The sequence below is a fragment of the Gastrolobium bilobum genome, unplaced genomic scaffold, assembly GCF_033153095.1.
Source record: "Gastrolobium bilobum isolate Gb01-03AN ecotype WA unplaced genomic scaffold, APGP_CSIRO_Gbil_v1 utg7295, whole genome shotgun sequence".
NCBI lineage: Eukaryota > Viridiplantae > Streptophyta > Magnoliopsida > Fabales > Fabaceae > Gastrolobium > Gastrolobium bilobum.
Genome location: NW_026898317.1, coordinates 226505 through 298046, shown reverse-complemented (window position 1 = coordinate 298046; position 71542 = coordinate 226505). Strand labels below are relative to the sequence as shown.

The 71542-nt window shown below is 36.0% G+C and overlaps 6 protein-coding genes and 1 pseudogene across 9 annotated transcripts in view; 5 read left to right on the top strand and 2 right to left on the bottom strand.

The window, feature by feature from the left end:
* LOC133314863 (OVARIAN TUMOR DOMAIN-containing deubiquitinating enzyme 12-like) overlaps positions 1-4308 on the top strand; it is a 7001-nt gene extending 2693 nt beyond the window's left edge. The window contains exons 6-11 of one of the 3 annotated variants that reach the window (XR_009752014.1): positions 412-485; positions 602-650; positions 1199-1283; positions 1780-1836; positions 1947-2044; positions 3680-4308. Coding sequence is in view for 2 of the 3 variants with exons in the window: in XM_061516401.1 (XP_061372385.1) it covers positions 412-485; positions 602-650; positions 1199-1283; positions 1780-1836; positions 1947-1993 (312 nt within the window). In the remaining variant the exon portion in view is untranslated. Of the gene's footprint in view, positions 1-411; positions 486-601; positions 651-1198; positions 1284-1779; positions 1837-1946 lie in introns of all 3 variants that reach the window. The other 2 variants (XM_061516401.1, XM_061516400.1) reach the window with 2 other exon arrangements.
* Positions 4309-11331: 7023 nt separating this feature from the next.
* Positions 11332-13299, top strand: LOC133314845 (ATP-dependent Clp protease proteolytic subunit-like; annotated as a pseudogene).
* Positions 13300-22022: 8723 nt separating this feature from the next.
* LOC133314861 (probable xyloglucan endotransglucosylase/hydrolase protein B) lies at positions 22023-23241 on the top strand. Its single transcript, XM_061516397.1, has 4 exons — positions 22023-22209; positions 22313-22413; positions 22531-22724; positions 22837-23241. The coding sequence occupies exons 1-4, from the start codon at positions 22023-22025 to the stop codon at positions 23234-23236; spliced, it is 882 nt and encodes a 293-aa protein (XP_061372381.1). The 3' UTR covers positions 23237-23241.
* Positions 23242-37568: 14327 nt separating this feature from the next.
* On the top strand, positions 37569-38974 carry LOC133314860 (xyloglucan endotransglucosylase/hydrolase 1). The gene is made up of 4 exons (XM_061516396.1): positions 37569-37752; positions 37856-37956; positions 38076-38269; positions 38457-38974. The coding sequence occupies exons 1-4, from the start codon at positions 37569-37571 to the stop codon at positions 38854-38856; spliced, it is 879 nt and encodes a 292-aa protein (XP_061372380.1). The 3' UTR covers positions 38857-38974.
* Positions 38975-47488: 8514 nt separating this feature from the next.
* On the bottom strand, positions 47489-50217 carry LOC133314849 (glyceraldehyde-3-phosphate dehydrogenase A, chloroplastic). 2 transcript variants are annotated; one of them, XM_061516376.1, is made up of 5 exons: positions 50061-50217; positions 49807-49923; positions 49068-49372; positions 48717-48961; positions 47489-48163 (listed from the first exon to the last, which is right to left on the bottom strand). In XM_061516376.1, exons 1-5 carry the CDS (start codon positions 50100-50102, stop codon positions 47661-47663), a joined length of 1212 nt encoding a protein of 403 aa, XP_061372360.1. In that variant the 5' UTR covers positions 50103-50217; the 3' UTR covers positions 47489-47660. The 2 variants fall into 2 exon arrangements, with proteins under 2 accessions (XP_061372360.1, XP_061372361.1); XM_061516377.1 differs by lacking the exons at positions 49807-49923; positions 50061-50217 and having other exon boundaries at positions 49064-49220.
* A 10332-nt stretch (positions 50218-60549) lies between these two features.
* LOC133314852 (WD repeat-containing protein LWD1) lies at positions 60550-62630 on the bottom strand. The gene has a single exon (XM_061516387.1). It carries the CDS (start codon positions 62553-62555, stop codon positions 61506-61508), a length of 1050 nt encoding a protein of 349 aa, XP_061372371.1. The 5' UTR covers positions 62556-62630; the 3' UTR covers positions 60550-61505.
* A 5638-nt stretch (positions 62631-68268) lies between these two features.
* Positions 68269-70028, top strand: LOC133314864 (pentatricopeptide repeat-containing protein At3g26630, chloroplastic-like). Its single transcript, XM_061516402.1, has one exon. It carries the CDS (start codon positions 68412-68414, stop codon positions 69846-69848), a length of 1437 nt encoding a protein of 478 aa, XP_061372386.1. The 5' UTR covers positions 68269-68411; the 3' UTR covers positions 69849-70028.
* The last annotated feature ends 1514 nt before the right edge of the window (positions 70029-71542 follow it).

The window sequence follows — 71542 nt, the reverse complement described above, 5'->3', positions numbered from 1 at the left end:
GATTGATTAACTAGGTTAGCAAAAGTAAATTTGCTGATGTGTAGATGAATTAATGAGCACATTCTCAAAAGGAGGCTAGGAAGAGGGATTTAGTAGCTTTTTAGTAACTAGTTTCTTGGATTGTTATTGATTAAGTTGAAAATTGTTTACCAAGGGTGCGTGCAGTTGCTAAACAACTATTTAAAGAGTTAAAAGTGTCTTTAAAAGAGAAGAAAAATGAAAAGAGGTATGAGATGTTGATAAACTATAGGTTATACTTCACAAAGCTGTTAGATGATTATATCATATATGATGGAAGTGGTACAAATCCTTGTGTACTAGAGGGTGGATCAATATGAAATATATTACTCCATTAAACAATGCAAATAGATAGCTTGAGATGCTAATTTCCATGTCGTTTCTCTTTTCCAGCTCAAAGATCACCGTTCCTTATATGAATGCTATGTACCAATGAAGTATAAACAGTATTACAAGAAAATGGCAAAGTAGGTGACTTTCAGATGAACTATTGCTTATATATGAAATGAGTAACATTTGCAGGTTCTTTTATTGGCATTTTCATCCAACTTACTGCATTTTCCTTTTATCTACCACATGACAGATCTGGAGAATGGGGGGACCATGTTACCTTGCAGGCAGCTGCTGATAAGGTTTGCTGTGTTCAAATAGCTTGTTGCGTTTGTTATATGCTGTGAAATCTAAGTAGCACTTTTGGTTAAGGAAAAGTGATGCTGCGTATGGGGTTGAAGATCAGACATGCTGTTGTTGTGTTTTTTGCCTATATGATTCTGGTTATTGAAGACCTTAAAATGGAAGGGTTGTTTTGACCTCATCAATCAAGTGTATGGAGATATCCTGGCCATATATCTTGATACCCATCTGAGTACTCGAAAATCCAAAATGTAGAGCTTGCTTGTGCTACAACTTTTATAAAAAATGGGCAAATCAAATATAAATACAATAATGACAATGACAATATTACAGTAATGCAATTTTATTAAGTTGCAATGCCATTAAGAGTTCATGCAATGGTTCTATCTCTCTCGTAGAGGTTGAAAGATGCATTCTCAATTTTCTTGGTGCATCGAATTCTCAGACTGACTTGTGCTTCTTATTTTTGCTAAATTAGTAAAATATGATTTCACTACTTGTGTATTATTGTCAACATGATGTATGATGTTTCTTGTTTTTAATGTAGTTTGCAGCAAAGATATGCCTTTTGACATCATTCAGAGACACTTGTTTCATCGAAATTATGCCACTATATGAAGCTCCGAAGCGTGGTAAGATTGTTATCATCATTATTATTTACCTCAATTACTTTAGTCTTACGAATTTTCAAGATTATGTACAGGAAGATCTTAATAAAGGTGACATGTTTTTTCAAGAGTTTTAATATGTAGATTCAATGAAGTTAATGTGCGTCAAGAGGTGTTATGGATGGTCCTCCTTGAAATATTCTGAAATCTAGTAACATGTAGTTCCAAAAACAGTTTATGCTTTTCCGTAATGTGGGATAAAAGTGCATGCTTCTTGTAATTAATTCAATAAGTTCATAGGACTTTTAGTCTCAGGCCCAAAAAATTCTTAACTAGATTGAAGAACTTAATGATGAGATTTGCTGACTTGCTTATGAACTTCATCTGGGAAAGAAAAAGGACTCGCACTTTTGAAATGTCTATTTGCACATGAACTTTAAAACTAATCTGATCTTTTGAAATTGTCAATTTTAGTATCCTCTTATTCCTATCATTCCCTTCATCTTTCTTAATGATGCAGAGTTGTGGTTAAGCTTCTGGTCAGAGGTTCACTACAATTCTTTATATGAAATTCGAGGTTTTTTACCATAGAACCTTATCCTTCCATAGATATGAACAAATATTTTTTGGATACTGAATATGAATATATTAGTTATTGATTTTTATTTTTTTTTATCTTTGTTGCAGATGCACCAATCCCACGTAATCCAAGGAGGAGACACTGGTTGTTCTAGGAGAGGTATATAATAAGCATTAAGATGTAATGTTGTTTGGTCGTATTAGAGGTAAGGAAAAAGTTCACAAATCTCCCTTCAACTTTTGAGCTTTGGCAAATAAACACCTCAACTTTTGATTTTGGAAATTAACGCCTTTTTTCTTTTGGGTATATTTGGAACTTGATTTTGAACTACAACTGGATATGAAGTCCTTTTAACTTTGAAAACCATCTTTATAGTGTCTTTTCTTTGACCTCCACGCTTGAAGGAGTCAATCACTCATCCTTCCATTAATCTCTGTGCGATCAGCTCCATTCTTAGAATGCAACATATCATAAGATTAGACATCCTTTAAGAGAAAAAAATTCTTCTAATGTGAGTTTGTCTGAAGAATTGCACAAGTAAAATGCGTCTGCGTTTAATTTAATTTAAAATACACCGTGATCATTACCCACCGAAATTTAAAGGTGAATGTACTCGTGTACTCTAGAGGAGCCTTATTCCACTGTACATTTTTTTAGTTTATGGAAGTAACTTTGCCAAAATTGAAAAAAATTTATTTAAGTTTCGAAGTTTAAGTAAAAGAGGAAAGGGAGGCAGAGAAATTACTTTTTCCCCCTCTACTTTTTGAGGTGGTTTGGGCACGTAATGAGAAGGTCCCTGAATGCTCCCGTGAGAATAAAAGTTTGTTACCAAGAGCTCAACACAAAAAGAGGTAGAGGTAGACCGAAACTTACTTGGGGGAAGGTAGTAAAACAAGATTTAATGGAGTGGGATATAGATTGGCAGACGATGGAATGGAGAAAAGCTATAAGCATGGTGGAGGGTTAGACCCGTTGTTATTCCTATGTTCCAGATGGTCCGTTTTTAGTCATTTTCCCCTTCGTTTCCTCTCTTCTTCTTTTCCCTTTCTTTTTTACTTTTATATATATATTCTATTTATTTATTTTTATATTTACTTTTATGTTTCTTTTTTCAACCTTTTTATATCTTTCATTTGGGTTCATCTACCACCGATCCCAATTAATTTGGGATAAAGGTGTTGTTGATGTTGATGTTGACCTATATCATGTCTTTGTCTTTTATCGTGTGGGGCAGCAAAGTATTATTATATATATATTTTTTTTTTCTTTTTTAATTAGTTTCATTTTAAAGTAACTGGTGTCTCCATTTATTATGCTAGATTTACGAAGATGTCTATACCACATAAGTGGCCTTCCTTTTTCCCTTGATTAGTCTATTAGTCAGTATAATTAAATGATATGAAAATCCTTGTTGGTTCAAAGAGGGGAGAGGGAAGAATCAATTTACACCTATGTAAGTCTAACAAGTCGCATATCCATTACGAGTCGGGCATCTCACTTGTATCTAATAGCTCACATGACTAATAAATTATAGCCAATAAATACAAGTTGATCCCTTTCCATGGATTAGGTTTGAAGACATCAGCTGATCCTATTGCTTGGGTTGGCTGTTGGTTATAAATTTGTGTGATTTCTAGAATGCAATGCTATTAACTCTATCCAAATAGAGTTATGTTAGCATTTCTGAATTTAAATGTTGATTGTTTTCAGAAAAAATTTGTCTGTTTAGTTGTTGTTTCAACTTTATAACTGCACCTAGTATTTGTATGTTATGTAAATGTCATATTTGATTTTAATGAAAATATGAACTGCTGATGTTATTCTTGAATGTATTTGCTAGCTGGATGCTGTTGTATCACAGGATGCCGGGAGGAGCATTTGAACAAGTAACATTGCTTGGAGAGAAAACTAAAAAAGACAAAAATTAGTGGAAAGCAATGAGGAAAGAGATGATGTAAAAGGAGAAGATTCCGGTAGCTTTTTGGTAGGAGAAAAAAAACAAAACTTGATGAGCTTTTGGGAAGAATCAATCACAGCCCTTGAAGAAAGAAGGAATGAGGACACACGTTTGGCTTGAGTCCTGCTTCTTGGACGAAATTAGGAGGGGAGCCAAGCTCCTGAGCTGCTGCTGAATTCTGCAGAAGAAAATGGACAAGGAAGTCCTAGGTTGCTGCCCAAGGGGGATTTATTTTTTTTGATAAAATGGTGGAAGTGAGGTTCGAATCTATAACCTTATACAAAAATTGAAACCCCTCACCATTATAGACCAATCCTAGAACATAGCTGCTGAGAGCATCCTTCTCTTTGTCTTTTCTGCTTATATTTTCTTATATTTTTGAAAAGAAAACATGTAAGAAAATAAGTTTTCAGTGTTTGTATTTATTTCTGGAATCATGAGCTAAATTTGTACTTGTTGGGGAATGGGAGCACCCTTTTGATATGACTGGACACATAGATGTTTAACTTTTTTGTTGCTAAATGTATTTCAGTTTGTTTTGTATCGTTTCAATGCTTTGCTAATTTACTGGTCATTTACTTGCAAGGTTATGTGATTTTGATTTTCTGGAAAGAAATCAAGATTTATACGTGTGATCTGACCAAATACGGTATGGACTGTCCGATACGTATTGAGCCCAATCACACACGGTTGAGACTCCTTCAGTGGTTATTGGCCTAGGCCAGGTACTCCTGTTAGAGCGAGCTTGAGCCCTTTGTCCTTCACGTTGCACCAAATGGGGGGTACCTGCGAAGACATTCTGATGCTTAAGTCAGTATCAGAGGCAGGTGTGTTATGTTGTTAAAGTAAAGGATGATCGTACCTTGGTGGTATATCGTGTGTTTATATAGTACCTGGGATGCCGCCTTAGTTAAGCATCGTCAGAAGAGCTACTACGATGTCAAGCATCGTCCACTGGAGTTCAGTGAGGGTGAGCACGTGTTTGTGAGACTTTCACCTGTCACCGGTGTTGGACGGGCACTCGTAGTGAGGAAGCTGAGCCCGCGGTTTATTGGGCCATACCAGATTCTTGGTAGAGTAGGAACTGTTGCCTATCGGCTTGCCTTGCCTTCGAACCTGGCTAACATCCACGACGTGATTCACGTGTCTCGGCTTCGGAGGTACATAGCAGATCCATCGCACGTGGTGCAACCGGATGATGTGGAGGTTCGGGAAAACCTAAAGACTCCCGTCGGACCACTAAAGATTCTCGATCGCGGCGAGAAGCAGCTGAGGAGCAAGATCATTCCGATGGTCAAAGTGCAGTGGGCCGGAAGAACTCCTGAGGAGTGTATTTGGGAGCGTGAGGACGAGCTTCTCCGGCAGTACTCCGAGTTTCGACCAGGTATGTTACTGATTTTGAGGTCAAAATCCTAAAAAGGTGGGGTGAATGTAAGAACCCGCACCGTTAATTAAGGAATTCAATTAATAAATTATGACAAAATAAAAAATGATTTCATAATTGACCCTAATAATTATTATGAGGCTTTAATAATTATAGTAAGTGAGTAATAATGCTGAAAGTCGTTTTTCGGAAGAAAAGTGTAGATACCGGTTCTGCTAGTCGGTATAAATGTGTACCGAAAAAGTATCCCGTAAAATTATAATAAGTTCATGATAATTACTAGAATAATATTTAGGACTTGTAAAACGAGTTTCAAGTCCAAATAATGAGAACTGGTGCTAGAAACTACTGGCTTTGAAAAGCGCGTACCGGAAAGGTGCTCAGAAAATTATAAGAAAAATATGATAACTCTTGTAAAAATGTGTAGTTTCAGATTCCAAAGTTTTGGATTAAAATGCTAAGCGTAGCATTTAAAGTCAATAGTGTGCGTTTAATTGTTAAACCACTATATATAGCCTTATGATTGACACATAACCCTAGGACCTCAGTTTTTGTGCGTGAGAGTGGCTGACCAGAACCTTGGAACACTGTTCCATAGGCTTCTCTTCTCTTTTCTTGAGGCTTGAAGCCATTTTCTTCACACTTTCTTCTTGTAGACACCTTGAGTGAGTGGGAAACACTATGGTGAGTGTGTTGGGAGCATCATTCTGGATTTTTACCTCTGTTTGGAGGGTCCTTGGTTGCTGACTTTGGGGGTTGAGAGTGTTGAGCCATTGTGGTGGCATTTTGGAGCTTAAAGAAGCTTCTTTGTGAAGAAAGGACCAACCTTTTGTGTTGCATTTTCGTACACCTTATTCCAGAACCTGTAGAGGCAGTGTGGTGAGCTCCAAGAGCCATTGATCCTCTGTTTTGAGCTTTGGTGAGTTGTACCTACCTTGAGCTTGTGTTTTAATGGGTTAAAGGTGTGATCTTTGCATGTTTAATGAGTTAATCAAGTAACCAACTGGGGTGTGAACCTTAATCAGTATAAAGATGCATGCTTTAACGTAATTAAGTGTTAAAAATGGAACCTTGGAAGGATATCTTCACGAAATGCATTTTCTGCATTCTGTCGTGAAATATCCGGATATGTGCCCGTGAAATATCTGGATATTGGATATCCGGATATGGTATCCGGATATGTGATATCCGGATATGGGTTTTGGGTATCCGGATATTAGATATCCGGATATGGGATTCTGGATATCCGGATATTGCATATCCGGATATGTCCAGTGAGATATCCGGATATTGCATATCCGGATATGGTCCCGAGGAATATCCGGATATTATGGATTTGCGATGAACAGTAGCGTACTGTTCATCCAGAACTGATGTTTGGGTTTGATCCGGATATGGTCCCGAGGAATATCCGGATATTATGGGTTTGCGATGAACAGTAGCGTACTGTTCATCCAGAACTGATGTTTGGGTTTGTGGACCCTAGTGTGATGAAGTTGAACTTCTGTAATTAATTATCTAAGTCAGAATCTAAGTGATTAAGGGCTTATGGCTTGGTGAGATGCCTTAAGACATAAAGCGTAATAAAAGGCGTTGTCTTTAAGTTATATACTTGTAGAGTATTATTATTGATATAGTATTGGTCCAGAACAGATTGTGAATCTGTTGTGTTTGGACTTTGAGTTGTGGACTCTTGGCTTTGGGTGTTAGCTTGCAAGGTAAGCTTTCGTGTCCTCGGTTTAGCCATATTGTGGTTCCACCATGTCCCATGGGGGTATGGTTATATGCATGTTGTGTTACATGCTTTGGATATTTGAAATGCTGTTGAGTTTTATGTGTAATGGCTTTTAATATGCATGTGTTGTTTCATCTTGACGGTAAGCCTGAGTATGTGGCGTCATACGATATGGTGATCCGGGGTGAATGCAAGTGGCGTCTTGCACTAGTGTGGGTATTTGGCGTATATAAATCCTGCATTTCTCTGGCCAGTAGAATAGAATTGACACACATGACATGATTATCTGCTGCATTACACTGTTTTAGAAATGATATTGATGAACTGCTTTTAAACTTATATTGCACATGTAAGTGAGCTTGGGGTGGAAGATCCTTGAGGATCCCTTGTCTTACTGAGATTTCTTGTTTAGAGATCTCACCCCACGTTTGGGGAATGCTTATTTCAGGATCAGGTAGTATGGTGACTGATGCCTCTGGCGGCAGGAGGCCAGAGCTTAGTTGATGATATTATGTTGTATTGCTGCCATGACTGGATTTGGATATTGTTTATGTTTTCCGCTATTTATGATTATGTTGTTGTTGAGATTGATGTTGGGCGTGTTGCCTTATTTGAGTGAGCATGGGGATTGTCTATGACACTTTATGTTAGTACTTTTAGATTGGAGTTGTATAACGTGGTAGTTGGTCCGGACTACTTGTGATAGTTCCGTGATTTCTAGAGACACACTTTTATTATCTATTTTATGAGGTATTTCAGTTAGCTGTTTTATTGCAATTACATACAGGCGATGCTTTTTTGATTGATTAATAAGCAAGTTGGTAATGATAATGACATCATAATTAAAAAGAAAAAGATATTCCGCATTTTTAATTAAACGCTGCTTAATACGATAGTATGATAACATTACCGGATATATACGGGGTGTTACACAATCCAAAAAGGGAAATTTTTGGAACTTAAATAGAAATACAAAAAAAAACCTGGATTCAAATGGAAGAAAACTTTCTTCATTTAAAAAAAAAGAATACCGACTTGGGTACTCCTGTTGCACTAAAAAAATTTTTGTTGAGTGCGTGAACTTTTTTGGTACTACGGATGTACCTACATCTCATCCAAAAAATCATTGGTGGGAGAACTTTTTTAGTAAAACGAATATACCTACATTCAATCCAAAAAGGAAATTTTTTTAGGACTTAAATGAAAATACAAATAAAAATATGGATTTAAATAGAAGAAAACTTTCTCCGTTTAAAACAAAGATTATCGACTTAGGTATTCCTGCTGCATTGAAGAAATTTCAGTTGGGTGGGGGAACTTTTTTTATACTACGGATGTACTTATATCCAATATAAAAGAAAATTTTTTTGGGACTTAAATGAAAATACTAATAAAAATCTAGATTCAAATGATTTCTCCATTTAAAAAAAAAAAGTGCGAAAGAATATCTGTGTGCCAAATGGCTCATAGTGATTCGTCTCCTATGTAGATGTATACCCTCTTATATCAACTTGGATAGTATGACCCTTGCATGTCCCATTTCATTATAGGGTATTTTAGTTCTCCTGTGATAGGAAAGTTCACATCTCCTGCTGTAGTTGAACTTTAGATTTGGGGCCCATTTTTAATAAAAAAATAAAATAAAAAATATAATATGTTATACTGTAGCGTGTGTGCTGGAAGGAGTTGCGTTTTCCTGCAACATTAGAAACTCAACCCCATTCATTATAATGATGAAACTGTTAAAATTTTCGATAAAGAATTTCAAATTTGGCGTTGAATGGGTCAAAAGTTTGTAATATAAATACAAACAAACTTAGTTAATATCTTTATCTGTATCTCTCTTATTTATTATGATATTGATGTATTATATAAAATTTCATTTAGGGAGTGTTTGGTACATGAAAAAATTTTAGATTCCCGAAAAACTGACATTGAGAATCTTATTTGCCCACATTTGATATAAGGATTGTGAAAATTTTCTCGGATAAATCACATTCCTGGGATTTCATTGTGAAGCCAAATTGTGAACGAAACTCCCAGGGAAGAGTACCACCGGGTGGGTGGTGTAACGCCTGACAACTTGCAAGGATCAACGACTGTCCCCACACACTAACATGAGACTTTTCAGCGTGCTTTGTCCTCACTCGCACACTTCCCGGGAAAACTTCCCAGGAGGTCACCCATCCCAGAATTGTTCCAAGTCAAGCACGCTTAACTGTGGAGTTCTTCCGATCCGGGCTACCGAAAAGCAGATGCATCTTGTTAGTATAGGTAGTACCAATTAATTCTTATAAGCCATTCCCAACTGTACCGTCCCATACCAGCACAGTCTCTGGAATCCCTCTCTTTCGGGTGTTGATTCGATTCATTCATGCACCCCCGTCCCTAGAAGCCTACCAGGAGCCGCTCCTTGTCCTTGCCCTTTCGCACCGGCGATCACTCCCCGCCCTCGTCAGCGCCCGGGATGTTACATGCCCACCAGCTTCCACCTGGTTCGTCCTCGAACCACACCGTACTGGAAGAGAGGCCCTGCTCTGATACCACTTGTAACGCCTGGCAACTTGCAAGGATCAATGACTGTCCCCACACACTAACACGAGACTTTTCAGCGTGCTTTGTCCTCACTCGCACACTTCCCGGGAAAACTTCCCAGGAGGTCACCCATCCTAGAATTGCTCCAAGTCAAGCACGCTTAACTGTGGAGTTCTTCCGATCCGGGCTACCGAAAAGCAGATGCAACTTGTTAGTATAGGTAGTACCAATTAATTCTTATAAGTAATTCCCAACTGTACCGACCCATACCAGCACAGTCTCTGAAATCCCTCTCTTTCGGGTGTTGATTCGATTCATTCATGCACCCCCGTCCCTATAAGCCTACCAGGAGCCGCTCCTTGTCCATGCCCTTTCGCACTGGTGATCACTCCCCGCCCTCGTCAGCGCCCGGGATGTTACATGCCCACCAGCTTCCACCTGGTTCGTCCTCGAACAGCACCGTACTGGAAGAGAGGCCCTGCTCTGATACCACTTGTAACGCCTGTCAACTTGCAAGGTTCAATGACTGTCCCCACACACTAACACGAGACTTTTCAGCGTGCTTTGTCCTCACTCGCACACTTCCCGAGAAAACTTCCCAGGAGGTCACCTATCCCAGAATTGCTCCAAGTCAAGCACGCTTAACTGTGGAGTTCTTCCGATCCGGGCTACCGAAAAGCAGATGCATCTTGTTAGTATAGGTAGTACCAATTAATTCTTATAAGCCATTCCCAACTGCACCGTCCCATACCAGCACAGTCTCTGGAATCTCTCTCTTTCGAGTGTTGATTCGATTCATTCATGCACCTCCGTCCCTAGAAGCCTGCCAGGAGTCTCTCCTTGTCCATGCCCTTTCGCACCGACGATCACTCCCCGCCCTTGTCAGCGCCTGGGATGTTACAGGTGGTATTGTTGGAATTCCACACAGTGGGAAATTTTTCGCAAATTTTTGGGACAAAATGCCTGTGTTTTTTGGACAATAAGGCGAATTTCGCACCTAGTTGAGACACCATGCAACCCATTCACCCCCAACAAGAGATGAAGCAACTCAAACTCATTTGATGGTTAAAGAAACTCTAAGTGCATTTGTGGTTTGCTGATATCAAGCCGAAAGTGGTTTTTTGTCAAGGCTTTTTGATCCGTGTATCATGAACCATGTGTATGCTCTTCAAGTTTCGAGCTTTTCTGGGTTTTGGTGGATTTTTCTGGGTAAGTGACGATGGAGAAAGAAGAGTGGTAGAGTGCAGATTACAGTGAGGGTGAAGGGTTTTGTCTCAGTAAAGATGATAAAATTGGATTTTTTGGCCCACTAAAAATTTGCAGAGTTCTACAAAAATTTCCCAAATATTTTAGATTTTGTTTTGCTGAGTGTTGATTTTGTTTTCTGGATGATTATGTAAAATTTTATAATTAATTTAAGGGTTCGCTTTTTCAACAGTTACTGCAGATAAGTTATCTGCAGTAAGCCCAATACGACGTCGTTTTGGGGCGGAAATCATGGTGTTTTTTTAATTTTTAATTTATTTTAGGGGTATAATAGTCTTTATATTTATAATTTTTTAAGATTTCAATACCAAAATGACGTCGTTTTGGGAATAAATGCAGACAACTTATCTGCATTAACTGCAAAAACATTTTTCCCTTAATTTAAATTGGAAAAGTTTTGAAAAAAAATGATGGGTAAGGTTAGTTTTGTAAAATTACCCCACATTCCCAGTAATATTTGACAATCAGCCAAACATAGAATCACAAAACTTAAGCCAATATTTCTGATAGTATTTTGACCTACCAAATAGCTTTTTGGTAACATTTATGAGAAAATCACTTTCCCAGCATATTCCTGGGAATCATGATTTATGGCTTCATTCTTTTAGCATGTTAATGCCCATTGGTGTTGCAAAAGTTCCCTTTTGAAGTCCTGGAAAGGAAGATGCATCTTGGGTTGACATATAGTTAGACTTGTCAGATATATTTGGTCATATGGGATTTCCCTATTCTCTCCCCCGATTGAGATATCCTCCCTTTCACCTCGGATTGATTGAATCATCAAAAAATTAGAGGGTGAAGTGTAATGAAGTGCAATTAGATCGATTTGTTGGTTTTTTTGTTGTTGGGGGGAGGTATCTAGATTATTATTATTATTATTATATATATTATTATATAAATTTAAATTTAAAATAATTTATGGTTTGCTTGATAGAACCAATCAAATGAAGCACTAGGCTCTGTTTAAAAAAACAATTGGTAATATATCTACGATTACTACTTCTATTATCTTTCATATATTTGGAAGAAAATATGAAATACAAAATTCAAAAAAAGAAAGAAGTAGGAACAAAAAATATGGTATTGTAGTATTTGTCCTATATGTGCAAATAAAAATCGGGCGGATCTTTACTCAGAGTAGAAAATAAACCTAAAAGAATTTAGCAAACCCATTCAAAAACAAGAAAATGACATTGTGATTTAGGTTTGATCTCGACGAAAACAATACATCAATGAGAAGTTCATTCAATAAGGTTAGAACATTTTTTTATTATATTTTATTATAATAGAGGATATGTAAATATAGATATAATATAACTAATAAAGGCATCAAAAGTTGATCTTTCTTGAAATAAAAATGTAAGAAAATAGACCTTTTGTTTGAAGTTCGAAAAAGTCCATTTATGATTATCAATATGAAAAAGGGTTGAGATTGACACATTGATTCCTTTTTGCAAATTTTGGTGAACCGTATGCATCAAAAGGTGCTTGTACGGCTCTTAATGGATCTAATTTGATATGAATCAATGGACTTTATCGAGAAAGACTACTTTTTTTAAGCCAAGAGGTTGATAGTGAGATATCGAATCAAATTATTGGCCTTATAGTATATCTTAGTATAGAGGACGATAACCAAGATTTGTGCCTATTTATAAATTCTCCGGACGGATGGGTAATACCTGGAATAGCTATTTTTTGATACTATGCAATTTGAACAACCATATTTACAAACAGTATGCATGGGATTAGCCGCTTCAATAGGATCTTTTATTTTAGCAAGAGGAGAAATTACCAAACGTTTAGCATTCCCTCACGCTTAGCGCCAATGAGTTTTTTATTGGAAGAAAAAAAGAAGATTGTCTTTGCCATAAGAAAATTAAGTAATAATAGCATTGCATTTTAAGTTCGATATGCAATTTTTTCAACATTCGATTATCTATTGAAAGAGTAGTATGAAAAATGGGGGTATTTACGATTTTTTCTGTTCTATCAAGAGCCTATTTCGCTGTCACAAAATTCTTTGTTTTTCAGTTTTCACACAGGAAAGCTTTAAACAAGATTTATGTTACGAAAAAATATGAAAAAATATGAAAAAATAACAATTATTTTTTTTATAACTATTGGGATAAAAAAAGAAACTTTTGGATTGTTGAATAAGAGACGAGAGAAAATAAGAAAGCAACGGAAGCATTATAATATTTTTAAAATACTCCCAAATAAAAAAGAAGATTGGTTATTGAATCATTTATGGATTTGGGATATCAGAGAGCCGGCATATTTTTTATTTTTTCTATAGAAGGTAAAAAGAAATTTCACACCCATAGCATAGTAGAGTCATATGCAATATGAAAAAGAGGCCAGTACTATTGTTCAATTCTATCTTTGTTTTCTTTATATTGTTCTTGTTGTTTACTCAACTTATGGTGCAGGAGAAAGGAAACTGTATGTTAGATCATCGGAGTAATGATACATCAACCCACTAGTTCTTTTTATGAGGTACAAACAGGAAATTTTTTACTAAAATCAGAAGAACTACTAAAATTATGCAAAATTATCACATGGATTTATGTACAAAATACATGATTCTCAAGGAAAAAAAATTTCCTGTATCAAACGCTGGTTAAGATTATTCATTTTCCCTTGAAAAAGGAAGTGAGTAATTAATAACAGAACTTTCAAATCAAATCAAAGAAGTTTCAAACTTTAAAAAGATTTACTTTTTTTTATTATTATTTTCTTAATATAATAAATAATTTACTTTTCAATATTTTTATTTATTAATTAGTGAGGGAGGGAGAAATAATTGTGTAAACCTTATACCTATGCAAGCGAAGCAGATTAAATCAATCAACAATAAACGTATTATCACTATGTATTACATAATAACATAAATCTTTGTGCAACCTCATAAGTATTATAAATTTATTTATTCTTACTCCGACGGTTCTTTTTAATCCATCTTTTAAGGTTATTACACTATACCTATTCGACCGAGTTTAACCTCAAACTTTAAAATTTTAATATTTTCTCTCATATATTATTCAATATAAACATGGCGTATGAGGTAATACCAATCGTTTATGAATAAATCAATAATTATATTTTTAAGGGTACTCGTGATACTCGCCCTCCGGCCAGGTATACAGTCAATATTAGTTATTATCGTCTTTCTCCATCATATTTTGCTTGTCTTTCCTCTTAGTCCTCTGTCTCTGTTCCTAAGACTATAGGTGATGCACTTTCACATTCGGGATGGAGACAAGCTATGATTGATGAGATGAGTGCTCTTCATCATAATGGCACATGAGATCTGGTGCCTCTTCCTTCTGGAAAATCTGTTGTTGGTTGCAGATGGATTTATGCTGTTAAGGTTGGACCTGATGGTCAAGTGGATCGTCTTAAAGCTCGCTTGGTGGCAAAGGGTTTTACTCAGGTCTTTGGCTTGGATTTTATTGATACTTTTTCTCATGTGGCGAAAATGTCTACTGTCCGCCTTTTTATTGTTATGGCTGCTATTCGCCATTGCCTCTCTACCAACTGGATATCAAGAATGCTTTTCTTCATGGTGATCTTGAGGAAGAAATTTATATGGAGCAACCTCCTGGATTTGTTGCTTAGGGGGAGTCAGGTCTTGTTTGTCGTCTTTGGAAGTCTCTCTATGGCCTCAAACAATCTCCAAGAGCATGGTTTGGAAAATTTAGCAGTGTTATTCAACAATTTGGCATGTCTCAGAGTGCAGCTGATCATTCTCTCTTTTATCGACATTCTGTTTCTGGATCTATTTATCTGGTAGTATATGTGGATGATATTGTCATCACAGGCAGTGATCGGCATGAGATCACTCGATTGAAACAACACTTATGTCATCACTTTCAGACTAAGGATCTTGGGAACTTCGATACTTCTTAGGAATCGAGGTGGCCCAATCTAAAACTGGTGTTGTAATATCTCAGAGGAAATATGCTCTGGATATTCTTGAAGAAACTGCTCTGTTAAATTCAAAATCTGTTGATACTCCTATGGATCCAAGTATCAAGCTTCTACCAAATCAGGGGGAGCCCTTTTCAGATCCTGAGCAGTATAGAAGATTGGTTGGAAAATTGAACTACCTCACAGTCACTCGGCCTGATATTTCCTTTGCAGTTAGTGTTGTCAGTTAATTTCTCAATTCTCCATGTCAAGAACATTGGAATGCAGTCATTCGTATTCTTAAGTATATTAAGGCATCTCTAGGAAAAGGCCTTGAATATGAAGATAAAGGTCATGATAAAGTGGTTGGGTACTATGATGCTGATTGGGCTGGTTGTCCAGCTGATAGGAGATCTACTTCCGGGTACTGTGTCTCTGTTGGAGGCAACTTGATTTCCTGGAAGAGTAAGAAACAAAGCGTAGTTGCCAGGTCAAGTGCTGAAGCAGAATACCGCTCAATGGCGACTACTACTTGTGAGCTCATCTGGCTTAAACAGCTTCTCAAAGAGCTTAAGTTTGGAGACATTGGACAGGAAACTCTCATTTGTGATAATCGAGCTAGCTTTTGGGGTGGTGTATCTCAAGGTTCTTTACATGGTATCAGAGCCTCGCCGCCCCCCACTTTTTCTTGTGACGTTTCTTAGCACAGGTAGGCTGGGTCTGTTGCATTGTCCACTCTTTAAGCCCAATGGGCTCGTGTGAGGGGGCGTGTTGAGATATATAGTCCCACATTGGTTGTATGTGCAACTAATGTGGAGTTTATATCTCAACAGCGTATGAGGTAATACCAATCGTTTATGAATAAATCAATAATTATATTTTTAATATTTTTTCTTTCATTTTTTATCACTATTAATTTGTTTACAAATAATTAAAATTTTCTCACATCATTTAATTATTATGTTAAATAAAATATGAAAAGGCTCATTAATTTTTTTGTTAAATTATTCAAAGAGTTATTGGAGGCTGAAAATGTTCCAAATAATACAGTTAGGCAACAAAGACTTAAGCACACGTGCAACCTAATGAATTATTATTATTCAGAGTTTGTGAGTGGGTAAGGATGGGATTCTGTGTTGGGAGTTGCAAACGACAGGTGGTGCTACAGTTGTTAAGCCAACCTGAGACTCAATTAATTAAGGGGAAAGTACTTCTTATGTGAGTGTAGAAGGAAAAAAGTGCAGCAACACTTACTTTTATTAGGATACACGTCCGAATTCTGGTTTTTTTTTTTTTTTTTATAGAATCTGCACGTGTATCCTAGAATCCGCACGTGTATCCTAATGTTAAAAATTTACTACAACTTTTCTCATCAGCGGTCACGTAAGAAGCCACGGACCCATTAATTAAATGCTGTAATGCAAACTGTAGAATGAGTAATTGAACCACAAAGCTCAATTATTGGCGGTGACACACAGATTAACAAATGCTAGCTTTGACAGTACAGCTGATTTTGAACTGCATTTGTTGGTCCCAGTTGTTACCTCCTGCAAAAAAAAATGTAGGACATAGCAATTTTTTTATGGGAAAATATACTCTTATGTTACATAAGATATATCTCTCATGTCACACTCATATAAAAAGATGTGTCCCTCTCTTTTTTTCTTTTTCTTTTTAAAAAAAGTGGTGGATCCCACTTAATTTATCTCACAACATAAGATAACATCTCTTCTATAACATGAGAAAAATAAAGCTCTTTTTTTATATTAGCGCAAGTTTGGAAAAATATTTTCTCCTTTTAAAGGAGAAATTTTTTCTCCTACCAAAGACTCATTCATAGCATAAATGGGTCTCACTTTGAATTTTTTTCTCTCTCCACTATTTTGTAGGCCCCACTTATACTATGTGTCTTTAGTAGGAGAAAAATTTTCTCCTTTTAAAAGGAGAAAGTATTTTCCCTTAAAGTTTAGGAGAAGACATATTAGTAATGTTATTCAACCCGAATTGGTTATCAACTAGGTCAGATATTAGATTAGTAGGTCATTTATTTTGAATATCCAAAGATAAAAATGTCATCAGCCAGGTTAATTCAATTAATACCAAAACCATAAAGATTAACTTTCAATATTAAATTTTGGCATTAAAGTAATAAATTTTTTAAAATTAATTTGATGTCAAAATATGATATTAAAGGGATAGTTTATTATTAAGAATTTACATTAAAGGTATATTTTAGTATATTATTATTAGAGGATTAAATTATAGACCCTTAATTATATTTTGGAAGGATTAAATTTTGTGTTTGCTCTTGTTATGGAAAAAAAAATTGTGTTTGTCTGTACAAAAAAAAAAATTGTGTTTGTTCTAAAATTAATGGAAAGATGGACTCTTTTATTCTTACATCCAAGTGATTATAACTTAAAGTAAAATGTATTCAGGATGATACTAAAGAGAGAAACTAAAAAAAAAAAAAAAAATTGTATAAAAGTATCAATTTAAATTCTATGCAAATTTATAGACAAATATAATTATAAAAAATGTTTGTTTTTATCCTTCCATTTTTCAAGAATTGATTATTGACGGGTTCAACTTCAATTCAATTCGACTTTTCTTTCATTTTCTTGCAACCTGATATATCAATTATTCAACAACATATAGGTGTCTTTCAAAAAAAAAAAAAACAACATATAGGTCTTTCTGGTGCTACGTTTTGTCAGAGAAGAAGAAAGCACACGTATGTGTTGGTGATCGTCAGGCTCAAGACAATGCACGTTCCCTTTTTCGTATGTCTCTAATCCCCATTTAAGGGATGATAGGAATTCAACCCTTTCGTTTTTTTCTAATCAGGCAATTGCGAAAGATATATCTTCAATTTTTACAGAACGAAAATGAATTATATATTGTCCGTGTTTGGAAATTAAATTATAAAGGAAAGAAGTTACTATAAATAAATTTTGTGTGTGGATATATTGGTGGGAATTGAATAAATAACAGAATACAAACTACACAAACCCCTCTCTAGTACACCAAACCAAGTGGCTTATAATTAATATTTTTAATATATTTAAAAGAATTAAGACAATTACGATTTTTTTAATAGGATATCCAAATCTTATAGTGTTCAAAAACTTGAAAATTTCAATGTATTTTTTATTAGTGTGAATTTTATGTGACTTTTTAAATATTATATCCTACTCACAATCTCATCCTACAAAATTCACACTAATAAAAAAATCTATTGAAATCATCAAATTTTTGAATATTAAAAAAATTTATTCCTTGTTAAAAGTTTGATTGAATACGACTGGATTTAAATATCCTATAAAAAGAATTTTAATTGTACCCTGATTGAATATTATATAACTTTTTTAGATTATTTAAATATTCTAATTGTATACCAATAATTTTTTTTCAAAAAAAATCCGTTAAAATCTTAATTCAATACACCCATTTTATAAATAAATAAGATGTAAAATACTTATTTAAACTTATAAAAAAAATTGGTTCCGGTTTTTTCATCTTAATTCTGACCTGAAAAATTGAGTTGTTGAGTAGAACAGGTAAAAATACAATAACTCCATGTTATCTACTTAGATGGTAGTTAATTAATTTCGTTTTATATCAGGCATGCAACTTTTCTCAACCAATATTCACTTATTCAGGTCTTATTTTTACTTGTATCTGAAGATTGACAATACAGAAAGAACCCCCAATAAAGACAGACAAAAAGAGAGTAAAATACAGTTTTGCATTTTCAATTATATGTATGCCAAATGTCAACTTTAATTCAAGTCAAGGGCCTTCCTCTTTTTATTACAAAAAAAAAGGGCCTTCCTCTTTCACACTTGTTAATTTTTCTTTTCTTGAAAATTTAGATTCCTATTTCAAACTTGGCATTTATGAGTGTCATTGAGTTTGAGTTGTATTATCATTATTTTTTAAATGCAATAATAAGAGTCTCCCTAAAGCGTTGACAATAACGTATCAGGACTTTATTTGTTCTTGATTTGATTCCTGGCTTAATTTGTACCACAAGAGGGTATTGGAACAAAGTCACCTCAATGCCATGAAAATACAACAAATCAACGAGGTTCCACAATTTTGTACCAACTAATAATGCCTGTAATTAATTGCTCAACTCCATTTAAGAATACACATAAATATGGCTTATCTTAACCTAATCATGTGAGCTTGTTTGTACGTTCATCCAACTCGCCACTCCTAATTTATTTATTTTTAAACAAAAAGCTATTAATCTTCGTACCCAACTCTTTCTCCCACATGCAATGCTTTTCTTTTTTATTTTCTTGAGATTTATATGTCAGGTTTCAACTGCCATGGTGCCGTTAGTATATCGACAATGACGGGTTATTCGGATAAGGGCATTTTATATAACAAAATGGTTAATATTAATGCTATGCATTCGTTCAATTATTTCTATTTATAAAAGAACTTATTTATCATTTTCTTTTTTGAATTCGATATAAGGTTATATATAGGAAGTAAAGTTTGTATGAATTTATTCTCCAAAAAAAAAAAAATTTGTATGAATTTATTATAAGCTTGATTTAAAAAATTAAAAAAACACTTGGAATGACACGAAGGGAGAACTATTAGGCAAAACTTGAAAACTATCCTTATCAGTTATCACACCAAAATCAGAAATTGATTTTAAAAAATTACATGTTTATACCAATTGTGTGTTTATTTAATAATCTGAAAGTCTTAAAATCACATTCAGGTTCTCCACTTTGCTTTGAAATTGAGCAAGCCGGTTCGGCCAGTTAGGATTATGTTGTTCCATTAATTTTCCAAAAGAATATTGTAATAATACATAAAAAAAAAATTAGCAAGTAGGATTTAATATTATTAACATATCTTCATAATTATTTTAATAATACTTTTTTCACTATACCTTTCTTTTACAATTGATTTTTGGATCACTTATGCTCGTTGTTTAATGAGCTCAAATGTGTGTCTATATATACGATATATGTTATTGTACTTATTTTTTTTATGTCTATTTTATCCACCACTTTCCAATACCGTTATATCATAATCTTAAATAACATTTATCATTTCCCTTTTCTCTTGAGATTCTAATTTAACAATGTTGGAGAATGGTAGGTTAAGTAGGCATGAAAAAAAGGTAGATAGAATAATTTATCCGTATATATATATATATATATATATATATATATATATATATATATATATATATATATCTATATATATATATATATATATATATATGAGGCAGGATCCTTTGACACCGGTGTCAAGGAAAAAGTTTGACACCTCATCTGAGAACCGTTAGATTAAAAAAAATCAATGGTGTCACATGTTTACAAATCAGAATCGTTGATTTTTTTTAATCTATCGGTTCTCATATGAGGTGTCAAACTTTTTCTTGACACCGGTGTCAAATGATCCTGCCTCTATATATATATATATATATATATATATATATATATATATATATATATATATATATCATTTGACACCGGTATTAAACAAAAAAAAAATTGACATCTCATCTAAGAGTCATTGATCTTATATTGATCTAACGACTCTGATTTGTAAACATGTGACACTGTTAATCTGTCTTGATCTAATGACTTTTAAATGAAGTGTCAAACTTTTAATTTGATATCAATTATATATATATGTGTGTGTGTGTGTAGATTTTATATTTCTATAGTTGCTATACGTGTAGCAATCAAATACTTGCCATATATATACGTGAAAACATTAAATGCAGAGAATCATAACCATACACCTATCGTCGTTGTAAGTAAAGCGGCTGCAGAAATGATTTTACTATATATATATATATATATATATATATATATATATATATATATATGGGGACAGATACGTTTATAAAAAAAATTTACAAATTTTCGCAAATTACTCTATGTACTCCCGAAAATACATAGTATAATCTAGTGTACTTTTGGGAGTACATAGTATAGTTTGTCAACAAAAAAATTTATAAATATAGGCCCTTTCCATATATAAGTTTTAGAAAATGAGCTACTCATTTGAATTATAGTTAACGATATGCGCTTTCTATCTTAATTGTTTGAATTTAAATGGTGAAGGGTTTGGATAGTGTCTGTGAAGTCATAGATTCAAATCACAGTGCTATCATATATGTAAAAAGAAAGGAATTTTTTTTAGGAGATACAGAGTTATTCTAATTTCTAAATGAATCAGGCTAATACGAAAAGTCTGCCCTTAAAACTTGGAATGAAAATCTTATCTCCATTTACGTAAAAGCGGCTTAGCTATGCTTTAAAAAAAATTATCCTTTTGTTATCAAAAAAAAAAAAAAAAAAATTATCCTTTTAGGTATTAAATCTAGTGATCGATATTTTTGCAAAGTAAGCAACACTCTTTGTCTCTTTCCAAGTTCCAACCTAGCTAAAAAAAATTAGGACTCTTTCCACGTAAGAAAAAAAAAAGGAAAAAAAAAAAAAAAGAACCGCCCAACATAGGAGTTTTTAAATGGAAGATTGGTTGGCCACCCTTCAAAGTTACGCCAGGTTAATGTCCTAAACATGAATATTAACAATATATATTTTCTTATAATATTTTATGAATCGGATTATACTTACAATTTCTTCTTCATGTTAAAATGATTTATAATATATAGAATTATTTAAATAAAGCCTACGGGTAGCTGAGTTAACAACTGAGCTCCTAAAAATTTACTTGGGTTAAGGGTTCAAACCTCGCTTCAAACAAATTCTTGAAAAAAAAATTGGGGTCAGAGATTCTTCCGGTTGTGAAGTTCAATGCACCTGCTGTCCCTTCGAGGCCATACTCCGAGAACAAAGTAATTGGAAGAGATTGAATAAGAATACCTTCAGGTTATACCAAAAAAAAAAAAAAATATTTAACATTTACCGAACACTTCAACTTAAATATAATTGCACTAAAAATTTATGAAAAAATAATATTGTATAACTAATATATGAAGAAATTGGTAAGGTCTCTAGTTCATTTTCTAGCCAAAACAATTTGAGCCAGTGACAAAAACCTTCACCCTAAACCAAAGGGATTAGTCTTATCCAAATGAGTTGAGTCACTTTTGGGAAACCAAAAACAAAATTATGAAGAGATTATTATTTGAAGTGAAGTAAAATTATAAGGAAGTAAAACATATAAAAAAAAAAAAATTGGATCACCAAAAAAAAAACATATATAAAAAACAAGTGTAATATGAATATGTAAAAGAAAAAAACTTATTATCGTAAGTTAGGAATTAGGGTCCCTACTCCGAAGGCAGGGTCTAGTTCCAACTTCCAAGTTCCAATCCTATATATATCCGGTTGTAGCTACAAAGACCTGTATAGTTTCTTCAGCTTTGAATCGTTGAAAGACACATAAAAATGGGTTATTGTGTGTTGAATGTGTTTCTGATTTTGGCATCATTGGTCTGTGCTGCACTATGCGCCACTCCACCGAGGCCAGTGGATGTACCATTCGGACGAAACTATGTCCCCACTTGGGCTTATGATCACATCAAATACTTCAATGGAGGTTCTGAGATTCAACTTCTTCTTGACAAATATACTGGTGCGTATTATATCCCTACCTTAACTATCCCTTATCTATATATGTAGTTTTAAACTTGGTATATTATTTACTTATGTTTCACAATTCGTACAATTTTGAACAGGTACTGGCTTTCAGTCCAAAGGATCATACTTGTTTGGTCACTTCAGCATGGACATAAAGATGGTTCCTGGCGATTCAGCTGGCACTGTCACTGCTTTCTATGTATGCCCAAAATAAAAAGTTTTTTTTTTTTCAACCAATTTGTTTATTTGCATAGAGGGTTATTTAGTTTTTATGTTATATGTGAATATGACATTTGATATGATTGGAACTACATAGTTATCTTCTCAAAACTCGGAGCATGATGAGATAGACTTTGAGTTCTTAGGGAACAGAACAGGACAACCTTACATTTTACAAACTAATGTGTTCACTGGAGGCAAGGGAGACAGAGAACAAAGAATTAACCTCTGGTTTGATCCTACAAAAGCCTATCACAGATACTCAGTTCTATGGAACATGTATCAGATTGTGTAAGTAAAGAACCAAAATCATGCTAAATTTTTGGATAGAAAAGTTAAAACACAAGTTTTCATTAAGTAAACTATACTTAATGTCAAAAATCTAAATGTGGGGTTTGTGCAGGTTCTTTGTGGATGATATCCCAATCAGGGTGTTCAAGAACGACAATGATTTGGGAGTAAAATTCCCATTTAACCAACCCATGAAGATATACAATAGCTTGTGGAATGCTGATGATTGGGCCACAAGGGGTGGTTTGGAGAAAACAGATTGGTCAAAAGCACCCTTTATAGCAACCTATAAGGGGTTCCATATTGATGGTTGTGAGGTCTCTGTGAATGCAAGGTTCTGTGACACACAGGGTAAGAGATGGTGGGATCAACAAGAGTTTCGTGACCTTGATGCTGCTCAATGGAGAAGGCTCATGTGGGTGCGCAGAAAATTCACCATCTACAACTACTGCGCTGACAAGAAACGCTACCCTCAACTTCCCCCTGAATGCAGAAGAAACCGTGACATTTGAATTTTCATATACTATTTTTATTATGGCTATACCATAAGTTTCTTCTTGTATTGATTGATCATTTATTATGTATTCATATGATCGTGTCATTATTTATTGCTATTATATTGTTTGAGATATGTAAATAAGCAGTGGAGGTTGAACACAGATGAGCCTCTATACACTTGTCCCAATGCCATATTGTATTCTTTGAAATTCCAATTGCTGAAAATTCTATTCCCCAATTGATCACAATAACAGTTTTTAGTTGCTACATCCATTTTCGATCTCGAGGCGTATTCCTGATTATTTTATTAAGAGTTTTATAAAAGTTATGTGGTAAGAAAAATGATTTATGTTATACAGATTCGTTTTGCGTGTCGTAGTTTATTTTTTTTTGCTACAAAAAATGCAGGCCCCACAAATGTTGTGTGTGTAGAAAAAATTTTGTGATTGTGTTGAATGATGAATGTAAACCCCTAGTTGTGATTATGAATTTGATTTCTTTTCGACAATTTGGCTCCTTATTCAATGGATGAAAATCTTAAATTTCTTTATACCCGTATGTATCAGCTAGCAAGAAAAATATTTTAATAGTAGAAAACTTAGGTCAACTTCTTTTAAGTAATTGTACAATGTTATATAATAAAAACATAGAGAAAATATACTTTTATGTTACATAAGATTCATCTCTCGTATTACACTCACAAAAAAAGATGTGCTTCACTTTTTTTTTTTTTTAAATTGGTGGACCCCACTTAATTTATCTAACAATATAAGATAACTTCTTTCTTACAACATGAGAAAAGTAAAGCCCAAAAACATAATGTGCACAATTTTTAATTTATCTCATTATTTTTTGAAGTTTATAAAGTTTAAAAAATAATACATATGTTACAGCGCCAAGCCAAAGCTCGTAAGGAACTTTATTTAATAATTTTTCTTTTTAATATAGAGTAAACATTAATTTTGGTTCGGGAAAGGTTGGCTTTGCATCACTTTGCTCGATCAAACATATAATTTAGTCCTTTAATAATAAAAACTGACATCAAAAGCATTATTTTGTACATGAACAACTGTGAGATATATTGAGACTAAATTTATACTATTTCTTATTAATAAGGAACTAAACAGATGCTAATTTTTTTATCATTGCGGAATTAATTTGATAATATAATCTTTTAAGGACCAAATGGTAGTTAACTCTTTGGTATACTGCTAATATTACACTAAAATTTTACTTTTTTTCCCCAAAAATTTACTGTCCTATACTAATGTGATGCAGCGTCGTTACTGCAAGAAGGATATCAGGAGGAGAGCGAGAGAAACAAGGAGAGAGAAAGAGAGAATTGTGGAAACTTTTCTGTCTATCTTCTCATTAATTCATAACACTATATAATACTATGTAAATTGTAAATGGATTTTCTATAAACCGGTACATAAGATCCAATAGCTACTAAATGGCCCAATAATCAGCTAAACGTTTGGGCTGCTTGAGTATACGTTTGGGCCGGGTTGCTACATTGCCCTCCCCATCCAAATGGACCTTGTCCTCAAGGCCATGAAGTGGACCGGTACAAGCTGCCTGATGAAGTGGCCTGTCAGTAGGTGCAGGTGGTAGGTGGCTTGGGATAAGGCTCCCTTTCTCCTGATTGGTTGCAAATCGTGAAGCTGGCATTTGATTGGCTGAAAGGGAGGTGGGCGGCTCAATAGAGGAAAGCCTAGTAACACCTTTCATTTTCTCAAAACACAAGTCCGCGTTGGACTCCAGCTCCCCTGCGTCCTCCCAAGTTGCTGCCTCCGGAGGCAAATCAGACCATTGCACTAGGGCTTGGGGAATTTCAACCCCCTTTCTCCAAATAGAACGAGAGGCAACCACGGCGATGGGTTTGTGTCTCGGCAGAATCTCTGAAATTGAAGCAGGAATGGTGTGAAGCGTATAAGGGCGATCTGCCAGGAATGGCTTCAACTTCGAAACATGGAACACTGGATGCAACTTCGATCCAACCGGCAACTGGAGTTTGTACGCCACCAGACCAACGTGGGCGACCACCGGAAAAGGGCCATAAAACTTGAGGCTTAACTTGGCAGAAGAGCGACGAAAAACCGAGACTTGGCGGTACGGTTGCAAGCGGAGGAGGACATGATCCCCAACCTGAAAGGTGATGTCTTTTCGTTTCTTGTCAGCTGAGTCCTTCATAAAGTTTTGAGCTTTCCTTAAATTTTCTTTTAATTTGCCCAGGATCTGTGAGCGGAGGCGGAGATCCGTATCGACAACTTCCAAATGGCTGGTACCCAAGGAATAATGGAGGAGACACGGCGGGGGACATCCGAAAGTGGCCTCGAACGGAGAAGACCCCAATGAACGGTTAAAGGCAGTGTTCAAATGGTACTCCCCGCAGCTCAATTAGTGAGCCCATGCAGTTGGCTGGTTATGGACAAATGCGCTCAGGTATTGTTCCAGAACCCTATTTGTACGTTCTGTTTGGCCGTCGGTCTAGGGGTGGTAGGAAGAACTCAAGTTGAGGGTCGTACCTAGTAGTTGAAACAAGGTAGTCCAGAAATCGCTGAGAAAAAATGGATCTCTATCGGAGACGATAGATTTGGGGTGTCCATGCAATTTCCCCACTGTATCCCAAAAGATCGAAGCCACCTTCACAGCCGTGTAACGGGGTGGAAGGGGAGCAAAATGTGCTCCTTTGGTCAAACGGTCACAAACCACCAGAATGGTTGTATATCCAGCTGAGGATGGCAGCTGTGTGATAAAATTCATGCTGAGTTCAGTTCAAATAACTGCCAGAATGGATAACGGCTGGAGTAATCCATAAAGAGTGTAGTTAGCCGCTTTGATTTTCTGACATGTCTCACAATGTTTAATGTAAGCCTTAACATCTTTTTTTACTGTCACCCAGGTGAAGCCAGCATAAAGACGGTGCAGCGTGCGTTGAATGCCAGCATGGCCCCCTAAAGTGGACGAGTGGAACCCAACAAGCAACAGAGGAATCAAGTGGGAGGTAGCCGGAATGAAGAGAAGACCACGATGATACAGAAGACCATGTTGAAAATGCCAATTGGGCCAAGTAGAATTATCTGTCTGTAATTCATTGATGATTTTTGTAGCATACTGGTCTTGTAATAATTCGGACTGTAACAGGGTAGCATAATTAGACACCGGTCCTGTAAGGGCTGAAAATTAGGCCTGAGAATCATCTGGCCCGTGGTTAGGTTGTCGCGACAAAGCATCGGCAGCTTTATTAGTTTTGCCATATTTATAGACTATGGTATAGTCATACCCCAATAATTTTGCCAAAAACTGCTGCTGTTCAGGGGTTTGGATTACTTGAGTCATCAAGCAATGAAGACTCTGGTGGTCCGTACGAATTACAAATTTAGCACCCAGTAAATATTGTCGCCACTTAGCTACGGCTGAAGTCAAGGCAAATAATTCACGAATATAAGCCGATTTACGTTGCATTAGCGGAGACAACTTTCTGCTAAAAAAAGCAAGTGGATGCTCTTGTTGGAGTAAGACAACCCCAATTCCAACCCCAGAAGCATCAGCTTCTATAACAAATGGTAAAGAAAAATTTGGTAAAACCAGTGTTGGGGAAGAAGTCAGCAGTTCTTTTAGTGTAATAAAAGCCTGAGTGGCCTTAGGGGTCCACTTGAAACCCTCCTTAGTCAGCAGATCAGTTAAGGAGGCAGCGATAGCAGCATAATTTTTAATGAAACGCCGATAATAAACCGAAAGACCGAGGAAGGCTCGGACGTGCATTTGTGAGGTGGGTATGGGCCACTCGTGAACCGCCTGCACCTTAGAAGGATCAGGATTCACCCCCGCTTGAGAAATAATGTGGCCGCAAAATGTGATAGATGTAGCTGCAAAACTGCATTTGGAGCTCTTGGCAAAAAATCTATTGTTGCGTAGCACCTGTAGCACAAGAGCAAGGTGTTCCAGATGGACCTGCAAGGATGGACTATAAACAAGGATATCATAAAAAAAAACCACCACAAATTTCCTTAAGAAAACTACAAAAATGTCATTCATGGTAGCCTGAAACGATGAAGGGGCATTGGTGAGGCCAAATGGCATAACCAAGAACTCATAATGACCATGATGTGTCCTAAATGCGGTCTTAGGAATATCTGCAGGCTGCATTTTAATTTGATGGTAACCGGAGCGTAAGTCGAGCTTGGAGAAAATAGTAGCTCCATGTAGTTCATCAAGTAATTCATCAATAGTAGGAATTGGGAAGCGATCCTTAATAGTCACGACGTTTAAGGCACGATAATCAACACAGAAACGCCACGTGCCATCTTTTTTTTGACTAATAAAACTGGTGAACTAAAATCAGAATGACTAGGCCGTATTACACCTGTCTCCAGCATCTCTTTAACCAACCTCTCAATTTCAGATTTTTGAAAATGAGGGTATCTATAAGGCCTGACCTAAATGGGCTTAGTATTAGGCAATAAATGAATGTGATGATTGTGAGGCCGATCCGGAGGTAGAGCCTGTGGTACTGCAAATACATCCTGGTATGTATCCAAAAGTTTAATGACCTCTGGATGTGTGTATAAATTGTCAAAAATAGGTGACGGATCCAATGAAAGTGTGGATGCAGAGTCGGGTGCATTAAAGCACATGAAACAAGAAGTCAGCCCATTATTGGTAGCCAGTTTAGACAATTGAGAGGGGGAGATGGACGTTGGGCCAATGGAAGTGACACCTTGTAAACTGATAGAGGAGCCTTTGTACTTAAAGGACATAATCATGGCAGTATAATCAGTAAGTATAGGGCCCAAGGTGGCCAACCAATGCACACCAAGTACCGCATCGGTGCCCTTAAGGTCCAAAACGAATAAATCAGCAACAAATTGATGAGATTGCAACAAGAGGGTCACACTGTAACAAGCAGCTGGGCAGACCATTGAATCCCCATTGCCAATTTGGACTTGGAACGGTGGAATAGCTTGAAGGGTAAGTGCTAAATGGTTAGCCTTGCGTGAGGACATGAAGTTATGAGTACTGCCGGAGTCAATGAGAACTTGAACAATATGACCATGAATAGAACCTTGTAAACGGAAGGACCTAGATGAGTGATGACCAAACATTGCGTTTAAGCTTATCTCTGGCGTAGGTGTTGTTTCAACTATATCGTCCGAATGTAATGGTAATAAAAGTACTGGATCAGTGTCAGGTTCATCGTCAGTTCCAACAAAGTAGCCTTGCCTTTACATTTATGCCCGAAAGTGTAGCATTCATCACAATTATAGCACAAATTACGATCCTTTCGAGCTTGCCTCTCATCTGGTGATAACCGTTTAATGGGGATAGCAGGAAGAGCCTCAGTATTGGTTGGTCTCGGCAGTAACAAGGTGGCAGAGGCAGGTAAGGCCGCAGGAGCTGGAGCTCTAGAAATCCAGGGCTTGGGAGAGGGTTTGTCCTCTGTGAACTGTTCCTCAAAAAGTCTTGCTAAGGCAACGCAACGTTAAAACCGCACGTCGGATCTGTGGTTTTAAACCACTGATGAACGTGCTGCGAAGCAGATCCGGGGTCATGTTTCGAATCTTGCTAGAGAGAGTCTCAAATTGCGTCAGATAATCAGTAACAGAACCAATCTGGGTAAGTTTAGTGATTTACCTGCTGCATCTTCAAATTCAGTGGGTCCGAATTGGTGGTGTAAGGCCACGGTAAAGTTGACCCACGACATGCACAAGCCCTCACTATTCAATCCTTGGAACCAACGAGCCGCTGGTGGATCTAAATGGAATGAAGCTAAAAGTAAACGTTCACCATCAGGAATTTGGTGATAAAGGCAGTAACGATCCACAACAAAGGGCCAGTCTGTGGGATCCCCTGAAGCAAATCGTGGAAAATCCAGGCGTGGCCGTTGAGCGCAAGGTTGTGTGGAAGAGTCGGTCGATGATGACGAAGGACCCCCTGGGCTATGACCGAGTATACCTGCGTTGGCGTTCCGCAAGGAATCGACCATGGTGTTAAACTCCGCATGCAGATCAGATCGGAGCAAAATGACTTGATCGCGGATCAGATCTGGAATGAGTAGTTGCTGTTACTGAAGCTCAGCAATCTGGTTTTGCAAATCACGATGACGAGTATTGATGTTGGTGTCCACCATGGCAAGCGATGGAGGTCAGTGAAAGCACCAATGTAGCGGTGTTACTGCAAGAAGGAGATCAGGAGGAGAGAGAGAGAAAAATAAGGAGAGAGAAAGAGAGAATTGTGGAAACTTTTCTGTCTATCTTCTCATTAATTCATAACACTATATAATACTATGTAAATTGTAAATGAATTTTCTATAAACCGGTACATAAGATCCAATAGCTACTAAAGGGCCCACTAATCAGCTAAACGTTTGGGCTGCTTGAGTATACGTTTGGGCCGGATTGCTACATGTGACGTGTCACTTGGTTTACTTTTCACTAATAAGAGTAACATATCATAACTTGGATCTGCATGAATCCAAAAATCTCCTTTTTGGCAAATGTATATATATTAAATTGATTTGTTATAAATATATATATATATATATATATATATATTACTCTATTTATTTAACATTTTTTGGGGTGTGTTCTTCAACAAAATTATTTTAATTACAAAACTCATCCATCATGTATAAATCTTACTTCACTTCTTATCCATTGAATATTCGAAGCTTTGAACTCAATTATTCAATTAAACCTACCAAAAGTGTCGGACACGACACGTCAGAGTTTTTGAAGTGTCGATGCTTCATAGCCTGGAGCAACTGCTCTACATTCATTAAGATTTATATATATTCTACCTCATATATATACACACACGTATGTATATATGAGGTAGGATATTCATACTACCACTTTTTTACTACCATCTACTATAATCTACTATAACTATGTTCTTCGGGAAGCACATAATTATTATATTAAAGTTATTTTTTTCCCTCTTCAAAAACTTTTCAGAAAAAAAAATGTTGATCCGACGGTAATTAAAGAGGTAGTGGATTGATAACAAAAAAAATTATAGTATATATATATATATATATATATATATATATATATATATATAAATATTTGTGTTTCTCATGTTGCATGTATGAGATAATTTTATCTACTATATATACATAGAAGTATGTGGGGCCCACGTCTTTTTTTTCTTCTCTTCACATGGGCCCCACATACTTTTATGTGCGTGGAGGAGATAAAATTATATTATACCTATGAGAAACACTAATCCATATATAAAATATATACACCATTTTTTGCATACCTATCTTGTTTACCATTCTCTAACATTATTGGATCAGAATCTCAAGATGAGAGAGAAATGATAAATGTTAGTTGAGATTATGACCTAACGATGTTGAAGAGTGGTAGGTATAAAAAAAGGTATGTAGAATAAAATATCCCTATAACACACACACATAGGTAAAATCATATCTAAAGTTGTTATATGTGAAACAAAGACAGGTGTATGGTTATGATTCATCACATTTAATCATTTGACCTTTTGTATGGTTATAATTCCCCACATTAAATGCTTTAACCTATATATATGGAAAATTTATCATTGTTGCACATAAAGTGGCCGCAGAAAAATTGAACCCATATATATATAGGGGCAGGATCCTTTGAAACCAGTGTCAAATTTTGAAATTTGACACCAAATCCTAACCGTTGATTTCTGTCAATCAATGGTTATCATTTATTGGGAATTAATAATTAATTAATGAGTTTGATTGATGAAAATTATCATCGTTGATTGACGAAAATCAACGGTTAGGATTTTGTGTCAAAGGATCCTGCCTATATATATATATATATAGGCAGGATCCTTTGACACCGGTGTCAAATTTGAAGTTTGACGCCTCATCTAAGAGCCGTTAGATCAAAAAAAATCAACGACTCTGATTTGTAAGCATGTGACACCATTGATCTTTTTTTAATCTAACGACTCTCAGATGAGGTGTCAAACTTCAAATTTGACACCGGTGTCAAAGAATCCTACTTCATATATATATATATATATATATATATATATATGGAAATATAAGAATCATATGTCAGGAATGGTATCGTTCATTCCTGCAACCATTTTTTAACTATGTACTCCCGGAAGGACATAGTTAAAAATAGTAACTTTAATATTACTTCTATGTACTTCCAAGAATACATAGTTAAAAATAAGTTGCAGGATGTAGGACATCCAATGCCCCCTTCCCCCCCCCCCCCCCCCCACACACACACACACACATATATATATGGGGTAGGATCCTTTGACACCAGTATCAAATTTAAAGTTTGACACCTCATCTGAGAGCCATTAGATAAAAAAAAATCGAAGACTCTGATTTGTAAGCATGTAACACCATTGATCTTTTTTGATCTAACGACTCTCACATCAAGTGTCAAACTTTAAATTTGACACCAGTGTCAAAGGATCCTAGCCCTATATATATATGAGGTAAACATTTCTCTAGCCACTTTAGATAAGCTTATCTACAGTTACCCTTTATAACTATGTTCTCCCGGGAGAACATAGTTACAACTTTAAAAGTTACTTTTGTTTTCTCTCTCCTCATTTACTTTTCAGAACCTGTCTGCTGATGTGGAGAGAGAGAAAAAAACAACTTTAATGTTATAACTATGTTCTCCTGGGAGAACATAGTTATAAATGGGTAGCTGTAGATAAGCTTATCTAAAGTGGCTGCAGAAATATTTTTTCCTAAATATATATATATATATATATATATATATATATATATATAAATGCATGAACAATTTGAATCAATATAATTTTTTTTAAAAATACATCTAATATTAACGATTTTTTCTCCTCTTACCTAGGTGGTGATTTTGGAGTCGTGAAGATAGGAAATCAAGTGACCAGTAAGATTGTTGGTGTCAGTGAAATGACCCTGACCACGGATGTTAGGTGCCGACTTGTGTTGAAATATGTAAGGCAAGCTTAACGATGTCGAGTTAGTGAACTACTTCGGTAGTGGTAGATGGAAGCTGGCTAAGGGAAATTTGGTTGTTGCCCGAGGTAAGAAGGAAAGCTCCCTGTATGTGATGCAAGGTAAGATAAATGGTGGAGAAGCCAATTCTGTTCGAGATGGACATAGATTGGAGTTGTGGTACAAACGTCTCGGCCATGTGAGTGTGAAAGGGCTCCAAATCCTGAACAAGAAAGGATTATTGACCGGGTTGAAAGGCCAAGCGTTGGAGAGTTGCACACACTGCCTAGCTGGAAAATAGCACTGGGTTTCTTTCGTGAAATCGGATCAACCCAGAAGACGTGAGTATATTCTTGACCTCGTCCATACTGATGTCTGCTCTATGTCGGAGAGATCTCTTGGAGGAGCTTAGTACTTTGTTTCATTCATCGATGACCACTCCCGCAAAGTGTAGGATTATTTGTTGAAATCTAAAGATCAGGTACCCCAATCCTTTAAAGAGTTTCATGCTATGGTTGAAAGGGAGATTGACAAGAAATTGAAAGTGGTCTGATCTGATAATGGTGGTGAGTATTGTGGCCCTTTTGATGCATATTGAAGAGTGGTTGGGATCCAACTTGAGAAGACGTCCCCCAAGACTCCACAGTTGAATGGACTAGCTGAGAGGATGAACCGAACTATTGAAGAGAAGGTCTGAAGTATGTTATCCAATGCCGGATTGCCGAAATCATTTTGGGGAGAAACCGTCAGAACTGTTGTTGAATTGATCAACCTCTCACAATCACGGCCACTTGAAGGAGAAATTCCAGAAGAAGTCTGGACAAGTCGTAAAGCGGCCTAAGATCACTTGAAGGTGTTTGGATGCCGAGTTTTTGTGCATATCCCTAAAGATGAAAGAACAAAGTTTGATGCAAAGAGAAAGGAATGTATTTATCTCAGTTCACCAAAATCTGAGTTTGGTTTTCGACTTTGGGATCCAATCTATAAGAAGATAGTGAGAAGCCAAGACATTATCTTTCACGAAGATGAGACTATTCATGACATCTCGAAGCCCAAAGTCTGGGTTACTGTTAGACGTGAAGAATCCATCCCTCTTGTCCGAGCTGAAACATGGGGAGAAAATCAAGAGAATGAAGAAAATGATGACCAACAACAAGCTGATGATGACCAAGATACTGAGGTTCGAGTTGATGATGAGATAAGGATGAGAATGATCAATCGGGTTCTCAAGCCGAAGAACAGCCGATATATCCAACTCGAGAAAGAAGACCCTCTACAAGGTATCCATTTGATAAGTACACTGTTGTTGCTGAAGACGGTGACCCTCAGAGTTATGATGAGGCTGTGACGAGCTCAAAGAAAGAAGAATGGGAAAAGAAAATGCAAGACGGGATGAAGTCTCTGCACGAAAATTAGACTTATGAGCTAACTGAGTTGCCTGAAGGAAGCGAGCTCTGAAAAATAAATGAGTCTACAAGATTAAGAATGAAGAAAACAAGCAGAAGCCGAGATACAAAGCCCAGATTGTAGTGAAATGTTGTAATTATAAAAAAAAAGTTGATTTCGAGGAGATTTTTTCTCCTGTGGTGAAAATGACCTCGGTCCGAACCGTGTTGGCTTTGGCGGCTTCGATGGACCTCGAGGTAGAACAAATGGACTTGAAAATGACATTTCTTCATGGTGACTTAGAAGAAAAGATATATAAATATGGAGCTACCAGAAGGACGAGTTCCAGAATAAGAAGACTTTGTATGCCGGTTGAGGAATAGTCTATACAGCTTGAAGTAAGCACCTCGACAGTGGTACAAAGTTTGAATCATTCATGACTAATCACAATTTTGAGAAGATAGAGGTCGACCACTGCGTATTTGTTAAGAGGTATGAGGCCGAAGATTTTCTGATTTTGTTATTATATGTTGATGACATGCTTATTGTATGGTAAGACAAATCGAGGATAGTAACCCTGAAGAAGGCGTTGAGCTCGTCCTTCGCAATGAAGGACCTCGACCCTGCAAAGAAGATACTCGGAATCAAGATTATTCAAGATAGACAAAAGAAGCTACTATGGCTGAGTCAAGAAAAGTAAATTGAGAAGATTCTAAAGAGATTCAGCATTGACAAAGCCAAAACAGTGAGCAGCCCCTAGCCGGACACATAAAGCTGAACCAGAAGCAATGTTTGAGGTCTGATGAAGACAAAGACGAGATACTGAAGATCTCGTACCAATCTGCTATCGGAAGCTTGATGTATACAATGGTTTGCACTAGACCCGACTTGTCATATGCTGTTGGAATGGTAAGCCGGTATCTATCGAATCCCGGCAAAGAGTACTGGGAAGCAGTGAAGTGGATCTTTTAGTACCTTCGAGGTACGAACAACTTATGCCTCCATTTTGGAGAAGGAAGAGCCGAGTTGCAAGGCTACTCGGATGCTAATTTAGAGGAAGACGTCGACTCAAGGAAGTCGACTACAGGATACTTCATGACTTTTGCAGGAGGAGCTATCTTCTAGCAATCAAGACTATAGAAGTGTGTGACACTTTTGACGACCGAGGCCGAGTACATAGCCGCGATTGAGGCAAGCAAAGAAATGTTGTGGATGAAGAAGTTTATCTCTGAACTCGGCCATGATAAGACAAGTATGAGCTGGGATGTGACAATCAAAGCGCAATTCATCTTTCAAAGAATTTGACATATCACTACCGCACTAAGCACATTGATGTGAGGTATCATTGGATGCAGGATGTGGTGGAAGATAAAGAGCTCGAACTCGTCAAAGTGCACACTGACCAAAACTGGTTTGACATGATGAAGAAGCTAGTTCCAGTAAAGAAATTTGAAGACTGCTGTGAAAGAGCCAGGTTGATGCTGAAGCCGACGTATTGAAGTCGGAGTAGGAGATTTATTGGGCTTCTTCATTCAATGCTAAACTCAAGCCAATTGAGGAATTTCCTAAAAATCCTAAACTCTAGATTTCATCTCCTTTATATATTCATTAGTTATGGGTGGAGGCTAGGTCAAGAAGAAGAAGATTATTGAGAGACTCTTGAGTGACACTTGAGAGATTTGTAAGTAAAGCTTTGAGCTTTGCATTTGAGAGTACCTCTAGAGAGAGTTTGAGTGAAACATCTCTAGGGAAGTCTAATTATCACCACTGTTGGAGAGGTTGAGTGAACCACCACTTTGGTGAAGGTTGATTCTTTGTACATATTATTATCATAGTGGACGTTTGAACTGGACTAGGTCCCGCGGGTTTTTACCTCTTCATTGGAAAAGATTTTTCCATGTTAAAATATAATTGTGTTCTCTTTCTCTCTCTCCCCTTTGTATTTTCTTTTTCGCTGCGCTGAACGACCTGGTGATTCAGGCCGAGTTCAAATTGCCGAGATTCGAGATCCAGGATCTTGTTGATTGACTTCCTCGAAAAGGCTTCTAAGTCGAGTTGAGGGAACCGAGTTCCCAACAATATATATATATATATATATATATATATATATATATATATATATATATATATATATATATAGGTAGGATCCTTTGACACCGGTGTCAAATTTGAAGTTTGACACCTCATCTGAGAGCCGTTAGATCAAAAAAGATCAATGGTATCACATGCTTACAAATCAGAGTCGTTGATCTTTTTTGATCTAACGGCTCTCAGATGAGGTGTCAAACTTCAAATTTGACACCGGTGTCAAATGATCCTACATCTATATATATATATATATATATATATATATATATATATATATATATATAAGTGTCAGGATCATTTTACACTAGTGTAAGTTACACTCTTAATCTTGTCCATTAATCCCACATATGTCTAAGGGCTCAAATTTTTTAGTAATGTGAGCCATCGGATGCAAGTGGATCAATGGTCAAGATTGAGTGTAAGATTTCTAACTCTTACACCGGTGTAAGAATATCCTGCCCCATATATATATGGGTTTTATAATTCTCATTTAACATGAGAATTACAATTTTCCTACACACCCTTCGATTTCCGTGCTGACATGGGTCCTACATATAATTTTTTCTAACACATGGGTCCCACATGCTTTTTATCTCTACAACATGAGATTTCAATTCTCCTTCAACGTGAAAATTATAAAACCCTATATATATATATATATATATATATATATATATATATATATATATATATACCATTTTCCTTCCAACAAACTAGCATTCGAAGGGATTGAAAATCTGTACAAACGTGCATGTAATTAGTATGTTTCCCTTTTAAAATCTTGTCATCACACTTAGGTATTATTTTTGCTTTATAATTGGTACGATTAGAAAGAAGATTATTATTATTTAAATGAAAAACGGGGCGAATAAGAGGAAACCAGGAAGACTCCAGCAAGCGACAACCAATAGCAAAGGAGTGGGCACGTTAAGCAAGAAGACCTACTCACTCATTACCAACTCTGAGCATATATATGTTGACAAAAAATCTACCAATCTATACTCAAAAGTTCCTGAATCAGGACCATGAGAGGAGCACATGGATGTCAGGGGCATCCCAAGTAAACAAAATAGAGAATTACATACAGCTTTTGCTTTGTGGATTGTGGATCACTCTTCTGAGAACCTTATCATAAGCAGGCTTAACGCCAAATTACACTATTCCCCAGAGTTCAACCATTGCTATGGGGCACAAACCTAGATTAGCCACACACAAAAAACCCATTTTTTTGTGTTGTGTGTTTATCTCTCTATCCTATCAGGTCAAAATTGACATAAACAAATAATTATTCCCTTTAATGAGAATATTTTAAAAAGTATATTAACAGGGAAAAATGTTTGTCCTTTTAAATGATATAATTTATATCATTTCATTCTCACAAAGAGGTGAGACTCAACCCTTTTTTTTGGTTCATTTTGTCTCTCATGATCTATTTATTTCTCTCATTTAAAATAAGATAACTTTATATCATTTAAGATCACACACATTTTTTCCATATTAATAACCTTTGACATTTGCAAATGGTTGTTGGACGTTGATATCAATTAAATGAAACAAATTCCTTATCATTTAAATCAATGATTATGGATAGAAATTATTATTTAAATAGAGTAAAATTTCCATGAAGTCTCTCCAAACAAACTTATCATGATTCTATATAATCGTAGTCTAATTAGAAAATGATTGATGATTAGCTAGCAGCGAAGGAAAATAAACATGTAATAGGGTCACAATATCATTTTCTTCCAACACTTAGATCCTAACAGAGGACAACACAGGATACTTGGCCCCACCCCCAAGAAAAAAAACTACAGAAAAGAAAAGAAGTAAAGAGAGGAACAAGGGTCCAAGTCAGGGTCTTGTGCCTATATATAATAATTAGTGGTAACCACAAGCTTTCACAACTTCAGACACAGAAGATGGGTTCTATGTGGAATGTGTTTCTGGTTTTGGCATCATTGGTCTCTGTTGCACTATGCGCCCCTCCACGGAGGCCAGTGGATGTAGAATTCGGACGAAACTATGTGCCCACTTGGGCTTTTGATCACATCAAATACTTCAATGGAGGTTCTGAGATTCAGCTTCATCTTGACAAGTACACTGGTCAGTAGTAGTAACTTACTCCTCCTTTTGTAGAACAAAGTTAATGTTCACCACAACCTCATCTATTTAGTTCTAAACTTGGTATATTATTCATGTTTCTTAGGTACTGGCTTCCAGTCCAAAGGGTCATACTTGTTTGGTCACTTCAGCATGTACATAAAGATGGTTCCTGGAGATTCAGCTGGCACTGTCACTGCTTTCTATGTATGAAAAAAAGTTTCAATTTCTGATTTTACTTTTCTTTTTTTGCTTCCACCGGGATTTTTTTTTAGTTTCTACTGTTGTATGTGAATGTGACTTTTGCTGTGATTGGAACTACACAGTTATCTTCCCAAAACGCGGAGCATGATGAGATAGATTTTGAGTTCTTGGGGAACAGGACAGGACAACCTTACATTTTGCAAACAAATGTGTTCAGCGGAGGCAAGGGTGACAAAGAACAAAGAATCTATCTCTGGTTCGATCCCACAAAAGGTTATCACAGATACTCAGTTCTGTGGAACATGGATCAGATTGTGTAAGTACTTCATTCAAATCTTGTTCTTTTTCCTTAATAAGAAACAATCTAATATATACCCTTTTCACCGTTCCATCTTACTCGCCCAAAATGTAGTTCAATTTTGTGATAAAAAAGTAAAAAAAGACACAAGTTGTGAGTGAGTATGCTATGCTTAATAACATAAATCCAAATGTGGGTTGTGCAGGTTCTTTGTAGATGATGTCCCAATCAGGGTGTTCAAGAACAGCAAGGACTTGGGAGTGAGATTCCCATTTGACCAACCAATGAAGATATACAACAGTTTGTGGAATGCTGATGATTGGGCCACAAGGGGTGGTTTGGAGAAAACAGATTGGTCCAAAGCACCCTTTATAGCAGCTTACAAGGGCTTCCACATTGATGGGTGTGAAGCCTCTGTGAATGCAAGGTTCTGTGCCACACAGGGTAAGAGATGGTGGGATCAACCAGAGTTCCGTGACCTTGATGCTGCTCAATGGCGAAAGCTCAAGTGGGTGCGCCAGAAGTTCACCATTTACAACTACTGCTCTGACAGAAAGCGCTACCCTCAACTACCCCCTGAATGCAGAAGAGACCGTGATATTTAAATTTTCATATACTATTGTTATTATTGCTACCATTAGTTCTCATTTACTTTTACCATATTGTTATTAATGCTACCATTAGTTCTCATTTACTTTTACCACCATGTCACATTGTTACTCATACGACTTTATATTATATGAGTTTTTATTTAATTTATTTTATTTTTCCACTATTACCACTTGAAGCAACCAATAGTTATTGGTGTATGATTTTTTTTGGATACATGTATGCGTTTCTCTTTGTGCTAGAAATGGGCTCTGTTGGAGAACCAGTTGTGTATTGCATAGATCTGTGTTCTGATCCTCTTGTCCCATAAATGACAAAGTAGGAAGTGGTGCTATTAATAATAGATGCAGAAAAGACACTGTACCCTGTTAGCGTGGCATCATTGAGCACTCCGCATGTGAACTGCATAGGAATGGTTGCAATGAATAACATTTTTTAACTAAATTCAAGGGCTTTTTTAAGGAACATTATTTGACATGTCTAGGTGAGGATTATCAAGTAACATGGTTTGTTTGGGCTTTGGCACGTGGGGTAAAGTAATTTAATGTGCATAATGACTAAAAAGCACGTAGCTAGTCAATGCAGGAAAGGATGAATGGACAATAATAACACGGTGTCTATGTACTGCACAATAAATCTTTAGTACTACTGCGTACTATGATTTATTGTATTTCATCAATGAGAACAATACTCATTAGAGGAGAGAAAAAAAATTTGACAGAAAAAAAAAAAAATTAGCTGACATGTAATATTTTTGTTGGTGGGATGCACTGAATCTTTGGTACAACAGTAGAGATTTATTATGTCTTGCATTGTTTCAAGCCGCGATGAACGGTTTGAAGAGCTGAAAAGTGGCATTATGGTAAGGTTGAAACAGCAAATAATTAAGATTCTTTTCTTTCCAATAGGGAAAAGCTGCAAAATGGGGTGGCTTTCTTTTCTATCCTGATTTGAACTGTGTAAACACGAAGGTTATTTCAAATAAAACCATGTGATTGCAGAGTTTTCTTTTTGAAGTTTAATTCACGGACAAAAATTGATGTTGAATGTGGAGGACTTGTCTGCCACCTTATACTTATTTTCCGGACAAAAATTCAACATGGTGGACCATTGTTTGACTCGGTGATCTATGAGGCCATAACCTCTTGGACGTTTGAAATAAAAAAGTGCGTAACAATGCAAATATGGTGCGTCGCATCTTACGACAAGAAACCAGAACCAAACAACTGAACAATTCTTCAATTGATTAACAGAAAAACAAAGTTTTACATCTCATTCATAGAAGAGTAAATGCAGATACAAAAATCATCAAGAGGTAAAGAAAAGGGAAAGTAAGTCTACCACATATAAACCTAATTATAGTTACCATCAGTAAAACAAATTAAGTAACCAAGATTACTATTATCTGTAATTAGTATATGTGCCGTTGGGATCTATAAGCCCACTATATTTCCTTTGGGAATGATGTGACTGTATGGATGGTGTCACTAGCAGAGGTAAAGACCAAGCTAGAGAACACTGTACCAAGTATGATGGCAAGAAGATAACAATTGATGATTCAGTGTGAGTATATGTGACTTAATATAAAATGGACATAATAACGATACATAAGATGCTTCTTTGGGGTGCCAAAGAGGGCTATTTATAAGAAGGTCGTATGAGCCTCCTATGGGTTGGTGAGGAAGGGGTCAACCCTTCTTGGGATCTGCTCATAACAGCAGATGATGTTGGGCGTAACAGGCGCTGCTATGATAGCAGTGATGCGCCTGGCGGTGTCAGCGTATGTCAAAGGGGCAGTTCCCTCTTATGGCATCTGGGGCGACTGCCTTTGGGAGTTGGGGTCCCGAGATGGGACATTTTGGTGTCTCCCCTAGGGAGTGTCGTTTCATTGGGAGTTGGGGAAGGTTGCCAGTTGGTAGGGCTGACGTAGATATGGAGTTATGATTAGGCTTGGACCTTTGGGCCACTGCTGTTGGGCCATCCGGAACAGTATAGAAACTAATTAAATAATAATATGCTTATTACTCCCCCTTAAGATGGACAATGAATGTCCAACATTGCCATCTTGGACATTAAAGAAGATAAGACTGCAGCAAATAAAGCTTTGGTGAAGAGGTTTGCTAATTGATCTTGAGACTTGATAGGCATCAAGCGGATTTGTCCAGAAGTAACTTTTTCTCTAACAAAGTGACAATCAATTTCTATGTGTTTTGTTCTATCATAGAAAGCTGGATTAGATGCAATGAGAACAGCAGCTTGGTTGTCACAAAATAACAAGGCTGAAGAAGAAATATGCAGACTAAGATCAATTATATAATGACCACAATTAGTAAAACTTAATTGGAGATTTAATTTAAGGATTTAAATGCCATAATTAGATTCAGAATGTGATTTCAAGTATTTTGACTGTAATCATGACTAGGTCATGAACAGTGCTTTATGCCTGATGTTCTTCATTGTTGTGAATCAATCGGTAGAGCTTAAAATGAGCAAGATGAGTTTAGAGACCTAATTTGGCAATTTTGATGCCAGATATGAGTTCAGAACAAAAAATTATATAGTCTGGCACTTTTTGTGAAAATCTCATGAATAGTATTTTTGCCGAGTATTTTGTACTGCTATTTAAGCAACCGGTGGAGTCTAAAACTAAATGATTGATGAAATAAGATTAAGGAAGTTCAATATATGCCAAACAAGTCATGTTTAGACCAAAAGTGTTAAGTTTATAAGTTTTACAGTTTTGTTTGTAAACAATGCATAGTAAGTGATTCACAGTGCATTTCATCAAAAACGGTGCAAAAACCATACTGTGAATTGAAAATACTATTCCTTGTGAAATAAAAATTAATGTAAATAAGTTCATAAAAATAAAAATATACTCGTAGCTTTAAGTAAATGTCGGGTCAATTTAAGTGAAATTAAGTGAGAGGAAAACAACCGGTAAAAGATTACATATCATTATAAACTTAAGTTTTTACCTAAAGTCACTATTCACTGCAGCAACTCATCTTCTCTCTCTCTCTTGGCCGAGTTTTCCTCCATGGAAGGAGCTAGGGTTTCATTTCTTTTTTCCTTGATTTCTCGCTCAAATAATCACCAAAATACAAAGTGTCACACATGAAACTTTAAGTAGAGATTATTGTGAATCCATCCCACTACTTTGTTTGGGATGAAAGAGCTTGTGTGAAGAGTTTTCTCCTTCTCAAATTTTGGGTTACTATTCATTCTAGAGAGAGATTGGGTTTTTGGGTGGAATCAAGCTTGGGTTTTGTTCTCCAAGCCTTGTATAGGTGATTTGAGGTAAGAGATCCTCATTCCAATAGTTTAAATGTCATGATTTAAGTTTTGAATATTATGAGTACCTTTTGTGGAATGTTATTGAGTTTGAAAATTGAAATTTATGATGGATTAGTGTAGTTAATGAAGTTATACTGTTAAATAAGCATGATTATGAGCTGGAATGTTGAAAAATTCCCTTGCATATTCCTCCCTAGATTTCGGCCATGTAGTGATGATAGGGGTTTGGAGTGCAAAAATTAAATTGCATAATTTGTGAATGTTATATGTATGTAGAAGTGTGAATTGAGTGGTTAAATTGAAAGTATAATGAAAAATCCTTTGGAAAACTCTCCCTATAGAATCGACCATTAGGGTCTAATTAGGGATGATTTTGTAAAACATTGTTTTGAATATGTGTGAGGTTCCAATGCATGGAATTAATATGTTTGTGAAGTGAAATGAATATATGGAAGTTCCTAGCTTCCCTCATGAAAGATTGAACATAAGGGTTGACGGACAGAAGTATCCAGCCGGTGCAATATGCGGATGAAAGTTCTTTACATAAGACCAAGCAATTTGTGTTGATAATGCGCAAGCAACCCAATCGAGTATGTGATACAATCCTCTTTGCTAGAACAGCTTGTCATTGACAACAATTAAGGGGACTATCATAGTCCCCATCTATAATCCATTTTGGACCACAAAAAATTGGTGATTAGAGAAGCAAATATATTCTCCACAGACAGGAACTTTGTGGACGAAGCAATAGTTTCCTTTATCTTATTGAATTACTTTAGTAGTTGACAATGACGCGCGACAGACTCCTGTTAGCTAGGATGTTTCAAGCTCTGCGCGACAATCATAATGATCATAAAATTAGTTTCACATTTGAAAAAATGGGATTGGATTTTCATTTTTGCCTTTGTCTTTTGGCTTCTTCTTTTTTTAGATAAACCACATGTATCCTTCATAGGAGGCAATTTTGTTCGGGGCGAGTCCAGTATTAAAGCTTTAAACCCCTCCCAAAGATGGTACTAGGGAGGATAGAACACATGCTCTCACCCTCACCTGCTCAGCTCCCATACGCCAACTGAGGTACCATCATTTGGTGTCTTTTGGCCTTTTCGAGTCCATCTTAAATGGGATAGTTGCCACATGTAGACCCCATTTGCTATTTTCTAACTTTGACTCTCCTTGCCTTTTTTCTCTACCTCTATTTTTCTCTCTTTTCCTAATGATTGTTGCGGTGGAACGATGCCATTCCAAGGCTGCCTCATAGTCTAGAGACTTGTTTTCCCTATTCCTTTCGAAGGTACTCCCTCCTTTTTTATCTTCTATGTTTTTTTATGGTTATAAACCACAATATGAGTGGTAATAACCTTCATAGGGTGCCAATCCAACCTCCATTATGTTGTACGAGGCGACGACGTTCACCTCTAGTGTCAAAGTGCACATAGTGTTGGGATTTGGGTCTAGTATACACCTCTAGCAAGCTCAATGACTCTTTCTCTATGGACAGGGTATGGATCACATGGCCTATGTAAGGATAGCAAACCCCAAGCCCTTCCTTACCATGATCGAGCTTATAAGGGAACTTTGTCATGTTTTGACTTAAGTTGCTTGCCTTGAATGTTGACTTTAGGTATCTCGGTATGGCTCAATAGAGAATTATGAATGTTTCTCCGAGGTGACACTCTATGCCCCATAAAACATTGTGTCCTTCAATTTGGTGGACTTAAAAGCCTTGAAACCCATTTTACAATCCAAAACAAAGAGAACTTTCCAACCATATCATCCTACATCCACCTTATCCCAATTGAGATAGGGACAATGAATGGGTGATTTTGCCTATAAAGAACTAATTTAATCCAAAAACTTAAGCTGTTAGATGATGTTACATTAATTATTTTATATTTATCTAACATTTTTCCTCACACGAGAGCTCACTGAGTTTAAAGAGTTGATAATGTATCAAGTTCAGCTTACTTGTGCTAAGAGACTCTATAATATTTAATTATTTTTTATTAATAGAATGAGGGTGGTGAAGATCAAATTCATGACCACTTAATCACGTCAGCTCTGATACCATGTAAAGAATCAATTCAACCCAAAAATTTATATTATTGGACAAGGCTATAATGGTTTTATATATATATATATATATATATATAACATCAACACCGATTCGAAGACGAGTAGATTAGAAACCTCAGGTTCAAGGTGCATACTTTCTCCCCACGTACGAATCATCTTCCCCAAGCTCAAGGTACATATTTCCTTCACCAAATTGCAAATTAGAGCTTTCTAACACCTCAATGTGGTCCCTTCCCAACCTCACCCAAACTACTAGGGTTTCATGACGTGCTTTGAAGTTTTCTTCAATATGCTAGGTTGGACGTGCTCAATCCTAGCTTTCTTTTGGCTCTCCAACACTTTAATTATGTTCAATGATCATCAGTTCATCACTTTGATTCGATCCATTTTGCATCTTGTGAGGTGACTATGTGGACTAATATCTTGTACACATCAATTATTCAAGTGGAGAGCACTTTTTGTACATCATTGAAACATACGACTTCTATTTAAGAAATTATATTTGCATTTTTTTTCTTCCTATTCCGTACATATATCATAAAATATGGATCATTTTTATTGGACTGTCGCACCCATTTAATGGTGCAACGATAGTATCCTAAATATTTCGATTCAAGTGAACCAAACAACCCCATTTGAATAATTTATATTTTTAATATCTTTTATATATAAATTTTTAAAAAGTATTAAAATACTCAGAAAGTCAATTAAACTTGTTTTAATATTGAAAGAGGAGCAAAATGATACAAAAAAGGAATAACTAATATTATTCTTCACAAATCAAGTATGAATAATAATTGTAAGAAAGTTACGATAATAATTGGGACAAATTAAATATTTTTTAAAATGATTAAACTATTACATTATTTTGTTGTAAATGTCTTAAAATCTTATTCTAGAATTATTTTGTTAGTAGTGCGATTTGTAACCCCTTCCACAAATCATTAAAAAGGTGGGGATCTATCGTGATTCCAATGAAATACTAGCATCTAATTTCATCTAAATTTTTATTCTCCTAAGAAAACAAATCATGTAGCACTATACTAACACCCAGAGATTACTAATGAAATCATTTAACAACAGAGATTACTAATGAAATATTGTAAGATTATAAACTTTAAACACTTTTCATGAGGAATAGACAAAGTAATTCAATCACGGTGCATATATGGCAAGCAATGTTTGCTCCTAAATAGCTGACATAGTTATATACAAGTATGTAATTGTGTGCCTATCCATAGGTACAAGCTCACTTACCACTTAACCAACCCCTTGAGTAGGGGTTTTCAAGACTTGTTTCAATCCAATTACTCGACTTGACTCAAAGATAATCGACTTGAATTTGGGTCTTGAAAATTTAACCGTGTTTTTTCAGTTAGTTTCGGGCCATATTTTTTAGTATTAACATGACTAGTTTCCATGTAACATAAAATATTTTAAATTAATTTTTAAAGAAAAAATAATAAGTTATAAGACCTCTTGACTTAAATTAATTTCTTTCATGTAATACGATAATAATTTTTTATTGGTATAATTTATTTTGAATTACATATTATAAAACATTAATTTGTTTTATTTTTTAACTTATAAAATTTATGTTTTAGTTACATATATTATTTAAATCTGGAGAATGTTTACAAACTAAACTAAGTATGACCGGTCATACTTCAATCAAGAGTGTATGACCGGTCATACTTAGTGTAATTTGTAAAAAAAAATTGCAAGCAGATCCTTCCTCTTTAAATTTATATATCTAATATTGAATCACTCAATCTTAGGTTAGTCTCGTCCTTTCTCCGGTTGCGAAGCTTAGTGCACCTACTGTTACAATGAGGGGCTAGCCCAAACGGGCCGTACCCCGAGGGCATGGTGCCCGGAGAAGGTTGAATGGGGATACCTCCTGACAATGTACCAAAAAAAAAAAAAAAATCGACTTGCACTTCAAAAATTAACCTAATATAATATTAAGCCAAATTCAAATTAAGTTAAACTCGGCCATAAGCACCATTAGGCTCGAAGTCTTCTCAAACAATTTAAGCCCTATGCAAGATGCTACGGTGGGCCTGTCCACCGATAAATCCTGTAAGAATATGCAGCCCCTTTCAAGAGCATATCCGAATCTTTGCATTTGAACTTGAAAGCAACGTTTTTAAAAATTATATAATATTATATCAATTGGTTGAATCAGTTGCAAAACTGCTTTACATTTAATTATTTTTTATATAAATTAAATTAAATTAATTAATTAAACCATAACTTAGAGATCTTACATATTCAATATTATGTTCGGTTTTCAAGTCAACGCTTTCAAAGGCGATATCAAGATTCATTTTAATTTGGAGCCTCTTGTTTAAAAATTAAAAAATGAAATTTTAAAACTCAATTAGTTATTTTTTTAAGAAAAACTTTTTTATAACTAAATTCGTACATGTAAAATAGAAATTCTAAATGGTTATTCTATTTTTGAGAATACAAAAATAAGTTCAGAGTGAAACCTGAATTTTCTGTTTCTCCATTTTAAAGGCTTACAAAATTATCTCTTTTGTCTGAACATATGGTTAGAAATTGAAATGTGAGTAATGAAATTTTATATTGGTTAAAAATTAAGTAAGCTATGGCTATATTATATAATTACAAGGATCCATAAACCCAATATAAATGGAGATAGAAAAAAATAAGAAAAAAACAAAATAAATAATAAAAGTTTAGGAACAATAAAGCTTAAACATGCTGTCATTTTTCAATTATTTATTTTCCTAACACAGTGAAGCACCAATTTAACTTAAAAATTTAAACTATTAAGTAAGGGATAGGATATTGTAATAATCAAGTTGTGTTACTACCAATTTTACTACCAATCAATTTCACCGTTAGATCGATAATGTTGATCCAACGGTTATATTTATTTCCATCTTTGTATGGTTATGATTCCTCATATTTAATACTTTATATTTATTTCTACCTTTATATGGTTATGATTTCTCATATTTAATGCTTTCACTTTAAATACGGGGAATCATAACCATATAAAGATGAAAATAAGTATAACTGTTGAATCAACATAATCTATCTAACGGTGAAATTGAGATATTGATTGGTAGTATAATATCTTTCCCCATTAAGTAAACATTAATAATTTTATAATATATTTCTTTACGTGTCACATTCTATTTTTGATTTCACGATATTGGAAGTGACAGAAAAGAAAACCGCAAGAGGAATAGCAAGGTGTACATAGCCTAGTATCAACATTCATATTTCAAGGTAAGAAATATATTGCCCAATTAGAAAGCCAGAGAAAATTGATGGTTCTGTTTCTCAGTACAAGTTTAGAAAGAAAAATGAAAAATGAAGCAAGAACTGTACTAAGCATACAAAATTAAAATGACATTGGTACATAATTAACAAATGGGGTTTGTAATTTGGCTCATTTCCAATTGTTGGCAACAATGTCAGCCAAATCCACAACCCTTTGAGAGTAACCCCACTCATTGTCATACCAAGCAATCACCTTCACCATGTCATCTCCCATTACCATTGTCAATGATGAGTCAACGGTTGATGACACGTCAGTGCACCTAAAATCTACTGACACAAGTGGCTCATCACAAACTGAGAGAATACCATTGAGCTCCTTTGCTGCACTCTCTCTGAAAGCTTCATTCACTTCTTCTGCAAAGGTCTTCTTTGTGACCTGAACAACAAGGTCCACCACTGAAACATTTGGTGTTGGCACACGAAGTGCAATGCCATTGAGCTTTCCTTTGAGGGTTGGGAGAACAAGGGCCACAGCCTTTGCTGCTCCTGTTGAAGTTGGGACAATGTTAAGAGCTGCTGCTCTTGCACGCCTGAGGTCACGGTGGCTTGCATCAAGAAGCCTTTGGTCACCAGTGTAAGAGTGAGTTGTAGTCATGGTACCCTTTATAATACCTGTCATTTAACATGGGTTTCCATTGGCATAGTGGAGAATATGATCTTTCATCATGTAAAAAAACTTGGCCTTACACAATGTCATTGACAAGTGATTTGAGATGTAATATAAAAATGATTCATGTATCTTCACCTAACAACTTGAGTTTTTGTTTTGTTTCCCAACTGGTTCATTGATTATCTGATTATTCTTATTCAAGCACTGCCTCACCCATATTAGGGACCAATCTCAAACTCGAAACTTCTAATTAAGGGGAACTAAGTACTTACTTGAACCAATATTTATAAGTAATTGCTTAAACTTTTGAGAGAGTTAGTTCATAGCATGATATCAAAGCCTCTAAGATCAAGTGGTCTAGAGTTTTGATCCTTACTGTCCCATTCTTCTAATAAAAACTTCAATTTTAGCACAAGATAAATGAACCTAAGACCCTTGATGTGAGGTGGCGTGTTAGAGATGTGACCCTTCAATTATTTTGAAACACTCTTCAATTTCATAATAACTTGATATAGAATGAAATTTGATGGAAAATGTGGGGACAAGGTAAATTACCAAATTTCTGATCAAGAACCTTGACGAAGGGGGCAAGGCAGTTAGTGGTGCAAGAAGCATTGCTGATGATGGGTTCATCTGGATTGTAAGCATCAGCATTGACACCAACCACATAGGTAGGGATGTCTCCTTTGCCAGGGGCTGTGATGAGAACTTTCTTAGCTCCTGCTTGAATGTGCTTCCCTGCACCTTCTCTATCCACAAACACACCAGTTCCTTCAATCACCAAGTCTATCCCCAAGTCCCTGCAATACCATAAACACACAACCTTCATACATATATATACCAGTTTCTTCAAAGGTGAGCCAAATTAGTTGCATGGCAGGGGGAAAATGAAGAAGAAAAGCTTACTTCCATGGGAGGTTGACAGGGTTGCGGTCCGAAACAACTTTGATGATCTTTCCATCAACGGAGATACCATCATCACCAACAGGCTTGACATCAGCATCAAAGATTCCAAGGGTGGAATCATACTTGAGAAGGTGAGAAGCTTGCTTGATACCTCCAGTGTCATTGATAGCAATGACATCAAGTGGAGATTCCTTACGACCGTGCCAGCACCTCAAGAAGTTCCTTCCAATCCTACCAAATCCGTTTATGGCCACCTTCAGTTTTGCTTCCACTACACCTTTCTTGTATCCTCCACTGCTTCCAACCTTCAAAAGTACATTTGAATTTTATTTTATCTTTTTCTTAATTCTTGGATAGAAGGGCGGGCCTCGAGTAGTGGTAAAGTTGCTCCTTTGTGACTCAAATGTCACGGGTTCAATAACGAGAACATGTACAAAGTGATGATCATGAATCGAAGAGTGTTGTATTATTGTTGCAATCACATGGTCTCACATTAATGTGATATAATAACTACTAGATGAGTCAAAATATGAATCTAAAGGATTTTGCAATGCACCATCTATATGTATGGAAAGAGTTAGTCATGTTACATAACTTGGGAAAAATACATTGGTTTTCATCACATATCATTTATTAAAGTCATTAAGTGAAGCATTAAAAGAGCTAGCTTTAATGACTACGATAATTAATTGTATATCTACACCTTCTACTTAACTTTACAATAAAATTGGCCACTTACTGCGGAGGTTTGGAAAGCAATGACAGAGTTGAAATCCTCAGAAATTTTTCTAGAAAGTGGAAGGTAGCATGATGAGTTGCGGAGACCAGAGAACTCAGAGAAGCCTTTTCCATTTGCCTGAATAGAGCAATGAATGAAAAACTACTATAAACAGCTAGCTCTAAACACAAAATGGCACTGCTAATATAACTTACTTTAGATGTATGTTAATGAAACTTAGGGGAAAAAAATACATGAATAAGTAATTGTGGAACCTGAAGAGCTGGTTTGGCTACAGAGAGAGTAGCCGAAGCCATGATTCAGGACTGAATTTTCTGAAGCAGTAGTGTAGAGCCTTGCAAGAAAAAAACACTTTCAAGTTACATATTATGTCTCTTTAAGTTTAATAAGCGACCAAAAGGAGGTAACGTGGATGTGTGGCTGTGACTCATGAGACCAAAGTGAGGATGAGATTATGGATAGCCTCTCATTATATGAATGGACGTGATTGGTGCTTTCTTCTTGTGCTTGTAAAGTTCAATCATGTGACTCTACCATTTTCTTACTCTATATTGATGATTGGGCCTTAAACCTTCAATCTTATGTGGCCCAGTTTATGGGTTTTCCACTGACATCAGTGGACAATAAAATTCTGTGAAATGATACTTGAAAAAAGCTTATATATTTTTAGCCCTAAAACAAGAAATGTGACAAGAAAAATCTGTGATAACTCTGTTCAAATGGTACTGTTGAACTTGTGGGCAATATGAGAAACCCACACAGTGAGAACGACAAATACAAATATGTGACAGGAGATACTAATGGACAAATGATCGAGTTTATGGCCATTCTTTACTTGGTTTCATGTGTTCAGTACTTGCTCTCAATTCACAAATCCAAATTTGATATTTTACGGTTTTTTCATAAGATCATCATAACTATCTATATTTATATCTAGGATATCTATATCATTCACAAATTCAAACCTTTATATTGATACACAATTTTCAAATTATTATCATTTGTTTGTTATTTATTTTTTATTCGTTATATATTTTTATATTATAAAATAGTTTTAAGCTACTAAATATAGATTTAAGAAACTAAATTTATAAAAAATAAATAAAACAAAAACCTATAGCACTAATGTTAATGGTGGTTAATCAGAATTAATGGGTGTTCAAAGCCATGTAGCTTTTAAAGAAGGGGTGTCTAAAACTTATACTGAGACCCTAGATGACATATGGAGTAAATGTAATCCCCTTTTGTTTAATTTTGGTTGTTGTTATTGAGATAATGAGATGACTAGTTGAATACATATTCAACTCTCATGTTAAAATTTCATATTGGTCATGTAAAATTTTTATATCTATCTCTCTCTTTACATTTATTAGATAGGTGAGGTCCAATTGTCATTAATAAAGAGAGAGATAGACACAAAAATTTCACATAACCAGGTCATACGAAATTTTAACATTAGAGGATCCATTCTCATATTCTAACTATTATATATGCATTGAGTATTCCCATAAGTAGCCTTATCGTATATTTTGTTATGCATATTAGTTAGGGGGCATTTAAGTCTTTTTATGTTATAACATAATTGAAACGTTGCGTTCCTTTCTTTTATAATAGTTAATACACATGTGCAGCAATTTTTCATTCAGAATCGTTTTTTGCTCTCTCACTTTCACGATATTCATTTTCTTTGGTTCCCTTGTGAAGCTCTGCTAGGGTTTTTCAATCGAAACCCATTGTGACCAATTTGATCTTGCTTCTTGCTATTTTCTGGACTGGTTCTCTTATGTTTGTTCTTGTGGCTGTGATTGCAGGTTCCAATCGACTGATTGGTGGTGTTCTTGAAGAGGACAGATTCAGGGTTGGTTCGGTCTAGGAGCTCCACGCGGTGCTAGAGGAGGATTCTCTTGTGTTGTGGATTCCTGGTAACCTGAGCATGTGCATGTGTGATTTGGTATACTGCTGTGTTTGTAATAGCATGACAGTGACTGATTTCTTGATTTGGTCCGTGTAATATTTGGGGCTTTAGGGTTTTCTGTGGGGCTTTGGTTATAAGCTGGAACTGAATATTGTGTATCCTGTTCTTTCTTGATTTACTTAGTGCAAGTGCCAGGGAGTGGTCTCCCTAATTGATCCTTGACGTAGGAAACTTGGTAACACAAGTTTCTGAACAAGTAAAAATCTTGTGTGTGATTTTCCTCTCCTTACTCCTCTTTTCTGTTTAAAGAAATAAAAGAAAACCAGAAATTTCTCCACTGTAATTTCAACAATTGGTATCAGAGCTTAGGTTGCGTGCCTCATGTTGCCTGCTTCTGTGCTTTGTAATTGCTGATCCATGTTGATTGCCTTCTTTCTTGCAATTCTTTATTATATGCTTTATTCTGCTTCTGCAATTACTGTTGTTTCTGAATTCTTTATTTCAAGAATATTATCTGTTATTTTTTTCGTGCTTCCTCTCCCCTTCTTTCTTGTATCGCGTATGTTCTGTTTGCTGTCTTGGTTGCTGAAAGTCATCAAGATGGGCACTGCACGCGTGGAGGTGGAGAAATATGATGGCAAAGGAGACTTCAATATGTGGAGGAAGAAAATGAAGGTTGTACTGGTTCACCAAAAGTGTTCCAAGGCCTTAGGTGGTGCTAGGGATCTTCCTGACACCATGAGTGCTGAGGATAAGGAGGAAATGCTGGAAACTGCATTCAGTTTGCTGATTTTGCACTTGACTGACAATGTGCTTAGACAAGTGGATGATGAAACCACTGCTGCTGGGGTTTGGTTAAAGCTGGAATCCCTTTTCATGACTAAGTCCTTATCAAACAAAATTTATCTTAAGGACAAATTGTTTGGATTTAAAATGGACTCTAATAAATCATTAGATGAGAACTTAGATGAATTTAAGAGGATAACCATAAGCTTGGCTAATACGGATGATAAAATCTCTGATGAAAACCAAGCCATTATACTCTTAAATGCCTTGCCTGATGCTTTCAAGGATGTGAAAGTTGCAATTAAGTATGGTAGGGAGTCTTTGTCCCTTGAGGATGTGTTGACAGCTTTTAGGTCTAAGGAATTGGAGATGAACTCCAATAAAAAGGCTCCTATAGAGGGGCTGAATGTCAAAGGGAAATCCAAAAAGAAATCTCAGTTTAACAAGAATAAGGGAAATAATAATAATCAAAATAAAAACAAAGACCAAGGTAAGCAAAAGTTAATCTGCTGGTTATGCCACAAGGAAGGGCACATGAAAAAGAACTGCCCGGAGAAGGGAAAGCAACAAGCTGCCCCTTCTAATAATCACAAGACAGATTATGCAAATCTGTTAACTGGTTATAAGAGTGGTGAGCTGTTGGTCTTGTCTGATAACTCCACTGATTTGGGGTGGGTGTTGGATTCTGGGTGTACATTTCACATGACACCCAAGAGAGAGTGGTTAAGTGGTTTTAAACCATTTGAGGGAGGTAAAGTGTTAATGGGAAATGATGATACTTGTCAAGTAACAGGTATTGGGTCTGTCAGTTTCAAGATGGGTGATGGGACTGTCAAAGTCCTAAGGGATGTGAGACTTGTCCCCACCCTAAGGAGAAATCTAATATCCTTGGGGATGTTAGACTTGAATGGTTACAACTTTAAGAGTGAGAAAAGAACTCTAAAGGTTGTTAAGGGGTCTATGGTGGGTAAGCTAGTGAATGGGTTATACATTTTAGATGGTGAGGCCATAGGACTGGAGTCCTGTGTGGCCTTGAAGAGTTCTGATCTGCCTCTTCTTTGGCATAAAATATTGGGGCATATTAGCAACCAAGGGTTGGAAGAGCTATGTAAACAAGGGATCCTTCCTTTAAAGAATTTTTCCCCTCTTGACTTCTGTGAGAGCAGCATCCTAGGGAAGTCTCATAGGCAAAGCTTCACAGCAGCCAAGAATCAAACAAAAGGGACCCTTGATTACATTCACTCTGACCTTTGAGGTTCTCCCAATATTCCTAGTTCCCTTTCGGTTTGCCACTACTTCCTCTCCCTTATAGACTCCTATTCAAGGAGGGTGTGGACTTATTTCCTAAAGCAAAAGGATCAGGCTTTTGATTGCTTTAAGGAATGGAAGGTTGCTGTTGAAACTGAGAAAGGCATGAAGGTTAAGGTACTTAGGACTGATAATGGTCTTGAATTTTGCAATAATCAATTTTCTGATTATTATAAAGAACATGGCATTGCTAGACATAGAACATGTGTTGAAACACCTCAACAAAATGGTATAGCTGAGAAGATGAATAGAATTTTAAATAAAGTTAGATGCATGTTATCAGAATCTGGCTTAGGTAAAAAAATTTGGGCTGAGGCTGTTTCAACAGCATGCCATGTGATAAACAGATCTCCCTTATCTATTTTAGCCTTTAAAACTCTTATGGAGCTTTGGAATAATAGAATTCCTAATCTGAACTACTTGAAACCTTTTGGGTACTTGGCCTATGTACATTTTAAGCAAGATAAGCTTGGGCCAAGGGCATTAAAAGTTGTTTTCATTGGTTACCCTAAAGGCACAAAGGGTTTCAAGTTGTGGCTGATGAGTGAAAAGAAATGTATAATTGGTAGGGATGTTACTTTTGATGAGCTAACTTTCTACAAAGATATTTTGCAGGTTAAGGAGCAAAATAACCACCCCAATAAGGTCCAACTGGAGGTGGAGCAATCTGCCCATACAAGGCAGAATGCTAATGTCTTTGATCCAGGAGAGGATCATGAGGATTCTTCTGAAAATGAACAAGAAAATACTTCTGATGTCCCTAGGGAACTAGAGACTGAAAATAACCAGCAAGGACAAGTTCCTACTGATTATTTGTTGTCCAGGGATAGAGCTAGGAGGCAAATAAGACCTCCTAGCAGATTTGCACATGCTGATATTATTGCTTTTGCTTTGCAGGTTGCTGAATTGATGGAACAAGAGGAACCAACAACCTACATGGAGGCAATGAAGACAAGTACTTGGAAGGAATGGCATACAGCAATGGAGGATGAAATGGATTCACTGATAAAGAACCAGACGTGGCTCTTAGTGGACAGACCTCAACATAAACGTGTAATTGGATGTAAGTGGGTTTTCAAAAGAAAACCTGCCATCCCTGGTGTAGAAGGATCAAGGTATAAAGCTAGGGTGGTAGCCAAAGGCTATGCCCAAGTGGAGGGAGTAGATTATAATAAAATTTTCTCTCCTGTAGTTAAACACACTTCTATTAGACTTCTTTTATCTGCTGTAGCTACTTTCAATTTAGAATTAGAACAGCTAGATGTTAAAACTGCCTTTTTGCATGGTAATTTAGAGGAGCAAATTTTTATGGAGCAGCCTGACGGTTTCATAAAGAAAGGCTCCAAAGACAAAGTCTGCCTTCTTAGGAAATCCTTGTACGGCCTGAAACAATCACCTAGGCAATGGTACAAGAGATTTGATGACTTTGTGATATCACAAGGTTTCAATAGGTGTAGTTATGATCATTGTGTTTATTACTTGAATGATGATGATGATAGCTATGTTTACTTGCTTATCTATGTTGATGATATGCTCATTGTTTCTCATAACATAGATAATATTAATAAGTTAAAGGAAATGTTGAAAAGGGAATTTGATATGAAAATCTTAGGCCCTGCTAGAAGAATTTTAGGCATGGATATTTTTAGAGATAGAGATGCAAGAGTGCTGTCTTTGTCTCAATCACACTATGTGAAAAAGATTTTAAAACTGTTTGCTATGCATTTGTCCAAGCCTGTGAACACTCCTTTAGCTGCTCATTTTCGTTTGAAACCTGTATGTGGTGAATTGGATGAAACCAAATCTGTTTGCATGCAAAAGGTGCCTTATTCAAATGCTATAGGAAGTCTAATGTATGCTATGATAGGCACTAGGCCTGATATTTCTCATGGAGTGAGTGTGGTGAGCAGATTTGTCTAAACCAAATAGAGAACATTGGAATGCAGTAAAATGGATCTTTAGATACTTAAATGGATCTTGTGATAATTGTTTAAATTTTACTGCTAATGATTCTAACCTGTTTGGTGTAAGAGGATACTGTGATGCAGACTATGCAGCTGATCTGGATAAGAGAAGATCAGTGACTGGCTATGTCTTTACTGTTGGAGGAAATGTGGTTAGCTGGAAATCAAATCTCCAGCATGTGGTGGCCCTCTCAACAACTGAATCAGAATGTATTGCACTGACTGAGGCAATCAAAGAAGCCTTATGGCTTAAAGGTATTGTATCAGAATTGGGACTTGGTAAGAATGTTCCCAAGGTTTTTTGTGACTCACAAAGTGCTATTCACTTATCCAAAAATAGTGCCTTTCATGAAAGGACCAAACACATAGATGTTAGGTTGCACTTTATTAGAGACATTATCTCTAATGAGCAGGTTGAGGTGGAGAAGGTCTCCACTTCATGGAACCCTGCTGACATTTTCACCAAGTCCATTCCTGCAAACAAGTTTAAGGATGCCTTAAGCTTGTTGAAGGTTCTGGGTCAATCTTGTTGAGAATATATGATCAAGGAGGCTATCTCCATTCACTGGTACTTGCATGCTACCTTATGAGAATAAGGTGGAGTTTGTTATATATGCATTGAGTATTCCCATAAGTAGCCTTATCGTATATTCTGTTATGCATATTAGTTAGGGGCATTTAAGTCTTTTTATGTTATAACATAATTGAAACGCTGCGTTCCTTTCTTTTATAATAGTTAATACACATGTGCAGCAATTTTTCATTCAGAATCGTTTTTTGCTCTCTCACTTTCACGATATTCATTTTCTTTGGTTCCCTTGTGAAGCTCTGCTAGGGTTTTTCAATCGAAACCCATTGTGACCAATTTGATCTTGCTTCTTGCTATTTTCTGGACTGGTTCTCTTCTGTTTGTTCTTGTGGCTGTGATTGCAGGTTCCAATCGACTGATTGGTGGTGTTCTTGAAGAGGACAGATTCAGGGTTGGTTCGGTCTAGGAGCTCCACGCGGTGCTAGAGGAGGATTCTCTTGTGTTGTGGATTCCTGGTAACCTGAGCATGTGCATGTGTGATTTGGTATACTGCTGTGTTTGTAATAGCATGACAGTGACTGATTTCTTGATTTGGTCCGTGTAATATTTGGGGCTTTAGGGTTTTCTGTGGGGCTTTGGTTATAAGCTGGAACTGAATATTGTGTATCCTGTTCTTTCTTGATTTACTTAGTGCAAGTGCCAGGGAGTGGTCTCCCTAATTGATCCTTGACGTAGGAAACTTGGTAACACAAGTTTCTGAACAAGTAAAAATCTTGTGTGTGATTTTCCTCTCCTTACTCCTCTTTTCTGTTTAAAGAAATAAAAGAAAACCAGAAATTTCTCCACCGTAATTTCAACACTAACTTTACTTCGATCAACTTCTAAAGAGAAAGAAGATTCAGTATATATGAAGAGGATTTAGTGTTTCTCACATTGTAAGATATAAATTTATCTCCAACACACACCTATATGAGTCAATGTGAAAAAAAAAGAATGAAAAAATATGAGCTCCATCCACTTTTATATGTGAATTGGAGATAAAATTTATCTCCTGTACAAATATGAGGCATTAAGAGCATTGTCATGTTCATTTTTTAATCTCAAGGAATCTACCCCTCTCTCTAAACTATCAAATGTTAACAGATCGGTTTAGTTCAGGTTTGAGGTAAAAAAAAAAAATCTAAACTAATCAAATTAAGTTGGGTTGAATTGGTTTAGTTTTTAATTCTTCAAACTAGTCCAACCAAAGCCAAGTTAGATTGTTTCTGGTCATCAAGTTAAAGTAAAAACATAAAACATTAAATTTTCATAAACTTTTATCCCCACCTATGATCAAGGTAAATTATTGATTTCTTACTTTTTTATGATCCAAAACACTAACCAAATAAATCCTAAACATTAATATTGAATATTTTTAACAATTATATCTTTTTATTATTATACTTTTACATCTTTCATTAATTTCTTTATCTAAAATATGATGACAATTGGTAATCGTTTGAATTCTAGATAGGAATATCGCAATGAATAAAGAAGAGTCCAAAGAATAGAAAAGGTCTAATTACTAAAGTTTAAAACGCACATGTTTAAAAAAAAAAATAGAAAAAGAAGTTGATCGGGTTTAAATTCGGATCTTGGATTGAAAAAATTATTAATTAAAAAATAGAACTAATAGTAATTAGTTTGAATCAGATTTAGTACCAAGTGAACCAATTATATAAACAATTCTAACCAATTTAATTGGTTTAGTTTGAATGATCAAGTTCATCAAGTCAATCTGATCCAATAATCACAAAATTAATGCGATGACAATCATGTTTAATAATTTTGTAAACCGAGTTATAGGATTAGGGACAGTGAATTATATTATTATGGTACTTATTGCTTGAAGCCTTAACAATTTAGGTTGATCGAATATTGGATCCTTGTTGGAACCGCCAAGCGTTCAATAAAACAGAGGAATACAAAGTGACAAAGATACCCGAAAAGATTGCATTTATTCTTGAACGTTTTAAAACACAAATCCGGTACTTAAGAAACATGTTTTTCCAAACCAAATCTAATAAACTAGAAAGTAGAAACCACTTACATCAAGGCTAGTTTAGGGTTAAAAACTGACCATGTTTTTTATTTTACAAGATGGTGCGAAGTAAGAGAGGAGTGAAATCATTTTACAATCATTGAAGGTAATATATAAGCCTTTTGAAAAAAAAAAAAAAAATCACATTTTATATCTTTTTGGCTCTTCTGCTGCTAACGGGAATGGTTTACACTGTCAGATGTCTTTAAGACAGATATAGACCCTTTGCAGCCAAAAATAACTGTTTTAGGAAACGTGAATCCTAAAGTTTTAATTAAAAAGCTTCTAAAAGTTGGAAAGTATGCAGAACTTTGAAGCTATTAAGGAGTTTAATTTAAGCAGAAAAGAAAGATGCAGTAAGAAAAGAGAAAGAAAAACACAACAATGGGTGTAAGCAAGAAGAATACTAGGGCCCAACAGTGCGAACTGGATATTATTTTAGTGATGAGAATATCATGGGATGCCATTTAATGTGAAATCTAGTGAACCGACCCATGTGGATTAAAATGGAAGAGAAACCCAACATCCAAAAACTTACTTATATCTTATTGTGTAACAGTGTTTTGTGAGGAAATCGGCGTGCTCCTTTTTTTAGGTTGTCTAGGCAAAAAAATTTGGCACTTACCTAACGGTAAACAACAATTATTACAGTCTAATTGGTTTGATTTTCTTTCATTAATTGGAACTAAAATAATGTCAACCCAGAAGCAGCAATCATAATAATTGAGGATGAGGTAAGCGTTCACTAAACTGTGCTACTACTATCTGGCTATATCGTCATCCAGAAGCAGCAATCATTTAAAAATTATCCACTACTAGTTTGTGGATAGCAATAAGTAATTGAGGAATCAAAATGGTCATACTGAGATGCCTTGCAAAGCATGATACTACTTTTGTATGTACGTGCCTATTATTTAGTTCACTTCCATCGGAATGGTTTAGATGGAGCCCATCATCATAACTGTTAATTAGAAAATTACTTTGTTGAATATTTCTTTGAGAGTATTAGTCACCTCTCTATCAACTAAACTTAATATTATAAAACAAATTATACTTGAAGATCTCTTATTGACTGCATCTGGAACTCCTTCCTTTTACTTAGTTGAATGCTAGCATGATCACAAGTCTAGCTTGCTTATAACAATACATTTCCTTCAAATGTTCTGGCAGTGGAGCAGCGGAGTCACCAAAATATTATTTCCTATATATTTATTCGTTATCACGGTATAAAACATGTTACTGGTGACCAAAAAAAAGATTGCCAATGACATTACAAATGTTCTGGCGATGTAAAAGTGAGAACTTCCATGGGTTCCTTACACATCACATTCAGTTTACAACTCTTGGCTTATCATAATCCGTATACCCAGCTAGTTCTACTAAACACTCTACATCAAATGCTGTTCGAATTGACTTTTATTAGTTCAGTTTAGCATTACATAAGGCTTGAAAATCTAACAGCCATTAACATCCAATTCTATTGGGTCGTCTTTAGTCTATATACCAGGAGAGATTCACCCAAAAGGAAAAAAAGAAAAGAAAGAATAATAAAAATAAAAAACTTTATGACCCAAGAAAAGTTGTGTTTGTGTTTCCACCTGCAAATGAGGCTGTAAGACAAGTACAACAAGAAGACAACTCACAACATGTTAACACGATTTTACAGAGAATCATATTACCCACCATGCTTTCTTATCTTTTCATGTAAACAAGAATTTATATGAATAATTTCGAGAATTTGAAAAAGATTACATTTCCAAGGAAATCTTCCTGTAATTCCACCGCTTGATTGAAAATCCAAGAGAGATTTTATTAACATTTTTATGTTTTCACAGTAAACAGCCTCCAAACCTATTTCTCGTTCATATCAGTAGTTGCTAACAATTAACAGTTTAATTAGTGCCAACTGAAAGGGGAATTAAACATGGAATATATTATGCATAATGTGGGATGAGGTAGGTTTGTTCTTTACCCGTAGGTGAGTATAATAGTTCATTGAATCATTGGTTTAGATGCTTCCATTTCATGTTTTAGAATAACAAAGGAAAGCAAAATCTTGTGGGGAAAAGCAATATTTGCTGTAGTTTAGAGCATTAGGCAGGTGCTAATCGTTTGAATATTCAAAAACTGAACTGAAACTGTTGATCTCTTCTTAATCAGGCAAGCATTGTTCATCTGGCTAATCAGTGAGCAGAGTGGTTTAAGTTATTATGATCTATAAAAGGGGGTTTCTTAAATGGAGGGTTTTATCATATAATGCTTTAAAATCTCATGTGTTTTAGACAATGTCTAATTTATTTCCTGTGCTTTTCTAAAGTCTAAACCCTAACTTCATCTGTCTAGAGGGAGAAAAAAAAAGAAAAGAAAGAAAGCTAAAAATCCAACAACAGAATCGTGGTCAGCTTAAGGCAAACCAACAAAGCACAATGTCAACATTAAGAGGAAAGAAAGGGGATTGATATTTTTCTCCCATGACACCGCAGAACCCGCTTGATACTCAAATCACACCACCTTGCATCAGCTTTCTCTTAAATAGGGTGTCCCAGTAAGATTGAACAATGAAGATAACAGAGCATCCACACACAAAATAAAAAATAATAACAAAAAAATGCAGCCATCATCCAGACAAATCAATACCAAAGAGCTTAAGCACAAACCACCAAAACCCAAACTCCAATAGTTAGTCAAATCAAACACATAACCTTCCCTTGCCACGCATCATAAGTGACTTTCTTAGCTGGAAGATATCCATCTCACACACACACACACACAATGAGTCATAATTAAAACAAATATGGATGAAACTGAAAACATTTACATGCAATGGAATTTTCCAGTGAACAAGAATGTGATAAATACAGACCAACTTGCCAGAAACAATCCAAGACTTGTATTTTTTTCACTAAATCCGAAGCGTCTTAGTTCTAAAACCCTGGATTATCTTTAGAGCTACCCATTAAGGTTAACGTTTTAACAATAAAACCAATAAGAGAAACAACAATAATAGACCACCTTAACTTGAGGACCCTACAGAAGTAAGTTCTAGGTGAAAACAATACCCAGTTTTTTTTGCACAAAGAGAAAAGCATCAGGGAGAGAGAGAGAGAGAGAAAGGAGTCACACCCTGAGAATCTGAAGCTTAGTGGAGAAAGCAATGGCAACCCAATCAGGCTGAGAAGAAGACCACTGAAGCTGTTCAATCTCAGCACCAGCAGTGTAAGCAAGAATCGGGTCCAACCCACCCTCAACGGGTTGACCCATAGAAGACAAGTCCCAAATCAAAGCCTGAGAATCATCACCAGCGGTGCAGATATGGCAAGAACTATGAGGGGCCCACGCGATTGCGTTCACACTCGCCTGGTGCCGCTGAAGCTCCACCACCGGAAGCGTGGGGAAGCGAATATCCAACACGACAACCTTAGCACTTTCCATTATAATAGTAGCCATGTAACGAGGGTCCTGTTTATTCCACCCGAGACGAACAAGCGGCGTGTCCGGTTCCGAGCTCTCGTAGATTATGGTCGAATGCTCCTTGTCACGGAGGTCGAAAACCCTAACGGAGCCGTCAGCGGAAACGGAAGCGAAAACCCCAACGCCGCCCCACGCGATGTCGTAAACCTCCTTGTCGTGCGCGATTAACTGCGTGTCGACGGTTTCCTTCTCGATGTCCCATATGGTGCACGTGGTGTCGATGCTTGACGTTCCGATGCGTTTCGGTTCGGCTTCGTTCCAGTCGAAGGATGTAAGAGGCCCGCAATACTCGCTGTTCTTGTTGCCGTTGAGAATGCTCTTGAGCTCAACCCGGGTTTGGGTCTCTTCCGGGTCGGATATCCGCCAGACCCGAAGGAAGTCGCTGGAGGTGGCCAATAGGTCCGGGCGCTGGCACTCTTTATCGGGGATGAACATGGCCTTCGTGGGAGGGTATGGGTGCTCGAAGGAAAGATTCGGGTCGGATCGGATCTCGCCGTTGGAGTCATCGAGTTGGACGATCTCGACCCGGTTCGGGTACTGCTCGAGAAGTGAAGCGATGGCCAAACGGTACTTCTTGTCGCGTCGTACGCTCCAGTTCATGGAGTAGATGTGCCATGGAGCCTCGTAGGTGTAGATCTCGGACCGCTTCTGTTGCTCGTCCGACCCGTCTTGGGTCGGGTCGCTGCTCGCGCCCATGAAGCTCTTAAACGGGTTTTTGTTTGAAGCTGCAAAGGGAGTGAAGAAAGAAGCAGAAGCAGCAAGCAACTGAACTCTCTCTTTTTCCACACTTGAGAGAGCCCAATCCTATAAGCCAAATATGCAACGCTTTCAGGGTCCCACTTCCTACTAAATGGGTCCCGTATTTGATTGTTAATGTTTTGTTTGAGCAAACACTTGTTCATTAGTACGATGACTCATTGACTCTTGTAACTATTATTTTTTTATCAATTAACGATAGTAAATTGTGTATTTTAAATGAGATAAACTTAGTTCATTTTAAGAGAGAGATAGATATAAAGAGATGAGATTCATACTTATATTTTTTTCTCTATTTTTTTTTTTAGTGAGACTCATACTTCTTTATGTCTATCTCTCTCTTAAAAGAAACTAAATTTATGTCCTTTAAAGAACACATATTTTTCCATATACATGTGAGTAGGGGTGTGTATGGGTCAGGTCGGGTCATGTTTTCGTGCCGACTCGATCCAATTTGGTTTTTATAGGTCAGGTATTTTGACCCGACCCGCTTTAATTTGATCCAAGTCAGGTATGACTTGGTTTGGATTTTTTTGAACTAGTTCAGAACCGCGTCGGATATGACCTGACTTGGTTTCTGAAATGGGTCTGACTTGGTTTCTGAAGTGGGTCAAATCGGACCTGACTTGTTTTTGACTTGGTTTCAAAACATGTTTTTAATTAGATTTTTTTATAGTTATTGATTTATTTTTCAAACTCATGTAATTTAATTATTTATTTGTTTTAAAATATATACATTTTATAATAAATTTGATATTTGTTGAATAAATAAAGGAGTAATTTTAAGCCCCCGCACATGTGAAGCAAAATTAGTGAAAATTAATAAAAAGTAAAAGATGAGAAAGCGTTCTTCCTATCTTAAGATGACACTAAGGGGGTGAAAAATTAAAAAATTAGAGTGATAAAGACTATTATAACCCTGAAATAAATTAAAATTACAAAAATACCATGACTTTCGTCCCAAAACGATGTCGTTTTGATGAACATTAGATAAAGTTATTTAAAGTAACATCAGAAAAAACAAACCCTAAAAGGGAAAAAAAGTTTCGATGAACATTAGATAAAGTTATCTAAAGTAACATCAGAAACTTTTTTCCCTTTTAACAATACTAAAAAAGATCATATTTTTTATGAAATTTCTACATTGCAAACGACGAAAATTTCGTCACAAAATTATTTTTTCGTCGGAATACTTTTTTTTGAAAAGCAACATAATTTTTTCTCTAATGAAAACTTTTACAAAAATAAATTTTCAATCGAAATTTTCGATGAAATTTAGTTTCTGACAAAAGTTTTGACGAAAATGATTTCCTCCATCAAATGTTTTAACCCCCAAGGGTAGCTCAGTTGGCAGCTAAGCTCCCAAGGGATTGCTTGGTGCAGGGATCAAGCCCTGCCTCAAGCAGTTTCTTGGAAAATCTTTGGGGGCCAGAGGATAAGTCAAAAATCTTCAGTTGGGGGATTAGTCTCGTCCTTTCTCCGGTTGCGAAGCTTTAGTGCACCCACTGTTACAATGAGGGGCTAGCCCAAACGGGCCGTACCCCGAGGGCATGGTGCCCGGAGAAGGTTGAATGGTGATACCTCCTCGCAATGTACCAAAAAAAAAAAAATTCGTCAAAAATTTTGATGGAATGTTTTTCGTTCAAAATTTCGATGGGAATGTGTTCTGACGAAAATTTCGACGGAAATTATTTTGAGGGAAATGTTTCATTCGAAAATTTCGACGAAATTTAGATTCTCTAAACAATTTTGACAGAATATTTTTTCCGTCAAAATTTCTTATCGAAATATTTTTTTGTCAAAAATTTTTACGAAAATTTTTGACAGAAATGTGTTCCGTTGAAAATTTTGATGGAAATGTTTTTTATAAAAAAACTTGACGAAAATACTTAGTCGAAAATTTTCGATGGAAATATGTTGCGCTAAAAATTTTGACGAAAATATTTTCGTCGAAAACTTTCGCCAAAATTTGAATTCTGTAAAGAATTTTGATGAAATTTTTTTCTGTAAAAATATTTCGATGGAAATGTGTTTCGTCGAAATTTTTTATGAATGTTTTTTTGTGAAATATTTTGACGAAATTTAGATTCCGTAAAAAAATTTGACAAAAAAATTTTTCCATTAATTTTTTTTACAGAAATGTTTTTTGACACTAATTTTGAAGAAAATATTTTTCGTCGAAAAATTTGGATGAAAATATTTTTCGTAAAAAATTTTGACGTAATTGGTTTACGTTAAAACTTTTCTTTTAACGTAATTGTGATTTTCTTTTTCTTTTTTTTTCACATAATGAGTATCGGTCAAGTTTTGGGTCAATGGGTCGTTATGAAAACAAGTCAGGTCAAAAACTGACCCAAATAAAAGTGGGTCAATATTTAAAACCAGTTCAAAAAAAATAGCTATTTATGGGTCAGATCAAGGGCAGGGCAAGTGAACCAGTTTTTTTGCACTCCTTTATATGTGAGAGAAATGAATGTACTTTTAAAGGAAATAAGCTTATATCCATTTAACAGTTTTTAACTATGCACCATGTAATGCATAGTTATAATAAGAGATAGGTTATTCTACCTACATTTACCTACCCCTCTACAACATCGTTAGATCAGAATCTAAAAAGGAGAGAGAAAGATAAATGTTAATTAAGATTCTGATCTAACAGTACAGTGTTGGAGAGTGATAAGCAAAAGTAGGTAGAATAACTGATCCCTTATAAATAAGAGGTAGGATATTTTGACTACCAATTTTTTCTACTACCATTCCACTACCACTTTAATCACCATTGGATTAAAAGTTATTTTTCTTTTCTCTCTCTTCATTCAACTTTTCCTCTAATCCAATGGTGATTAGAGTGGTAGTGGAGTGGTAGTAGAAAAAATTGGTAGTCAAAATATTCTAACCCTATAAATAATATTAAAGATATATTTTTTTCTCTCTTCCGAAGTTGTCTATTGACGAGGAAAGTGAAACTGCTTCTAAAGAAGGGATAGGTTATTTTACCTACTATTTTTTTCTACCTACCTTTGTCTACCACTCTCCAACACTGTTAGATCAGAATCTTAACTAACATTTATCTTTCTTTCTCTTATTGAGATTCCTATCTAACGGTGTTGGAGAGTGGTAGGTAGAATAACTTATCCCTCTAAAGAGAGAGACAGAAAAAAAAGATGAGACCCACACTTTTATTTATTTTTTTGTCTTTTTTTTAAAAAATGACACATTTTTTCACACACACACACACACACATATATATATATGAAAAAAATGTGTGTGTGTATGTGTTGGGGGGCAAAATTATTTTTACAACCACTTTATGTATAGCAGTGACAGGTGTATGGTTATGATCCCCACATTTATACTTTTACGTATATATGGCAAGTGTTTGACTATTGCACATAAAGCAACTGTAGAAAGAATGAGAGGCGATGGCAGAGAGAAAGGAAAAAATGGTTTATTTTATTCTTCAAATCTCCACCGTTGGATGATATTGTAATCTAACGGTATTGAAAGAGGTAGGTAAAGGTAGGCAGAATAACTTATTCCATATTATATATATATAATATGGGGCGGGATATTCTTACACCGGTGTAAGAGTTAGAAATCTTACACTCAATCTTGATCATTGATCCACTTGTATCCAATGGCTCACATTACTAAAAAATTAGAGCCCTTAAATATAAGTGAGATCAATGGATAAGATCTATGAAGCACCGACACTTTAAAAACTCTGACGTATCGTATCCGACACTTCTAATGGATAAGAGCCCTTAAATATAAGAGTTAGAAATCTTACACTCAATCTTGATCATTGAACCACTTGTATCCAATGGCTCACATTACTAAAAACTTAGAGCCCTTAAATATAAGTGAGATCAATGGATAAGATCTATGAAGCACCGACACTTCAAAAACTCTGACGTATCGTATCCGACACTTCCCGACACTCTCAGACACTCCGACACTCTCCGACACTCCAATACGCGTTATAGAAATTCAAAAAACAATTCAAAAGTTAAGTTGCGTTGAGTTTTTAGTTCCAACTATTAGATTCATTGAATTACGATTACCATTTTATTGAGTTTAATATAAATATTTGGGATATCTTATGTTTCTTTGCAAAATTTATGAATATTATAAATTTAGATACATTTTAGAATTAACGTGTCGGAGTGTCGTGTCGTATCGTGTCACGTGTTCCGTCTCAGTATCGGTGCTACATAGGATAAGATTGAGAGTGTAACTTACACTAGTGTAAAATGATCCTAATTCCTATATATATATGTGTGTGTGTGTCAATCTGGTGTCTAGTCACTCTCATATAATTATATATTTCGGTGAATACATAATTATAATATTAAAAAAAATTCCACGTCAATAGAAAAATTTACGAAGAGAAAAAAAATATTAATATTATAATCTTTGTGTGCATTTTTTTACTAAGAATCTATAATTATAAACAGGTTATATGTTACTAGTCTTGTATGTGTGTGTGACTAAGAATCTATAATTATGAGCTATGTAGCACCGATACGACACGCGACACGTGACACGACACGACACGACACTCCGACACGTCAATCCTAAAAAATTATGGATTTTGACACGTTGGGACACGTTTTAATATTAAATAATATTTTTAATTTATATAGTGTATTTTTCATTTAATATTTAATAATTTAACAAAAAAATGAAACTAAATTAATAATACCCATAAACACGTTATAAAGATGAAAGCTTTAATAAAAAAAATAAGAACTGGGATGAGAGAGATATAATATCAGATAGAGAGATCAAATCATATTAGAGAGAGATCAGAGAGAAGAAGATACAACAAGAGCGTGATAGGAATTGACAACAATGATGCTGAGATGATCTCTTATCTACTTAAGGGAAAAAAGACAAAAAGATAAAATTGATATGATCAGGTGGAAGCTTTTATTAATATATTTTAACTTTTTAAAAAAATAATTTTTTTTTAAAAAAAAATTAAAAAATTACGAAAATGCCATTTGACCGTGTCGGACACGGTCAAATTCGCGTGTCGGAATGGTCAACGTGTCGGAAAAAGTCAACCGCGTGTCCGACACCGTGTCGGAGCGTGTCGGAGCGTGTCGCCGTATCGGAGCGTGTCGGACCCGACTCTTCCTGTTTTTACAAGTGTCGGTGCTTCCTTGATTATGAGCAGGTTATATGTTACTAGTCTATTAATTGACCTGTATATTTAATTAATTAGTAATATTATTTTGGAAAATATTATAACCAAATAAGGAAATCACATTTACACGAAATAGAGATATATTAAATTGTAAATTAATATCACTAGTCTTACTTTTGGAAAATCAAACTTTTTTTTACTGGTTTTAAAAAATCAAACTTGATATAATTTTACGCATTATTGAATAACAAAAGTTTAATTTGGCTTGGAATTTTGGAGAAGTAATGTGATAGCAGGAACAACTTGGACGCTAATAAATGAAAATTTTATTCTACAGTTTGTGCTTGGAACCGCGTCCACATTCTTGTCTGCATTAGAAAAACGCACCGAATTCATTGTTCCCATTTGTTTTACCGAAGCGTTGTTTTCTTTGAATTTTTCTCTGGTTGTGAAAAACTTAACCTTATCCAAGATGTACAACGCTCGATCGTTTGTGCGGTGGAGCGTTTAGCAATTAGAATCATTATCCTTTTGTTGTTGTGGGGTTGTCTTTTGTGTTCTGAAGCATCCCAAATGGAACTGGCAACTGTAACAAACCAAAGAAGCATTGGGTAGTTAATAACTTGTACAAGTTGGAATTGGGCATGAAGGTTGCATGCTTCACCCCTGATGTTAATGTCTCATACTTGGGAACTCCAACAACAACAAGGTTTGGTTCACAGGAAGCTCTTTTCTTTATTCAAAAGTGTAGCAATTTCAAACAGCTTAAACAAGTCCATGGTAGAATAACCCGTTTTGGTCTCACCTATGACCAATTGCTTATTAGGAAGATCATTCAGTTATCTTCTTGTTTTGGCAAAATGAACTATGCAACTTTGGTATTTGACCAACTCAATGCCCCAGATACCTTCACTTGGAATGTCATGATTAGAGCTTATAGTATCAGTGGTTCCCCTGAAAAGGCCCTTCTTTTGTTCAAGGCTATGTTATGCCAGGGCTTTTCACCTGACAAGTTTACATACCCTTTTGTGATTAATGCTTGCGTGTCTTCCTCTGCCCTTGATTTTGGAAGAGTAGTCCATGCTTTTGCCATCAAAATGGGATTTTGGGGTGACACTTATGTGCAGAACACTATGATGAATCTTTACTTCAAGTGTGAGAATGCAGATGCTGGATGGAAGGTGTTTGATAAAATGCGTGTTCGACAGGTGGTGTCATGGACCACCGTGATTGCTGGGCTTGCAGCTTGCGGGAAATTGGACGCTGCCCGGGAAATATTTGAGCAGATGCCTTGTAAAGATGTTGTTTCATGGACAGCAATGATTGATGGGTATGTGAAACACAAGCAACCTGTTGAAGCTTTTGATTTGTTTGAAAGAATGAAGCTTGATAATGTGAGGCCAAATGAGTTCACTGTGGTGAGCTTGATCGGTGCTTGTACTGAGATGGGTAGCCTGAAGTTGGGTAGAAGGATTCATGATTTTGCTCTCAAGAATGGTTTTGAGGTTGGACCTTTCTTGGGTACAGCTCTTATAGACATGTACAGCAAATGTGGCAGTTTAAATGATGCAAGGAGAGTGTTTAATATGATGCAGGTGAGAAACTTGGCTACTTGGAATACAATGATCACTAGCTTGGGTGTGCATGGGTTGAGGAACGAAGCTCTAGCCCTTTTTGAAGAAATGGAGAAGGCAAATGTAGTTCCGGATGCTATCACTTTTGTAGGTGTTCTGAGTGCTTGCGTTCATATGAATCACCTGGAAGAAGGTCCGAAGTATTTCACTCTTATGACAGAACATTATGGTATAAAACCTGTTTTGGAGCACTATACATGTATAGTTGAACTCTATACTCGTGCTAATATGTTGGATGAGATTTACACATTAGAGAACACAATGTCAATGAAAGCAAATCATGATGTTGCAGAATTGCTCCAAGAGCTCAAACTCACTGATATTGATGACATAAAGAAACTTATACACAAGCATTATGGGGATTTGAATTTCTCGGAACTAGTTTTAGATCATTCCTCCACTAGTTCTCCACCTCAACTACAAAGCTTCAAGTGGGATGTTGCCTGATATGAACCAAACAAGTAGATGAATTGTGACTCTATTAACATTCTGTATCTCATGCTATGATGTCTTTCTCTGGGAGCTTTTAAGAGAAGCCTAAATACGACATAGCCAATAGGATGCCTCTAATTTTGTGTATAAAATGATACGGGAACCATGTTCTTCCCGAATGATTTTTAGAATATAATGACCTCAAATTGATCTTTAAATGATTATTGTTTGTCATGATTGATATTCAATTAGTGTTAAGAGTGCAATACTCTTAAGAACAGGACACGAAGAACAGAAGACACTTTTGTTTATTATTCAGATGAAAACACATATGAGCCATGTGTCAAAGCTTTATACAACCACATGTTTCTAACAAACTTTGCCACCTAAGCTAACTAACTTGCCACCTCCCTTTACAAGGCTAACTAACTCCCTTCAAAGCAGTAACTCAAAGCAGTAAACTAACTCAAGTAAGATAAACTAATTACACACCATTACATGGTTACAAAGTCCTTACTCCATAAAGGAGCACTCTTGATTCTACTTCCCTTAACCGTATCATTCGTCCCTGCTTGCAAAGGAACCTTGTCCTCAAGGTTCATATCCGGATATTGCAACTTCAAATCTGCTTCATCTTCCCATGTAGCATCTTCGGGTAAGGCATCAGACCACTGGATCAACCATTGTTGTTTCTGTTCTGTCTTGTTGCTGATAATTCGAGACATCAACATAGCTATTGGATGTTGAACAGGAGAATTGCCATGAGTGAGTATGGGAAAGGTAGGAACCAGGTCCTTGTGATCACCCCTAAATGGCTTCAGAACAGAAACATGGAAAGAAGGATGAATTTTGCATCCATCAGGTAGCTGGAGCTGATACGAAACTGGGCTCAAGACTCTAGTAATAGGAAAGGGACCAAAATATCTCTTGGCCAATTTCTGGTTAGACCTCTTAACCAAAGAAATCTGTCGATATGGTTGAAGTTTTACCAAAACTAAATCACCAACATTCAAGGTGATGTCCTTCCTGTGCCTATCAGCCTGGATCTTCATCCTGTTTTGAACTTCTTGCAAATGCTTCCTCAAATTGTGCAGCAACTCATTTCTGTGAGAGAGTGTGACATCAACAGCCTCCACCCAAACTGAACCTTGAGGATAATAAGGAATCATGGTAGGTAGTTTGCCATACAAAGCTTGGAAATGAGATATTCCAATAGAAGAATGCACAACAGTGTTGTAATGTAATTCTGCCCAACTCAAATAAAAGGACCATCTATTGTTCTCATCATGACAGAAGGCTCTGATGTACTGCTCCAAATAACGGTTGGTGACTTCAGTTTGTCCATCAGATTGTGGATGGTAGGAGGTGCTGGTTCTAAGTGTGGTGCCACTATGTTTGAAGAGTAAGGACCAAAATTGACTCAGAAAAATGTTGTCTCTGTCAGAAACTATAGACTTTGGAAATCCATGAAGTTTTACAACTATATCACAGAATAAAGAAGCAACTTTGGATGCTGTATAAGGGTGAGCTAAAGCTCCAAAGTGTGCAAATTTGGTTAATCGATCCACAACCACTAGAATTACTGAAAATCCTTTAGAAAGAGGCAAACCTGTAATAAAATCCATGGTCAAATCCTCAAATACTCCTTCTGGTATAGGCAGGGGTTGGAGCAAACCAAAAGGAGGTGTGGTAGCTGTTTTGATGAATTG

What these genes read in the sequence shown, in the direction of transcription:
- LOC133314861 (XM_061516397.1), top strand. Translation starts at nt 22,023, where the DNA reads ATGGGTTATTGTGTGTTGAATGTGTTTCTGATTTTGGCATCATTGGTC. An exon ending in GCACTGTCACTGCTTTCTAT is followed by an intron (nt 22,414 to 22,530) that starts GTATGCCCAAAA and finishes GGAACTACATAG; the next exon opens with TTATCTTCTCAAAACTCGGA. An exon ending in TGGAACATGTATCAGATTGT is followed by an intron (nt 22,725 to 22,836) that starts GTAAGTAAAGAA and finishes GGGTTTGTGCAG; the next exon opens with GTTCTTTGTGGATGATATCC.
- LOC133314860 (XM_061516396.1), top strand. Translation starts at nt 37,569, where the DNA reads ATGGGTTCTATGTGGAATGTGTTTCTGGTTTTGGCATCATTGGTCTCT. An exon ending in GCACTGTCACTGCTTTCTAT is followed by an intron (nt 37,957 to 38,075) that starts GTATGAAAAAAA and finishes GGAACTACACAG; the next exon opens with TTATCTTCCCAAAACGCGGA. An exon ending in TGGAACATGGATCAGATTGT is followed by an intron (nt 38,270 to 38,456) that starts GTAAGTACTTCA and finishes TGGGTTGTGCAG; the next exon opens with GTTCTTTGTAGATGATGTCC.
- LOC133314849 (XM_061516376.1), bottom strand. Translation starts at nt 50,102, where the DNA reads ATGGCTTCGGCTACTCTCTCTGTAGCCAAACCAGCTCTTCAG. An exon ending in TTGCTTTCCAAACCTCCGCA is followed by an intron (nt 49,373 to 49,806) that starts GTAAGTGGCCAA and finishes GTACTTTTGAAG; the next exon opens with GTTGGAAGCAGTGGAGGATA. An exon ending in GGTTCTTGATCAGAAATTTG is followed by an intron (nt 48,164 to 48,716) that starts GTAATTTACCTT and finishes GTTAAATGACAG; the next exon opens with GTATTATAAAGGGTACCATG.
- LOC133314852 (XM_061516387.1), bottom strand. Translation starts at nt 62,555, where the DNA reads ATGGGCGCGAGCAGCGACCCGACCCAAGACGGGTCGGACGAGCAACAG.
- LOC133314864 (XM_061516402.1), top strand. Translation starts at nt 68,412, where the DNA reads ATGAAGGTTGCATGCTTCACCCCTGATGTTAATGTCTCATACTTGGGA.